Below are 72089 nucleotides of genomic sequence, written 5' to 3' on the forward strand. Positions count from 1 at the left end.
TTCCAATTCCCACTGCCTACTGACATCTAGGGAAAGGTGTATGCAGTGCATGTAGACCCATAGAGTCCATGCAAATTAATAAACTGACCCTGGAACAGAGCCCTCGATTTCAGATTTCTTACTTCCTGACAGGAAGTTTGCTGCAAAATGAGTTCTGTTTTACTCACAGATATAATTCAAACGGTTTTAGAAACTAGAGAGTGTTTTCTATCCAATAGTAATAATAATATGCATATTGTACGAGCGAGAATTGAGTACGAGGCAGTTTAATTTGGGAACGATTTTTTTCCAAGTGAAAACAGCGCCCCCATATTGACAAAAGGTTTTAAGAATGATGGAGGCCACTGTGTTCTTGGGGGCCTTCAATGCTGCAGAAATGTTTTGGTACCCTTCCCCAGATCTGTGCCTCGACACAATCCTGTCTCGGAGTTCTACAGACAATTTCTTTGACCTTATGGCTTGGTTTTTACTCTAACATGCACTGTCAACTGTGGGACCTTATATAGACAGGTGTCTGCTTTTCTAAATCATGTCCAATCAATTGAATTTACCACAGGTGGACTCCAATCAGGGTGTAGAAACATCTCAAGGATGAGGAATGGAAACAGAATGCACCTGAGCTCAATTTCGAGTCATAAGACCCTAGCAAAGGTCTTATGTAAATAAGGTATTTCGTTTTTTTTGTTGTAATAAATGTGCTAGCTGTGTTTGCTCTACTGTTGTCTATAAGGGCACAAGGCGAGACCCAGATACAGACACAGGAGGCAGATGAGTTAGTCTTTGTAGTTTATTTATAATCCAAATGGAGTAGGTAAGAGAATGGTCATGGACAGGCAAAAGGTCAAAACCAGATTCTGAGACCAAGAGGTAAAGAGTGGCAGACAGGCCCGATGTCAGGGCAGGCAAAAGGGTCAGGCAGGCAGGTACGGAGTCCAGAAAAAACAGGCAAGGGTCAAAACCGGGAAGACTAGAAAAAATAGAATATTAAACAGGAGCACGGGAAAAACAAGCTGGTTGATTTGAAAACATATAAGACGAATTGGCACAGAGAGACTGGAAACACAGGGATAAATACACAGGGGAAAATAAGCGATGCCTGGAGGAGATGGAGACAATCACAAGAACAGGTGAAACAGATCAGGGCGGGACAGTTGTCAGTCAATAGCCGGCTACAAACTAGCTAGCTAAGTAGAATTAGCATTGGTTTAGTGCAGCATCAATATCGGTAGTAGCTATCACTGCGTGTGGTGCAGCTCATGAGAACGCTGCAATCAATGCACACTATCAGTGATGGCCTACATTTTACGGGTCATCCCAGTCGACCTCCTCCGGCAGTCACACTTTAAATATTGTACAAGTTATTCTGACTTTGGTTATTCTTTGGAACCCTATTCCCTTACACAGTTTAAGCTAGAACGCATTTAACATAACTTGCAGACTGGTCTGTATTAGTGTGCTTCTGCTAGCTCATTAGTGCATACTATTGCATGAGTGACACTATTAGCATACATATTACGGTATAATTTCAGTCAATGTGGTTATTTATCTGCGGCAGTAGGTTCAGGCTCTGATTTATTAGCCATGTTCTAATCCTGTGTCATGCATTTTAAATAGGTGGTCATGCCTGTCAGTCCATCTTTGCGTGATAGTAGTATTATTCTATTATTCAGTTCTATCACATGGTATTGTAGCAATGACTTCATTCTAGTCATCACGAATTAGTACTGTCATTAATTAATCTTCTGCTTGCATTTTGTTATTTTCACATCTTAGTTCTATCATGTATTTTAGGCTGCAACTCTTGTGTGGTGAATGCTCGCACAGTGATATTCTTTGCTTCATTTTCTATACAGTATGCCTAATGGCATGGCTGCACGTGCATGGTTAGGTTCTGTATCCATCACCTTGCAGAGTTGAATTTTTGTGCTAATTCATGCATTGATTATGTTCTGTATCATCTGCACATAGTCGTTATGGCATCGTTGCTATTATTGCTATTGCCAATCGAACACAGTGAGGTCGTGGTGACAGAGGCCAACACTAGCTATCCCTTCCACAGCATCTGCTTGGAGCATTGCAGTACGACGGCACACCATTTTAGGGTGGTAGTAAGCAAGTTTACGCGCGTTACCATGCATGCTTGTACATAGTGCATGCATTTTATACCCTGAAGCAGCTCACTCGGCTACAGCGAGTAGCTACTTGAATGGCGTTAGTCTTTTGTCAGTTAAACATTACTGGGTCTTTCCATCACCAAGCATATATTCCAGAAGTACAGCCTCATTTTGAATTGATACTACTGCCTAACCTTTCCTTCTCCGATTTCAGTTATCACCTTGAACCTTAGTGGTGACGCTGTATAGCTGTATAGCTGACTAATAAAGGCTTGCTACAGTTTCAGCCTTGTTGGATGGGCTGTTGATACTAGCATTACCTAGCATGCGGTGGGCTTGCTAAACACCCACATGGCAATCAGTGTTGACCATCAAGTGTTCAATGCCTCTTATGGGAATGTTTATTAGAGAGCTGATTTCAGACACTTTTATATGCAGGCTTATTCTAGTATGGGGTCTATTTCTCTCATTATCAGGTCATGTATTCTTTGCTTGTGGCTTTTTGGAATATGATGTAAATTAGCCTTCAACTCAGGTCGACTATATTGTAGGTCTAGGTTTTGATTATCTGGTCACTCTCACAGTGTATGCTGTGCATGCTGCAGATGCATCAGTTACTGTAGAGCATTTTAGTAGGACTTTAGATAGTAATAGTGGTTACATAGCTAATGTTTAGTTGCGTTTTTTTTGGGGGGGGGGGTACACTGTATGTTTTATGATATGTGATGGTATGTCATGGCTGAGCTGTGCCGCTCTGCAGCAGTCTACTGTATGCTCTAGTCTCTGTACGATGTATATATATATATAAATAACCATGTATGCCTCTTCTGTTCCAATTTCAGTCAGGGAAATGCAGTCTTATCATGCTCCGATAGCAGGGATTCAGTTCATATTGGGTATCAGGACCCTTCAGCGTGCAGTCTTCTCAGGAATCCATCTGTCTGCCTACTCTTCATGGTCTATGGCGAAGCAACAAATACGCATATCAAAGAGTATCTCTCCTGTCTCAGTAGCACAAGTTTGAGTTAAGGCAACGGTGTTGGGTGCATTATATACAGTACCAGTCAAAAGTTTGGAGACACCTACTCTTTCCAGGGTTTGTATTTATTTTTACTATTTTCTACATTGTAGAATAATAGTGAAGACATCAAAACTATGAAATAACACATGTGGAATCATGTATTAACAAAAAAAAGTGTTAAACAAATCAATATATATTTTATATTTGAGATTCTTCAATGTAGCCACCCTTTGCCAAGAGTGTGCAAAGCCTTCATCAAAGCAAAGGGTGGCCACTTTGAAGAATCTAAAATATTAAATATATTTTGATTTGTTATTCTACAATGTAGAAAATAGTACAAATGAAAGTGTGTCCAAACTTTTGACCTGTAATGTATATGTCAGCCCAAAGTCAATAGCATTGCTTTGGTGGTTATCATAATAACGTTCAGTGCATTTAACTACAGGTGGTTGGCTGGGTGCTTAGGTTCTTTGTTAGATAGGATATATATATATATTTCATGTTGGCCCACAGTTGATTAGGCTACTCATATTGTTTAGTGAGTTCCGCTAGCGGTGCGTCTCTAGGGCGGCTGTGTTCACACTGCTACATTGCTAAATTGTAATTATTTCGCCACTATGGCCTATGTATTGCCTTACCTCCCTAATCTTACTTAATTTGCACACACTGTATACGGACTTTTCTATTGTGTTATTCATTTGTTTATTCCATGTGTAACTCTGCGTTTGTGTCGCACTGCTTTGCTTTATCTTGGCCAGGTCGCAGTTGTAAATGAGAACTTGTTCTCAACTTTTTATTTCACCTTTATTTAACCAGGTAGACACCTGGTTAAATAAAGGTGAAATAAAAAAAAAAAATGAAAAATTGGCAAGATGGGCAGATAGTTAACACATACTGCTCTCACTTCTTGTAGGTGATTTTATATTCAAGCTTTGCTTGGGCAGTGAGTTACCCTGAAGGAGCAGAACCTATTTCATCAAGATTTGCATGAAAAGAGCAGGTGTTCATAATGTTTTCTACACTCAGTGTAGATTACCAATGGCATGAAAGCAACTTAATTTGAGTGTTGCCAATCACCCCCCATTTACTTTAAAAAAAAATATGCAAACATAGAAATTAATACTTTTTATTCATGGTTAAAAGACTACGTTTAACTCAACAATATACAGTTTAACATTAAAATGTTACATCTAGCTCCTTCATAAGAACGTTGTGTGTTTGACGTATAAAAGAGTACATCTTTAACCTATGGAAAGATAAAGGTTCAAAATGAAAATGTGATGTCTCATACTTAAGATTATATATATGAAAAAGTACATTAAAAGTACAAAAAAATGTAAAGTAAAAAAGTACAAAAACAACAGTTGACTAATGTGGATCCTATTCTTGTTCTCATTATCACATTCTAAAGTTATGTATTGTTGCTAACTACTTTATTGAGGGATTTTTGTTGTTGTTGCTATGACTGTGATATGTGGTTGTGTCACCCAGCTATCTTAAAGGTCAACTTTGAGCACAAAAAAGCCATCCAACTCCACCCCATTCTCCATTTTAAAACAGAAATGGGGTGTGCCTTTGGTGGGTCATTCTGGTCATGCGCGACGACCAACATAGCTAGTTTGTTAGCTAAGCTAGCCTCTGTAGCTAGCCAGTAACTTCTCCAGTATGTGTTGACGTAATTTCACAGGATTTGTTTTTGGATGGAAGCTGTAGAGATCGGTAAGAAATAGCACTTCTGTAGTCAAATATCTTATTCATCAAGTTTTTTCAAGCATTAAATGACCTGGTATGATGGTGCATTGATCAATGAATTGTTTAAAGACGTTTTTTATTTTATTTTGCCCAAAGTAGACCTTTTAAGATTCTGGATAAGTGTCTGCTAAATGACTAAAATGTAAATGAAAATTAATGAATATGTTGGACATAAAGTGCATCGGTATCCAAAATAACATACAGTATTTGACATTTAATAGGTAACCAAGCCACTCTATTCCACTAGATCAGGGATGGGCAACTTTGATGGGGGTGGGGGCCACATTTTTTTTAAATTCATCATGAGGGGACATAGTGGCTCGTGGGTCTGCATGCCCTCAATTCATGCCCTCTACTTATTTCACAGTGGGGCGGAGAGGAATTAACAGATTTACAGCTAATTTACAGCAATAGGGTTTGCAGTTTTTAGTATGACAACTGATGATCAATGGGCCACACCCCGGTCTGTAATACGACCATGCTTACTACAAGTTTAGATAGCTGGCTGCCAGACTAATTTAGCAATAATAAATACATTTGGAAAAAAAATCGCTGACATGAGCTAACTGAGTGAATGCTAATGCAAAAATTTAAAAATTGCACCTTGTGTATGCTATTATTCTAACTCTCAACAGTGAGTTGAGACCCCAACTGAGTCCCCCCCAATTAAAAAATGTAATTCAATTATTGGTCCCTGCACTACTTACACTGCTACTAATACTATCACACTACAACCGCTGATGAGGTTATGACGTGTTCTATATTACCTCCTATAACATTGATTTTCATAGTGTGTGGTTTGCTAAATACGATACTTCATAAATTCCATAATGTTGCATGACACATTTACATGGTAGTCTGGCTGACAACAAACATGATTTGGTTAACCCACTGCATGTGTTTGACCAGAGTACATTACTGTATGAAAATCTCAATGTCAGAATTAAAGGGAAACCTGAACTACAAAGTTATTAGTCATCTGAGTGAACTATCCCTTTTAAGTAACCTGGGTGAGCTATCCCTTTAATGTAATATGGACGTACTGTTATTTTAACAATCTGGGTTAACTGTTCCTTTAATAAAATCTGGACATACTGCTCCTTTAATGTTTCCAGAACTGTGACGGAGCTGCGGACCGCTACCCTCTCATTGGTCGCTCAATTAGCAGAGTTCTGACTCCAGATGTTCTAGAATTTTCAGAGAGACCGGAAATGCAACAGCAGCATATCATTCCACATTATCTCTCATTGACCGTGTTCCCCTAACAGCTAAAACAGCCCACACGTTCACATACATAAACCCACACACAAACAAACACACACGTGCAGTGACCGGGTCATACATGGTCTCACTACCAGAGCCACAGTTATCAACCAACTGTTGGCACCAAACATGACAACAACATTGTAATTATAATTCTAACTAGAGTCATTATCTTGGAACTTTTAGTGCCAATGTGTCGCTGACTGAAATTCTAAATCTCCAATGAATTTTGGCAAACAGTATATCTGTGTCTCTTCTGAAGCTGCTCGGAGAATAACATCTAGACTCTTTTCACATTAAGACTGTTTATATAAAATACTTCAACATGCAGCATGGCTGGATACCAAACAAAAAGTATTGGTTGATTGGGTACTAGACCTGGATGTCCAATCACTCCTGTGTGTAGACATAGGCAGACATAGGCTCAATCCCAATACCCCCCTATAGCCCTCCCCCTCCATTTTGTGCAATCCCTCAATCCTCAGAGTCGTAGTGCTGTTCCAATTCAACTTTGAGGGGTAGTGCCTTTTCAGCTCTCTAGTTAGGGGTGGCAGGTAGCCTAGTGGTAAGAGTGGTGGGCCAATAACCGAAAGGTTGCTAGGGCCAATAACCGAAAGGTTGCTGGATCAAATCCCTGAGCTGACAAGATAGAAATCTGTCATTTTGCCCCTGAACAAGACAGTTAACCCACTGTTCCCTGGTAAGCTGTCATTGTAAATACGAATGTGTTCTTAACTGACTTGCCTAGTTAAATAGAAAAAGATTTAGTTGGCCCTCCAAACGAAGGAAATTGAGATGCATGATTACTTCATAATGAATCGTGCAAAACATTTACAGTTCAGAGAAATATGTTAGTTAATCTAGAGACACGTGATTCTGCATATTTTAAGTCAAAGTTAATTCACGAAAATCTACTTATTAACAAGCTATCTAGCTGACTCGCTAACATTAGTCAACTAGCTATACATTTAGCTTGCTATATGGGCGTTTGACATTTGTATGAATTGTAATTTGTGTTGTTTAATGTTTTAGGGAATCCTGAACAATCCAGCCTGTCATCTTGTGAAATCCAGCTGATGTAAAGAATCTAGCTAGCTAAATACCTGGCTAACTTTACTGCAAATTGAATGTAGAATGTTTGTAATTTTGCCTTGATTAAAAAACATTTCAAAGTCAGTCTCTTTATTGTAGTAATGTAACATTAACGTTAGAGATTGAAGATATTTGCCAATGCAGGTAACGTAGCAGCAGAGCTTGGAACCAGTTCAGGGAACAGAACTGAAAAGTGAAAAAAAAAAAAAAAATCAAGAAGCATAAATGAAACCTGGAACGAAAGTGATCCATACTGTTCCGAAACAGAAACATTATTTTAAAAGCATTGGTTAATAACGTTATTTACATTCCAAGCAGTTTTTTTCTAGTCCCACAACAAAGTGCCTATGCAAAGCCCTCTCTCTTTCACTTATTTCAGTGTCTGCCTGCAAGCCAAAACTATTTGATTGTGTGTGCTTGGGCTACCTGCCACTCACCCCACCGAAGCATAGGCTACTGCACTGCCATTACAAGCTTGATTCAGAAGATAGGGAGAGAGATTAATTAGCTAGAGAATTGGTAAACTTTTTCAATGCTAGTTAAGGAAACTATATGCCTAGTTATCATGTTTTATTAACTACAAAAGGTAAGACGTGTTTTTAATTCTGATGCCACTGCACACACAAGCTTGTTAGCTAGCTAGCTCAAAGGACATTCAAAGTTTGTCTTTAGAAGTCGCTCCTCCTAGACATAATTCTGTGGAGATAATGCATGTCATGACAAGATTCCCAGCGCTCCAAGCCTCCTCCTCAACCCTCTCTCCCCACCTGCAAAATTTCAGTCGCATTTTGCGCCTTAGGCTACACTTGTCTGTCCATCATGCATGTCAACAACTAGCCTACCTGCTCTATCCGCACTGATTGGTGATTATTTGACCCTACTGGTCATCTATGAACATTTGAACATCTTGAAGAACCATCTGGCTTAATGACCATGTACTCGTATAATCTCCACCCAGCACAGCCAGAAGAGGACTGGCCACCCTTCAGAGCCTGGTTCCTCTCTAGGTTTCTTCCTAGGTTCCTGCCTTTCTAGAGAGTTTTTCCTAGCCACCGTGCTTCAACATCTGGATTGCTTGCTGTTTGGGGTCTTAGGCTGGGTTTCTGTATAAGCACTTTGACATTTGCTGATTGATTTAATTGATTTTAAATGTTGATTTCACAGGTTAAAAACGAATAGAAAGGAACGATATAAAATCAGTCCTTTCTTTTGGTTCAAACCGGTTCAGAACTGTATTTTTCCAATCGGAACAGTGGAACGAAACAAAAAAATGGTGGTTCAGAATGAAGAGATTGGAAAATAATTTTGGTTACAATCCCTGCGTAGCAGTAGCTAACTTTTTCTTCCTTATTGTGTGCAGTGGAGGATAAAAATACCTGTATGCTATGGATGTGTAGCTATGCAGCCGATCTGTGTATGGACCCTGAAAATGTTTGGTATAAATATTAGTTGAGAACAGTTGTTTTAATTGTTCTAGCTAAAGTGCCTTCACTGGTAATGACTGTGAAGGAAATGTGACTGTTAAACTGCTATGGAATAAAAGTCCTGCTTCTGTACTACTGCTGTTCTCATTTGTTACTCATATGGTAAGTACATATTTGTTGCATGAGAAATATAAGGAAAGTTATTACTGCAGCCAGTATAGGCATTCTGAAAAACACAAGGTTCATCATCAATGAATTACGTGGTGTCCGTGGCCGTTTCTGATGTGCGCAAGTGATGTAGCGATGTCCCATTCCCAAGTGTTATTATAGCTCTCCCTACCACTGGTTGCTCCATTTGAGTGCCACTCCCCCACCAAGGGACACTCGAAAATGAGGGGGAGGGCTAAGGGTAGTATGTTCTAGTGGCTCTGCCATGCATGTGTGAACACCTCCATGCCCCTTGGATCTTTCCCAGAATGTACTGTTGAACCTTGTACACTCCCCAGGACAAGCTGATAAAGTTGGATTGAGGCTTGAATCCTGTCATGAATCCTTCCTCTCTCACCATCTCAGCCCCATCAATGCCTACTTTAAGCCCAGTCCTAACTCCTGAATGACAGAGAAGCCGGTGGCCAAAACAGCAACAAAAAATTGCTCTTTACTGATGAAATAGTATAAGAAAAAATGGTATATACATAATTTATAAAAACATACACTCACACAGATATAATTGCACTTGGCACTAGCAGGGGTGGAGTCTATAAGGGGTGCAGGTGGTGATGGTAACAGGGGTGGTGGTTTTGGAAAGCCGTGGGTTGGATGGTTCCGCGATGGACAGGATAAGTGCTGTTCAGCGTGCGTGACGGGAGAGTACATGTTACATATTACAAGCTACACGTCTCATGTTACATATCTGTTGGTCTTCCTGCAGGCGCTCTAGTTGGTCTGCTTGGATTTCTTCATCCTGAAAGAACAAAACAGAGTATGAATATAAGACAGTTAACAGAGCCATCAATTTTTTTCCTGTTTCCTCCCTGTGAGTTCAGGTCAACCACTTGACTGTTGTGCCACTGTATTTAGATAAATGACTATTTGTTTTAGTTATAGTCTGTCTCCCAGAGTTATACTTGTCACATCTGCTACACCCTCTGGTGGTCATCCAGTGTCCTCTTGACCTGCAGTTTTCTCTCTCTCTCTTTAAAATGTGTGAAGATGTGTCTTCAGCATAATTTGAAATTCACGAGTAAAGATTTGCATGGACTCACTGTGTGCAATAATATTGTTGAACATTATTTTTGAATGACTACCTCATCTCTGTACCCAACACATACAATAATCTGTAAGGTCCCTCAGTCGAGCAGTGAATTTCAAACACTCATTTAACCACAAAGACCAGAGAGGTTTTCCATTGCCTCGCAAAGAAGGGCACCTATTGGTAGATGGGTAAACATAAAAAAGCAGACATTGAATATCACTTTGAGCATGGTGAATCAATACCGCCAGTCGCTACAAAGACACAGCCGTCTTTCCTAACTCTGTTGCCGGAGAGGAAGGAAACCTCTCAGGAATTTCACCAAGAGGCCAATGGTGACTTTTAATCAGTTAGAGATTAATGGCTGTGATAGGAAAAAAACTGAGGATGGATCAACAATATTGTAGTGACTCCACAATACTAACCTAAATGACAGAGTGAAACGAAGGAAGCTTGTGCAGAATAAAAAATATTCCAAAACATGCATCCTGTTTGCAATAAGGCACTAAAGCAAATAAAATGTGGCAAAAAAATGTACTCTATATCCTGAATACAAAGCATTATGTTTGGGGCAAATCCAACATATCACTGGGTAGCATTCAAAATATTTTCCAACATGGTGATGGCTGCATTATGTTATGTGTATGCTTTTCATTGGCAAGGACTAGGGAGTTTTTTGAGGGGATAAAAAATAAACTAAATAGAGCTGGGAGACAGTCACCTTTTCAGCAGGACAATAACCTGAAATCCAAGGCCAAATATACACTGTAGTTGCTTAACAAGATGACATTGAATGTTCCTGAGTGGCCTTGTTAAAGTTTTGACTTAAATCGGCTTGAAAACCTATGGCAAGACTTGAAAATGGCTGGCTAACAATGATCAACAACAAACTTGACAGAGCTTGAATCATTTTTAAAAGAATGATGTGCAAATGTTGTACAATCCTGGTGCGCAAAACTCTTAGATTTACCCAAAAAGACTCACAGCTGTAACCGTTGCCGAATGTGATTCTAACATGTATTGACTCAGGGGTGTGAAAATGTATGTAAATTATATATATGCTGTATTTTATTTTCAATACATTTGCAAAAAATTCTAAAAACATGTTTTCACTTTGTCATTATGGGGTATTGTGTGTAGATGGGTGAGATTTTTTATTTTTTTTAAAATACATTTTGAATTCAGGCTGTATGACATCAAAATGTGTAATACAGAGTCTTGCAAAAGTATTCATGCCCCTTGGCGTGTTCCCTATTTTGTTGCATTACAACCTGTAATTTAAATATATTTTTATTTGGATTTCATGTAATGGACAAACACAAAATAGTCAAAATTGGTGAAGTGAATTTTTATTTATTTTATTGTTTCAGTATAATAAAAAACAGAAAAGTGGTGCGTTCATATGTATTCACCCCTTTCTATGAAGCACCTAAATAAGATCTGGTGCAACCAATTACCTTCAGAAGTCACATAATTAGTTAAACAAAGTCCACCTGTGTGCAATCTAAGTGTCACATGATCTCAGTATATATACACCTGTCCTGTAAGGCATGCAATACAACAAAACAAGGGGCACCACCAAGCAAGGGGTACTATGAAGACCAAGGAGCTCACCAAACAGGTCAGGGACAAAGTTGTGGAGAAGTACAGATCAGAGTTTTTTTTTTTTTAAATACCAGAAACTTTGAACATCCCACGGAGCACCATTACATCTATTATTAAAAAATATAAAGAATATGGCATCACAACAAACCTACCAAGAGAGGGCTGCCCACCAAAACTCACGGACCAGGCAAGGAGGGCATTAATCAGAGAGGCAACAAAGAGACCGAAGATAACCCTGAAGGAACTGCAAAGCTCCAAATCAAATCAGCGGAAATTGGAGTATCTGTTCATAGGACCACTTTATGCCGTACACTCCACAGAGCTGGGCTTTATGGAAGAGTGTCCAGAAAAAAATAAGAACACGTATTCCCGATGACCGAGTCAGGTAGCTATATTTATAACATAGATGGTTATTGAATGGCATAGATGGTAAATGAACTTGACATCATGTCAGAGCAAGATTTGTGCTCATGTATGAGGAAGTTTGAATTATGTGGGTGCGTCTCTAATTAGTATTCCTCTCTTAACCCTTACAGAGGAAGAAAACATATACAGTGGGGTCCAAAATGATTGACACCCTTGTATTGACACCCTTGATAAAGAGCAAAAATTAATGTATAAAATAAATAAAATACTGAGCTTTATACCATGGCATTGTTGAATATTCATTTCTGATTGTCTTGAAGGGCATTCTAGAGTGTGCATTATTTCCCTCTAACACACAGCATATCAGCACAGTAGAATTCAATGGCTATCGTTCATTCTTCTTTCATTCTTAAGCTGCTTGAAAGCAAATGTCGAATTAAAAAAATATATATATTTTGTTTAAAAAAAAAATTGTTATCGAAATACATTTTCATAACAGCAAGCTAGGACTGATGGTTTGGTTACCACGGCAACTACAGTAGCTATCTAGTAAACTTGCTAGTTACTTCAGTAGATGTTGGATCCAATCAATCAAATTGATTTATGAAGCCCTTTTCAGCCGATGTCACAAAGTGCTATACAGAAACCCAGCCTAAAACCCCAAACAGCAAGCAATGCAGATGTAGAAGCACGGTGGCTAGGAAAAACTCCCTAGAACATATTTATACCGGCAAATTAATTAAACTATAGCCATGGTAGGGACAATCAACTCAGGGTTCTATGCGATCTCTGGAAACTAATGCAACTACGTGGAAGGTCAGTTCCACTCTGCTAGCGTGTCGTTGGACACACCTTCCACGTCGTTCATTATTTTCCATAGAATGCATAGCCCCATTGATTATCCCTTACATAGTGCATGCAACAAAAAGAGGTAAAATTATATTTTTTACTAATACAATTGCTCAGAGAAAGAGATGTTGCTTCAAAAAATGATTGACACCCTGTTTCCATTACCTTTCAAGGGACCCAGGACCAGTAGAAGCAAATAACCCCATAACATCAAAGATCCACCACCATATTTTAGAGTAGGTACCCAGCAAACCAAAATTGTTTCTGTGAAAGTTCCCAGAACATTCGTTAGTTTACAGCAAATGTTTTCATAACACAAAAACTGTCCAGGTGTGCTGGTGATTGTACAATGTTTGTATAAAACATTCGCCTGACGTTGCAAGAACATTCTCAGAACACATTTAGTCTGTTCTTTAAAAGGTTCCCAGAATGCTTCATTACGTTGTGGGAACAGTCTGGTGGGAACATTTAGGGGACATCACGAACGATATATTCCCAAAACACAAAAAATGTCCATTCGTGTGGAGGATATTGTTTCTTTTAGGGTGCAAAAACATATGTGTTCAAGCTATCCTGAATGTGACCAGACCATCTGATTTAGTTCAATGTAAAATGTCTTACTGTTTTTGTAGAGCAGTCTGTGGCTGAGAGCCCAATCCTAATCATTTCATATTTGCAAAGATAACTCTGACTTTCCCCTGAATCATGTAGCCTAGGCCTATGAATGTCAATGGCAGACGTCCGTGAAAATTGGGATGTACACATGTATGCAGATCAATACCAGATTCGGCCATGAGCGTGTACTACTTTACTACTGTATGATTTGGAGAATTAAAAAAAATATCTATATTTTACCTTTATTTAACTAGGCAAGTCAGTTAACTTCTTATGGCTGCAGGGGCAGTATTGAGTAGCTTGGATGAAAGGTGCACAGAGGTGCCCAGAGTAAACGGCCTGCTCCTCAGTCATAGTTGCTAACATTTGCATATTATTATTAGTATTGGATAGAAAACACTCTGAAGTTTCAAAAAATGTTTGAATTATGTCTGTGAGTACAACAGAACTCATATGGCAGGCAAAAAACCTGAGAAGTTCCACTTCCTGTTTGGATTTTTTCTGGGGTGGCAGATTTTCAACCAAGCTCTCATTGAAATTACGGCGAGATATTGATGAGTTTTCACTTCCTACGGCTTCCACTAGATGTCAACAGTCAATAGAACTTTGTCTGATGACTCTAATGTGAAGGGGGGCCGACAGAGACAGGAATTAGTCACCACTGCCACGAGCTGACCATGCTTTGACCACGCGCGTTCACGTGATAGGCAGCTCCATTCCATCGCTCAACTGAAGTCAATCTAATTCTCCGGGTTGGAACGTTATTCAAGATGTATGTTAACAACATTCTAAAGATTGATTCAGTACATCGTTTGACATGTTTCTACTGACTGTTGGAACTTTTGGACATTTCGTCACGTTATAGTGGACGCGCTTTGTGACTTTGGAATTGTTTACCAAACGAGCTAACCAAAGTAGCTAATTGGACATAAATAACGGACATTATCGAACAAATCAAGCATTTATTGTGGACCTGGGATTCCTAGGACTGCATTCTGATGAAGTTCATCAAAGGTAAAGAAACATTTATCATGTATTTTCTGGTTTCTGTTGACTCCAACATTTGGCTATTGTTCTGAGCGCTGTCTCAGATTATTGCATGATTTGCTTTTTCCGTAAAGTTTTTTTTTTTTTAAATCTGACACAGCAGTTGCATTAAGGAGAGGTATATCTATAATTCCATGTGTATAACTTGTATTATCATCTACATTTATGATGTATTTCTGTTGAAACGATGTGGCTATGCAAAATCACTTGATGTTTTTGGAACTAGTGAATGTAACGCGCCAATGTAAACTCAGATTTTTTTATATAAATATGAACTTTATCAAACAATACATGCATGTTTTGTCTGATAACAGTAAGTCCCATGAGTGTCATCTGATGAAGATCAAAGGTTAGTGATTCATTTTATCTCTATTTCTGCTTTCTGTGACTGCTATATTTCGCTGGAAAAATGGCTGTGCTTATTGTGGTTTGGTGGTGACCTAACAATCGTTTGTAGTGCTTTCGCTGAAAAGCATATTTGAAAATCAGACACTTTGGTGGGATTAACAACAAGATTACCTTTAAAATTATATAAAACACATGTATGTGAGGAATTTTAATTATGAGATTTCTGTTTGAATTTGGCGCCCTGCACTTTCACTGGCTGTTGTCATATCGATCCCCTTAGCGGGATGCAGCCATAAGAAGGACACATTCTTATTTTCAATGACGGCCTAGAAACAGTTGGTTAACAGCCAGGGGCAGAACAACAGATTTGTACCTTGTCAGCACAGGGATTTGAACGTGCAACCTTTCAGTTACTAGTCCAACGCTCTAACCACTAGGCTACCCTCCGCCCCAGAATAGGGTGAATGACATTTTCAGGAAGACTGTAATTTTCCGTTACTCTCAGATACCATTTCTCTGTGTAGACATGAAGAGAATACTTTTTAGGTTACAGGTTCTCTCAAGGGGTGTCTTACTTGTTGAGGGCGTTATTCAGGTACTGCTGCAGCCACTTGGTCTCAGGGTTGATACAAACCTCCTTGTGGTTCTTCAGCTTGGCACTAAGAAGAGAGAAAAGAGAGAGGGGTAAGATTAATTGAGAGGCATGAGATTGATAGTTTCTGGTGCCCTGTTCCATTCCAGCACAGACTGGCTCAATTCCACCTCCATTCAAACCACATTTATGTGTAGTAACATGGAAAGCTGTGTATATGCACTGTTGAGGAGAGCTTGCAAGTAAGAATTTTACTGCACCGTTTTACTGCACCTGTATCCTGTGCACGTGACCAATAAAGGTTGATTTGATATCTAACATCTACATGTGCTTATCTCTTAAACCAACCCTTGAGCAACTGAGCTGCATTCAGACTTGGAGTTCTGAATGGGGGAGATATCTCTCTACATAAGCCATGGTTCTCGATATCTATATACAGTAACTGACTTAGTCAATAAACGTTAGTGTTACATAAATTGGCTGAACTCCACATTTCCTCCATATGTTTACCGGGTAAAGCTATGCTGGTCTGTCATCACCCCAGGTACATTCCATTGTTCTTGTGTGTGTTCCCCAACCCCTATCCTCACACACCATTATCATGTTATCACCCATCTGCCATAGGCTAGAAGATTGAATTACCACTACCTTCTAAGTTTTACACAGTGACAACTGTGCATTTGGCTGTTTAGATAAAGAGATCCAGTCAATCTGTCACTCATAATGCTATCAACTAGTTAATTCCTCATCCCTATCCCTGTTTACAGTGTTAAATAGTTCCCTGGGAGGAGATATGTTTCAGATGTAGCCAGGAATTCTACAGATAAACACATTAGAGAAGTGGAGATTTAAAGGTGTCACAGATTGTATTTACTGGAGAAGTTTAAGCATTAGGTTGTATTGGTTTTAATGATAGACAGTTCAAGATTGGTATTTAAAGGGATCCATGATCCATCCCCTCTTGCCCTTTGACGGAATAACCCTAACCATGTACCTATTGGCTATATCCAGAATACCCTGTGGCAATTGGCTTAATCCAAAATAACCCTAATCTATTTGCAGATGGGTCATGGGTTAGATCATGTGTCTCTCTGGCAGGGTCAGTGCTTGAAGTGTGTAGTACACATGTCCAAGATGGCATAGCAGTGGGGATGTCTGTTTTGATTGTCTTGTCCCGTCCCTTGCATATATCGTTTTTCTTCATAGATTTTCTTCATAGATAGATAGATTTATTTATTTAAAATCGAATTTTCCATCTACGGACTGAACATACTCTCCTGCAACCCGCCTCACCCAATGTGGTATGGATCTGATATTTTTACACTTTTGAACTGGAAACCTTCTGAAGCTAGCCAGCTAACTAGCTACAAGCTAGGACTCAGTTAGCCACTGCTAGCGGTCATCACCGTTAATAAACTCGGACTACCAGCTTCATCCCGGGCAACTCTTGCCAGGCTGTACAGTGTGATATCTACCCAGAGCATATCGGACTGCTTTTCTCTACCACATCTCCGAATTCCTAGCGGTCATCACCGTTAATAAACTCGGACTACCAGCTTCAGCCCGGGCAACTCTTGCCAGGCTGTACAGTGTGATATCTACCCAGAGCATATCGGACTGCTTTTCTCTACCACATCTCCGAATTCCTACCGCAAGCTCTGAACCTTTACTCCAGATCATCGCAGCTAGCTAGCTGCTATCCGAGTCGCTACTCCTGTCTAACGTCTCTGTCCCGAAGCAAACACCAGTTAGCCTGGAGCTAGCCTCGAGCTAGGCCCTTCTCCTGGCTAGCTGAAGAATTCCATCAGATAATTCCTGAGCTTCAATACCTCTTCTGCCAATTGGCCTGGACCTTTTGCTGCCGACACGGAGCCCCGTCGATCCATCACGACTGGTCTGCCGACATAACAGTCCGAGGGGGTTTCAGACTCTCCCATTGAGACGTCCCCCTGAGGCCCATCTGCAAGCATGCTTCCAGCCCCGGCCTGCTAGCTGTCTGAATCGCCGTGCCTCCAGCTCGCCTAGCTACTCAGTGGACCCTATGATCACTCGGCTACACATGCCTCTCCCTAATGTCAATATGCCTTGTAAATTGCTGTTTTGGTTAATAATTTTGTCTTATTTCACTGTAGATTCTCCAGCCCTGCTCAATATGTCTTAGCTAGCCCTTATGTTCCACCCCACACACATGCGGTTACCGCACCTGACTTAAATGGTGCCTTTAGAGACAAAACCTCTCTCATCGTCACTCAATGCATAGGCTTACCTCCACTATACTCACATCCTACCATACCCTTGTCTGTACATTATGCCTTGAATCTATTCTTCCGTGACCAGAAACCTGCTCCTTTTACTCTCTGTTCCGAACGCACTAGACGACCAGTTCTTTTAGCCTGTAACCGTACTCTTATGCTACTCCTCCTTTGTTCCTCTGGTGATGTAGAGGTTAACCCAGGCCCTGCAGCTCCCAGCATCACTCCCATTCCCCAGGCCCTCATTTGTTGACTTTTGTAACCATAAAAGCATTGGTTTCATGCATGTTAACTTTTACTGCCTCTGAAACCCGGATCCGGGATCCCCCCCCCCCACCCCCACCCCCCCACCCACACTGATTAGCATCGCTAGCATAGCGTCACATTTAAATAGTAGCATCTAAATATCATTAAATCACAAGTCCAAGACACCTAATGAAAGATACAGATCTTGTGAATCAAGTCACCATTTCAGATTTTTAAAATGTTTTACAGGGAAGACAAAATATGTAAATCTATTAGCTAACCATGTTAGCAAAAGACACCCTTTTTCTTTGTCCACCATTTTTTCTCAACACCAGTAGCTATCACCAATTCGGCTAAACTAAGATATTGATAGCCACTAACCAAGAAGAAAGCTCATCAGATGACAGTCTGATAACATATTTATGGTATAGGATAGGTTTTGTTAGAAAAATTTGCATATTTCAGGTATAAATCATAGTTTGCCATTGCAGCCAGCATCACAAATCTCACCAAAGCTCCTAGAATTACTACAGACAGTAACGTGTATTGCCAATTTACTCATCATAAAACATTTCTTAAATACACAGCACATAGCAATGGAAAGACACAGATCTTGTGAATTCAGACAACATTTCAGATTTTCTAAGTGTTTTACGGCGAAAACACAATGAATCGTTATATTAGCATACCACATATGCAAACGTTACCAGAGCATTGATTCTAGCCAAAGAGAGCGATAACTCAACATCGCCAAAATATATTAATTTTTTCACTAACCTTCTCAGAATTCTTCAGATGACACTCCTGTAACATCATATTACACAATCCATATAGAGTTTGATCGAAAATGTGCATATTTAGCGGCACAAATCGTGCTTACACAATGGAAATAGTGTTCAACTACTCAAGCAATCTGGCCGGCGCCATTTTGAAAATACAAATATTTTTATCAAACTATTCATAAACTTGACTAAAAAAATACAGGTTGGACATGAAATGAAAGATGTATTAGTTATTAATGCAACCGCAGTTAGATTTTTAAAATTAACGTTACTAGACATACAGTGTGCGTTACAGCCAGACTAGTGACGCAATAACGGCGTCACTAATCACCATTATTGAGTTTACATTTTTCCACATAAAAACGGAATAACATCATAAATAGCTCTTACTTTTCGACGAGCTTCCATCAGAATCTTGCCATGGTGGTTCTTTGTCCAAAAGAATCGTTGCTTGGTTGTAAAACGTTGCATTCAACTTCTGATATAGCAGCTAACACTAGCTAGCCATAGCTATTTTGCCATAACGTGTCCAAATCCTCAAGGCGCAATACTGAGGAAATTCCAAAAAATAGCAATATACTCGCATAATCTGATATAACTCGGTTTAAAATAGCTTCGTTATGATGCTTCTAACACCTATGTCTAATTAAATTACAGATGGATACATCTAACGTTTAAAATTGAGCGTTTGAAAATGGCATCCTGAGGTCCATCTCTGCGCAATGCTCAGCGTGGAAAGGAAGGCTCCTCTCGCTCCTTGGCCTTTTATAACCTCTGAGAGCTACGCAGCAAGCCCATTCCACTTCTCATTGGTTACTGACATCCAGGGGAAGGCGGGTGCAGTTCATGTCGTTCCATAGGATATACAGAGACTTTCAAAACTGATCTGAAATCAGAGCTTCGCTCTCAGACCATCGCAGTACCTGTCATGGATTTCGCTGTAGAAAGAGTTCTGGGTCACCCACAGACAAAATTCCAACAGCTATAGAAACTAGAAAGTGTTTTCTATCCAATAGAATTAATAATATGCATATTGTACGATCAAGAATTGAGCACGAGGCAGTTTAATTTGGCGACACCCAGAAATAAAAAATGCTAATTGCGCCACCTATTGGCAAAAGGTTAACATTAGAAGCCTCCTCCCTAAGTTTGTTTTCCTCACTGCTTTTAGCACACTCCCCCAACCCAGATGTCCTAGCAGTGTCTGAATCCTGGCTTAGGAAGGCCACCAAAAATCTTTTAAAAATCCACCTTTCCAGAAACAAGTCTCTCACCTTTGTGTCTTATTATAGACCCCCCTCGGCCCCCAGTTATGCCCTGGACACCAAATGTGAATTGACCGCCCCCTATCTATCTTCAGATTTCGTACTGTTATGTGACCTAAACTGGGACACCACGGCCATCCTACAATCTAAGTTTGAGGACATCTATCTCACAAATCATCAAGGAACCTACCAGGTACAACCCTAAATCCGTAACCATGGGCACCCTCTTAGATATCATCCTGACCAACCTGCCCTCTAAATACACCTCTGCTGTCTTCAACCAGGATCTCAGCGATCACTGCCTCATTGCCTGTGTGCGTAATGAGTATGCGGTCAAGCGACAACCCCTCATCAGTGTCAAACACTCTCTAAAACATTTCAGCGAGCAGGGCTTTCTAATCGACCTGGCCCAGGTATCCTGGAAGGATATTGACCTCATCCCGTCAGTAGAGGATGCCTGGTCGCTCTTCAAATGTGCTTTCCACTCCATCTTAAATAAGCATGCCCCATTCAAAAAATGTAGAACTAAGAACAGATAAAGCCCTTGGTTCACCCCAGACTTGACTGCCCTTGACCAGCATAAAAATATCCTGTGACATACGGCATTAGCATTGAATAGCCCCCGCGATATGCAACATTTAGGGGAAGTCAGGAACCAATATACTCAGTCAGTTAGGAAACCAAAGGCTAGTTTTTCCAACAGAAATTTGCTTCCTGTAGCACCAATTCCCAAAAGTTTAGACACTGTAAAGTCCATGGAGAACAAGAGCTACCTCCTCACAGATACCCACTGCACTGAGGATAGGAAACACTGTCACCACCAATAAATATACGATAATCAATAATTTCAATAAGAATTTTTCTATGGTTGGCCATACTTTCCACCCTGGCCAACATCTCAGCACCCCATGCCGCAACTTCCCCCACCCCCCACCCAGTTTCCCATTCACGTAAATCCATCCAGCAGATGTTGTGAAAGAACTGCAAAATCTGGATCCCTACAAATCAGCTAGACAATCTGGACCCTCTCTTTCTGAAATTATCCGCCTAAATTGTTGCAACCCCTATTACTAGCCTTTCAACTTCTCATATCGTTTGAGATCCCCAAAGATTGGAAAGCTGCAGCGGTCATTCCCCTCTTCAAAGGGGGAGATACTCTAGACCCAAAATGTTATAGACCTACAGTTGAATTCGGAAGTTTACATACACTTAGGTTGGAGTCCTTAAAACTCATTTTTCAACCACTGCGCAAATTTCTTGTTAACAAACTATAGTTTTGGCAAGTCGGTTAGGGCATTTCTTTGTGCATGACACAAGTAATTTTTCCAACAATTGTTTACTGTCAGATTATTTCACTGTATCACAATTCCAGTGGGTCAGAAGTTTATCCTATCCAATACATAGGCTAACTGACATAATTTGAGACAATTGGAGGTGTACCTGTGGATGTATTTCAAAGCCTACCTTCAAACTCAGTGTCTCTTTGCTTGACATCATGGGAAAATAAAAAGAAATCAGCCAAGATCTCATTAAAAGGAAATTGGACGTCCACAAGTCTGGTTCATCCTTGGGAGCAATTTCCAAACACCTGAAGGTATAACGTTCATCTGTACAAACAATAGTACGCAAGTATAAACACCATGGGACCACGCTGCCATCATACCACTCAGGAAGGAGACGTGTTCTGTCTCCTAGAAATGAACGTACCTTCGTGCGAAAAGTGCAAATCATTCCCAGAACAACAGCAAAGGACCTTGTGAAGATGCTGGAGGAAACCGGTACCTGCTGCGGGAGGGACTGGTGCACTTCACAAAATGGATGGCATCATGAGGAGGTAAAATTATGTGGATATATTGAAGCAACATCTCAAGACATCAGTCAGGAGGTTAAATTTTGGTCGCAAATGGGTCTTCTGAATGGACAATGACCCCAAGCATACTTCCAAAGTTGTGGCAAAATGGCTTAAGGACAACAAAGTCAAGGTATTGGAGTGGCTATCACAAAGTCTTGACCTCAATCCTATAGAACATTTGTGGGCAGAACAGAAAAAGTGTGTGCGAGCAAGGAGGCCTACAAACCTGACTCAGTTACACCAGCTCTGTCAGGGGGAATGTGTCAAAATTCACCCAATTTGTTGTGGGAAGCTTGTGGAAAGCTACCCAAAACGTTTGACCCAAGTTAAACAATTTAAAGGCAATGCTACCAAATACTAATTGAGTGCATGTAAACTTCTGACCCACTGGGAATGTGATGAAAGAAATAAAAGCTGAAATAAATAATTCTCTCAACAATTATTCTGACATTCTTAAAATAAAGTGATCTAACTGACCTAAGACAGGCAATTTTTACTAGGATTAAATGTCAGGAATTGTGAAACTGAGTTTAAATTATTTGACTAAGGTGTATGTAAACTTCCGACTTCAACTGTATATTTTACGGACACAGTATATTTGACATTAGTTATCTTGGTGTTTTTAATCCCACACTTCAGCTTCACTCAACCCCTCCCATCTATTTCTGAACACAATCCAGTTATTATATATATTGCGATATATTTTTGAACTGTGCAGTGATGTTTCACAAAGGTTCTAAACCTTTCTATTCTCATAGTTTCTACAGATTGTAAATTAAAGATGAACATATTTGCTGACATTATTATATTATTGATTGATTATGATTTTTCAACTGACCCAGCGGTGCTATTAGCTCCAGAGTTAGCTCCAGATAGCCCCAGATAAATGTTGCAATTCTTCAGCCATTACTGAACCTGTGACCAAAAACAATCTACCTATGGACAGCACCAAGTCAAATGATCTAATGATTCTGTCTCTTCGCAGCAAAATCTCCAGAGGTGGGATGGTTGTATCTCCCATATAAACTCAGCAAAAAAATAAACGTCCCTTTTTCAGGACCCTGTCTTTCAAAGAGAAATTCGTAAAAATCCAAATAACTTCACAGATCTTCATTGTAAAGGGTTTAAACACTGTTTCCCATGCTTGTTCAATGAACCATAAACAATTAATGAACATGCACTTGTGGAACGGTCGTTAAGACACTAACAGCTTATAGACGGTAGGAAATTAAGGTCACAGTTATGAAAACTTAGGACACTAAAGAGGCCTTTCTACTGACCAGGGTCACTGCTCAACTGTGTGAATATGCCTTAGGCATGCTGCAAGGAGGCATGAGGACGCGGCCAGGGCAATAAATTGCAATGTCTGTACTGTGAGACGCCTAAGACAGCGCTATAGGGAGACAGGATGGACACCAGCACAGGACCGGTACATCCGAACACCACACCTGCGGGACAGGTACAGGATGGCAACAACAACTGCCCGAGTTACACGCACAATCCCTCGATCAGTGCTCAGACTGTCTGCAATAGGCTGAGAGAGGCTGGACTGAGGGCTTGTAGGCCTGTTGTAAGGCAGGTCCTCACCAGACATCAGCGGCAACAACATCGCCTATGGGCACAAACCCACCGTCGCTGGACCAGAAAGGACTGGCAAAAGTGCTCTTCACTGACGAGTCACGTTTTTGTCTCAACAGGGGTGATGGTCGGATTCGCATTTATCATCGAAGGAATAAGCGTTACACCGAGGCCTGTACTCTGGAGCGGGATCGATTTAGAGGTGGCGGGTACGTCACGGTCTGTGGCGGTGTGTCACAGCATCATCATACTGAGCTTGTTGTCATTGCAGACAATCTCAACGCTGTGCATTACAGGGAAGACATCCTCCCTCATGTGGTACCCTTCCTGCAGGCTCATCCTGACATGACCCTCCAGCATAACAATGCCACCAGCCATACTGCTCGTTCTGTGCATGATTTCCTGCAAGACAGGAATGTCAGCGTTCTGCCATGGCCAGCGAAGAGCCCAGATTTCAATTCCATCGCACATCTGGGACCTGTTGGATCGGAGGGTGAGGGCTAGGGCCATTCCCCCCAGAAATGTCCGGGAACTTGCGGGTGCCTTGGTGGAAGAGTGGGGTAACATCTCACAGTAAGAACTGGCAAATCTGGTGAAGTCCATGAGGAGAAGATGCACTGCAGTACTTAATGCAGCTGGTGGCCACACCAGATACTGACTGTTACTCTTGATTTTGACCCCCCCTTTGTTTAGGGACACATTCCATTTCTGTTAGTCACATGTCTGTGGCACTTGTTCAGTTTATGTCTCAGTTGTTAAATCTTGTTATGTTCATACAAATATTTACACATGTTAAGTTTGCTGAAAATAAACTCCATTGACAGTGAGAGGATGTTTATTTTTTTTGCTGAGGATATAAGTTCATACATCATGTGCCATGGAAGCGGTACATCGAAAAACTCTTCCCAACTATTTTGCTAACTATTGCACAGCTGTAAATGTTTTGGGTCCTGACAGGAAACTGTTATACTTTTTTATTTATCACAATTTTCTTTAACCAATTTTGGTCTTTAATGCTGGGCCGACAGACAAGTTACTTACTTTTTCCCCCTTCCACTTGCCTCTTCCATTATTTGCGGTAATGCTGCAATTAGTTTGTTGTAATTTTGGGTAGAGCAGACATTTCCATATTTTTGTTAGCTGCATGTGTGACATATCTCCATCAGTACTATTTATTTTATAATTTACAAAAATCGTACTTTAAAAACAATAAATCAAAAAGTATTGTTTTTTAATCGATTAGTATATTTGAGTTAAACACAATATTTTTTGTATTATTTGTTCTGTCTTTTCAGGTGGATTAAACTGAAATTGCAACCAACTTTCTTTGGCTTGTTTTAAAAACAGTGACTTTTCTGAGAATTTTATTTTCAATTCGACAGGTATTTTCCTTTACATGGTAGCAAGATCTTATCTATTTTGCTAACTTTCTATTAAAATGTACTGTACCGAGATCCTTTCTTTCAATCGGGATATGAATACCGAATAAATCCACATCACCGTCTGACCATTTAATTGGTAACCGACACAGTAATGTAAACGTTTTTTTTGTGATCCAATATATAATATAGTTCACTTGTCATAATTTGGTTTTAATCCAGAGAGGTTAGAAAAATTATCTAGATCCTTGATGAGGCTGTGGAGGGATCCAAATTGTGGATTTAAAAGAGAACATGAATCATCAGCATACAATGACCTTTTTTTAAGCCCTGGATTTCTAGACCCTTTGATTTTATTGTTGGATCTGATTTTAATAGCAAAAATTTCAATGACCATAATAAATGTAGATATGCTGATAGTGGACAACCTTGTTTTACTCCTCTTGACAGTTTAATACATTCTGAGAAGTAACCATTATTTACTATTTTAGACCTAGGGTTACTATACATAACTTTAACCCATTTGTATAAGAGATTCCCCAAAATTGTTATATTTCAGGAATTTATATATGAATTCCAGTCTTACTTTATCAAAAGCCTTTTCACTGTCAGCTATTAAATCCCAGATTTGTAATACTGTTCTATTGTTTACAATACTTGTCTTATATTATCTCCAATGTATCATCCATGTAGAAAACCTGTCTGATTATGATGAATAATATCAAACAATAAAAATAAAAAAAATCTATGCACAATACTTTTTGCATCACAACACTGAGGTTTAAGGGGCCTCCAATTTTTTAAATGGACTGGATCTTTATATTTACCACTTGGGTCATGTTTCAGTAATAATGAAATCAGACCTTGTTGAGTATCTAATTATCTACAATTTTATAGGAGTGGTTAAAACATGCTAATAACGGTCCTCTAAGTACATCAAAAAAGGTTTGGAATACAGTGGCTTGCAAAAGTATTCACCCCCCTTGGAATTCTTCCTATTTTGTTGCCTTACAACCTGGAATTAAAATGGATTTGGGGGGGGGGTGGGGGGGGGATGTTGTATCATTTGATTTACACAACACGCCTACCACTTTGAAGATGCAAAATAAAGTCAATACTTTGTAGAGCCACCTTTCACAGCAATTACAGCTGCTAGTCTCTTGGGGCATGTCTCTATAAGATTGGCATATCTAGCCACTGTGATTTTTGTCCATTCTTCAAGGCAAAACTGCTCCAACTTCTTCAAGTTGAATGGGTTCTGCTGGTGTACAGCAATATTTAAGTCATACTACAGATTCTCAATTGGACTGAGGTCTGGGCTTTGACTAGGCCATTCCAAGACATTTAAATTATTCCCCTTAAACCACTCGAGTGTTGCTTTAGCAGTATGCTTATGGTCATTGTCCTGCTGGAAGGTGAACCTCTGTCCCAGTCTCAAATCTCTGGAAGACTGAAACAGGTTTCCCACAAGAATTTCCCTGTATTTAGCGCCATCCATCATTACTTCAATTCTGACCAGTTTCCCAGTCCCTGCCGATGAAAAACATTCCCACAGCATGATACTGCCACCACCATGCTTCACTGTGGGGATGGTGTTCTCAGGGTGATGAGAGGTGTTGGGTTTGCGCCAGAGTTTTCCTTGATGGCCAAAAATCTCAATTTTAATCTAATCTGATCAGATTACCTCCTTCCATATGTTTGGGGAGTCTCCCACAGGCCTTTTGGCAAACACTAAACATGTTCGCAAATTATTTTCTTTAAGCAATGGCTTTTTTTCTGGGCACTCTTCTGTAAAGCCCAGCTCTGTGGCGTGTATGGCTTAAAGTGGTCCTAGGGACAGATACTCCAATCTCTGCTGTGGAGATTTGCAGCTCCTTCAGGGTTATCTTCGGTCTCTTTGTTGCCTGTCTGATTAATGCCCTCCTTGCCTGTTCTGTGAGTTTGGTGGGCAGCCCTCTCTTGGCAGGTTTGTTGTGGTGCCATATTCTTTTAAAAATGTGTAATAGATTTAATGGTGCTCCGTGGGATGTTCAAAGTTTCTGATATTTTTTATAACCCAACTCTGATCTGTACTTCTCCACAACTTTGTCCTTGACCTGTTTGGAGAGGTCCTTGGACATCATGGTGCCGCTTGTTTGGTGGTGGTGCCGCTTGCGTAGTTGTATTGCATGACTTTCAGAACAGGTGTATATATACTGAGATCATGTGACACTTAGATTGCACACAGGTGGACTTTATTTAACTAATTATGTGACTTTTGAAGGTAATTGGTTGCACCAGATCTTATTTAGTTTTTTTTCATTTCACTTCACCAATTTTGACTATTTTGTGTTTGTCCATTACATGAAATACAAATAAAAATCTATTTAAATTACAGGTTGTAATGCAACAATAGGAAAAACACCAAGGGAGATGAATACTTTTGCAAGGCACTGTACCTCAACTGGTATGCCATCCATCCCTAGAGTTTTCCCAGGCTTAAAGGCTTTAATTGCATCAAGAAGTTCCTCCTTTGGCCTTCACATGAGTCTTTCTGTATAGCTGTTAATTTTAGATTATTAATAGAAAAAAATTCATACAATTAACTTTGGTTAGTGGAGATGGAGGAGACTGAAATGAAAACATACACCTAAAGTACTGTGCTTTCTCTTTCAAAATATTGTTTGGTGATGTCACGTTCCTGACCTATTTCTGTTAGTTTGTTGTATGTGTTAGTTGGTCAGGACGTGAGTTTGGGTGGGCATTCTATGTTTTCTGTTTCTATGTTGGTTTAAGGGTTGCCTGGTATGGCTCTCAATTAGAGGCAGGTGTTTGGCGTTTTCCTCTAATTGAGAGTCATATTTAGGTAGGTTGTTTCACAGTGTTCGTTGTGGGTGGTTGTCTCCTGTGTCAGTGTTTGTCGCACTATACGGGACTGTTCGGTATGTTTGTACATCGTCATTTTTGTGTAGTCTATTTTTCCCTGTTCATGCGTTCTTCGTGTTTTATTGTAAGTTCGTATGTCTAGGTTAGTCTACACATTCGTTTTGTTATTTTGTTAGTTAATTCAAGTCTAGTTCGTTTTCTGTCTTAGTTATTTTGTCGTGTCTTAATTAAATCATGTCATTTCACAACGCTGCGCCTTGGTTCAATCACTACTCCTCCTCTTCGGATAAAGAGGAGGAGGATTACCATTACAGGTGAATCATGGGGGACATCATTTAACAAGTTTCAGTAAATTATTTTTGGTAGCATTTCTATGTTGAAGATTAAAAAATGCTTTGGTACATTTCACCCCATATTCCATCCAGTTCGGTTTATTTTTTATAATATATTAGACTTGATCTTTCTTGAATAAGTTCCTCCATTTATTTTTGTTTTTTTTCTAACTTATTCTGTGCCTCTATATTTAAATATGAGTAAGGAATTGCATGGCCTCTAAAGGCACATTTAAAAGTGTCCTATACAATAATGGGATCTGCTGTACCTATGTTATGTCGGAAAAAGTCAGTAATGAATTCTTCTGTACTAGTTAAAAACAAGTTATCATCCAATAAGCTTTGATTACATTTCCAATATCCTCCCCGACATGGAAATTCTGCAAGCGTAATGTATATGCCAATTATTTGATGGTCCTACCGCATTCTGTCCACTATAAACACTTTCTAAACTTTTGGTGCCAGCAAGAATGACATAAGAAAGTAGTCAAGACGACTAGCTTGATTGAGCTTCCACCATGTATCTCTCAATTGGTCAGGATTTGTAAGCCTCCACATATCCACGATATTCATGATTTCCTTAAGTGCATGTGGGTGATAGTTTGTTTATGGTCCAATAACATATTTAAAATAATCCGTCTACCTTGCGGATCTGTTTGGACAATTTTAAAATTCGGATCAAAATTACTGTTAATAACATCACCCCTTTGGAGTTTCTTTGCCCATGGGAGAAGTATACGTAGTAATGAATTGTAGTGAGCAAAAAAGTGTTCTATTATACTTGAGATTCTTCAAAGTAGCCACCCTTTGTCTTGGTGACAGCTTTGCACACTCTTGGCATTTTCTCAACCAGCTTTACCTGGAATGCTTTTCCAACAGTCTTGAAGGAGTTCCCACATATGCTGAGCACTTGTTGGCTGCTTTTCCTTCACTCTGCAGTCCAACTCATCCCAAAACATCTCAATTGGGTTGGAGGTGTGTTGGGTCATTGTCCTGTTGGAAAACAAATGGTAGTCCCACTAGGTGCAAACCAGATGGGATGGCGTATCGCTGCAAAATGCTGTGGTAGCCATGCTGTTTATGTGTGCCTTTGGTTGGAACCAAAAATCTCAAATTTGGACTCATCAGACCAATGGACAGATTTACACCGGTCTAAGTGTCCATTGCTCGTGTTTCATGGCCAAAGAAAGCAAGTCTCTTCTTATTATTGGTGTTCTTTAGTAGTGTTTTTTTGCAGCAATTCAACCATGAAGGACTGATTCACGCAGTCTCCTCTGAACAGTTGATGTTGAGATGTGTCTGTTACTTGAACTCTGTGAAGCATTTCTGCGATTTCTGAGACTGGTAACTCTAACTTCCCTCTGCAGCAGAGATATCTGTGGATCTTCCTTTACTGTGGCAGTCCTCATGAGAGCCAGTTTCATCATTGCGCTTGATGGTTTTTGAAATTTTCCGGATTGACTGACCTTCATGCCTTAAAGTAATGATGGACTGTCGTTTCTCTTTGCATATTTGAGCTGTTCTTGCCATAATATGGACTTGGTCTTTTACCAAATAAGACTATACATACCACCTCTACCTTGTCACAACACAACTGATTGGCTCAAACACATCAAGAAGGAAAGAAATTCCACAAATGACCTTTTAACAAGGCACACCTGTTAATTGAAATGCATTCCAGGTGACTACCTCATGAAGCTGGTTGAGAGAATGCCAAGAGTGTGCAAAGCTGTCATCAAGAATCTCAAATATAAAATATATTTTGATTTGTTTTAAACAAATGTGGTTACTACATGATTCCATCTGTGTTATTTCATAATGTTGATGTCTTCACTATTATTCTACAATGTAGAAAATAGTCAAAATAAAGAAAAACCTTTAAATGAGTAGGTGTGTCCAAACTTTTGGCTGGTAGTGTATATATATTAAAAGATGTTTCATATCTTAATTTATTTCCACAATTAACTAATAACATGTGTAATAATGTAGGCAGTTAATGGGAAGGATTTGTTACCAGGATTGCAATTATTATTTTGGAAAACAATTATTGTGATTCATCCTATATTGTCCCAAACATCATTACCCCATAGCAACATATGTGGGATACATACACACACACACACTCTCCACCATTCCCCCATAAACAACCACAAGCTCTGATGTTCAACATTTGTTCCATCCCCGAGCACAACTCTAGAAAATACTTGATGTGCGAATGCATATACGCTTGTAGCTGATTGAGACGGCATGCAACATTTAGCATGTATGGGAAGATTTGATTAACCAATGCCAAGTCCTAGCTGATGGAGCTCAGATACACCCCCTTTCCTTGAAACACACACACACGCTGGTCCCCCATTTTGACCATTTCCCCAAGTATCTCTGTGCAGACAGAAAGTTGATACATTTTTGCCACCAGGGCCACAATAAGTTGCCCCCTCTCTGATTATCTGAGTGTGACCTCCTCCCCATGGGTTACTGCAGTTATTGTTGCCAGCACTGCTATGTTGTCCCCTTGATCGAGGCACTTAAACCCCCCACAACAACAGTTCCCTGAGCGCCCAGTGTGGCAGACCTCTCCAAAAACCTGTATATGTATGTGTGTCTTTCAGATGGTTGGGTTAGAAGCAGAAGTCAATTTCAGTTGGACCTTGTGTGCAAATGACCAATAAAGTGATCTTAATCTAATAATGTTGAGCAGTACCAGACCCTGTGAGTTAGGAGTTAGAGAAAAGCCAGTGCGTGAGAACACAGACCAATTATTTAGAGAAAAACAAAACTGCATCCAATTCCCAACCCCCCTCACTCACACAAACACTCACTCTTTTTCACAATAACGCTTCCTGTGGATGTGTCTAATTATGTGTGCATGGCGTACAGAATGGACAATGAGATGGGCATAAGCAGTGTGTGAGTGTGTATGTGTGTGCGCGCGCCTCCTTTCACTGGCTGTCAGCTCCATGAGATTGATGGTATGAAATGTCCAAACAGAAGGAGACCTGTCACCCCTTTCAGAGCCAGAAGGTCTTGGGTGTGTGTGTGTGTGTGTGCATGATTTTTCAAAATGTCGAGTTTTTGTAAGACCCCAGGACATCGGGAGACGGCGACAAATCTGTCCACTACGGGCAACATTTTACATTTTTTTGTGGTGAACCCGGGTCTATAAAAGAGCAGTCAGCTGCTTAGACCACCGGTACATTCATCCATAAGGACTTTGCAAGGCCAGTCTTAATTAATGGCTAAACTAAACAATGGAGTTGTTTTTCTGAACTTAAACAATCAGATTGAATGCCTGAATAAAATTAACCCTATCCCTAACCAAATGGAATTAATGCCTGACTGTTTTACTTAAAGCTGCAATATGTAATTTGGGTGACCCGACCAAATTCACATAGAAATGTGAGTTATAGATCTGTCATTGAAAGCAAGTCTAAGAAGCGGTAGATCTGGTCTATGTGCACAATTTCTATGCTGCACATGCTTAAGTAAAAATTTTGCGTCTTTTACTTTCGGTCGGTTTTGTACACCCACTTCAAACAGCTGAAAATACAATATTTTTGGTTATGGAAAATGTATTTCACAGCTGTTAAGATGGTACAATGATTCTCCACACATTAACTGCTTTTTGGTCACATAAACTGAAAGGAGGCAAACTATTAGAATTTTAGCAACCAGGAAATGGCTTAGCAATTTCTGCCTATTTCATCTTTAACGAAGTCAGAATCAATGCCTAAATCAAGGCATTGGTCACAATGGGACTCCCCTGTTGAAATAAAGGTAAAACAAGATCAATCAAAACCGGCCACTAGAGGCAACGGTGAGCACTACTATCATGAAGTAGGCTTGGCTTTTGCTAGGGTGTTGTGGATGGCAGATGGGCGGATGCTGGATTCAAAGGTCATGTGTTCAATCCCAGTGATAGGCACTGCGGTATCAACAAACACTTCAAATGTTTACGTTTGGTGCAACTTCGAAATTTGACGTTTGGAGAAATGTCTATTTTGCAGTGAGACTGACAGCTTGTTGTGTGATCTTGTCTGTACATTTGTGCGTTGGGGAGGTACTCACATCACTTGGAAGGGGCAGTTGGGTGTGTGTAGGAACTTCAGTTCTCGGATGTTGCGCTGGGGGACGGTGTTGACTGTAGAACGACACCAACACCTCTCCACCAGACTGATGGGTTTAGCTGAAGAGGGGGTTGAACAGAGAATATGAATGTCATGTACAGTAACATGAATATAATATCCTTCAACTACACATTTTGCATTGGAGAGTAGAGAAATTGTTGCAGTTTTAAAGCAAACTGTCTGCAATTCTACACATTTTTGTCACAGGGCGGAGAGAAGTTAAGCAGTTTTAAAGCTCATTTCCTGCAATTCTACACATTTTGTCAAGACTTATGCCATGTTAATGATATCTGGGTGAGAGGGATTAACCAAATGAAGGGAGGCCTCCTGGAGGTCATGGCCCCTGGGCACATGACCAGCATGCTCGTTTAGATAACTGGCTAGACTAACTTACCAATCCAAAAACATTATAGCTGGCATGGCTAATTGAGTGACGGTCAGTGACTGACATAACAGAAAAACTGCTGATGCAGAACCAAATTTGAAACTTGAACCTTGTGTATTATACTATTCTAACACGCAACATGCAACCTCAACTCATTTGAGATGGTTTGGGATGAGTTGGACTGCAGAGTAAAGGAAGAGCAGCCAACAAGTGCTCAGCATATGTGAGAACTCCTTCAAGACTGTTGGAAAAGCATTCCATGTGAAGCTGGTTGAGAGAATTCCAAGAGTGTGCAAATTTAAGATTTAAGTCATTTAGCAGAAGCTCTTATCCAGAGCAACTTACAAATTTACCTTTTAAAAAAAAAAAGTTTTATATTTAACTAGGCAAGTCAGTTAAGAACAAATTATTTTTTCTTTTTTTTCCCAATGACGGCCTAGGAACAGTGGGTTAACTGCCTGTTCAGGGGCAGAACGACAGATTTGTACCTTGTCAGCTCGGGGATTTGAACTTGCAACCTTTCGGTTACTAGTCCAACGCTCTAACCACTAGGCTACCCTGCCGCCCTGTCATCAAGGCAAAGGGTGGCTACTTTGAAGAATCTCAAATATGAAATATAATTTGATTTGTTTAACAATTTTTGTTTTTTACTACATGATTCCATATGTGTTTTTCATAGTTTTGATGTCTTCAATATTATTCTACAATGTAGAAAATAGTAAAAATAAAGAAATTCCCTGGAATGAGCAGGTGTCCAAACTTTTGACTGGTACTGTACATATATTTATTTTATTGTCAGGGGGTCCCTAGCAGCCGGGGGCCCTAAGCAACTGCTTAAGTCAATGAGAAACATGTACAGTAAGAGATAAGTGGAGAATATGAATACAACCACTCATTGTCTCAGAAAATAGGAGAACCCAAGGCCTAGTCAAATAATACAGTCAGAGATGAGCAAGGCATCATTATACTACTAAACCCCTCACTTTCTTACTTTCTCTCTCACACATGTATATTATGCAGTGAGTGGGTTTGTTTACTAAATCATGTTTGGTAATCTTTGTATTTTCTTTAACTTGGTGATGCGGTGGATGTTTGAAATCATTTAACAGAATGTTCCAATATCAGACCGACAGTAGGCTACTGTTCTGTGGTTAATCATACCATTTTCTTGACAAGGACATTTCACAAGGAATTGTGATTAGAAATACAAAGTCGATAATTTACTAAACAACAAATAAACATATTGTGATAAAGACTTTAATAGCCCATTATTTGTTGAACATTTTTTAAGCTAAAAAGGTAATTTAATGAGAGTAGGTCTAGTCCTAATTCAATTTCATACCACATTAAGTTCAGTGTTTAGGGCGTTCACTGCTCTAGAATGTAGAGAAAAACGGAGCAATTCAATAGGGATACTATGAAAGTAATGTCAAAACCTTGTTTTCTTTTGCCCTATGTCATTATAAATCACATTGAATGAATCATTAGCTTGTTCTCTGCAATAGTATAACCTTAATATACATGTACTTGACAGTTGTTGATGAAATAATGTTAATTTGCTTTCCATGGCATTGTTGAATACTAATTTCTGATTGGCTTGAAGTGTATTCTAGAGCGTGCATTATTTCCCTGTAATGAACATTACATCAGCATGGTAGCAATGGCTGTAGTTACTTCTTACATGGTTTGTTTGAGCTGCTTTTTAAAGCAAAAGTCAAATTAAAAACGTTATTGGCATTGTTGAATTCGATTTTCATAATCGCAAACTAGGGCTACATTCCAAACACTTAAGACACACCTTCTCCCGTCAACCCTCAAATTAAATGGACACTTCTGATAACATCATGACGTCTGACGAGTTTACACTTGCAGGGCAAGGGGATGAGGGAGGAAGCAATGAATTTTAAATGGACCGCCCTTGGCAGGAAATTTGTCACGGGTTCATCCCGCAAAGATTGTGACCCATCATGTGCATGAGTAGCACATTTTCAAACTTACTTACATTTGTTTTTATATACACATGTATGTTGACTTCTCCATATTAATGTTGGTTTTAAGTTGACTGACCATTCTTAGCGGGTGTACAATCATCGCGAATTGAATTATGGGGCTTTTCAGGCCCGAAGTGAACATAATTCTATACTCGCAAACTCCATTAAAAACGAGGGCTGAGGGGCTTACGTTGCAAACTTCTCTTGCTTGGCTAATCATTTGGACCAAAGACAAATGTGGCCGCGGGGATTCCCCCATTGGCATAAGGCGAGGGTATGTCTTTTGTGAGTTTGAAAGGGCTAAACTAGCATGTCTGTTTGGTTACCATGGCAACTACTGTAGCTATCTATCAAACTTGCTTGCTACTTCAGTGGATATTGAACACATTTCTAGTGGCAAATGTTTTTAAATATAACCATTGTATAAAAGAGAATGCAACTCCGTGGAAGGTCAGTTCCACTCCGCTAGTGAGTCGCAACCTCTAAGTCGTTCATTATTTTCCATAGAACGCATAGCCCCTTGTTGATTATCCCTTACGTGACCAATGCTAGCTTAGACCGTGCCGCTCTTTGTTGTATCTCTTCTATATTTGTGGTTGGGAGGTGGTACCATTTGGAGGTATTTACGCAGGATGGACAAATCAAAATTAACTTAATAACCTCATCATTTTGATCTCCAGATCCTTGTTTTTCATTAGCTATGTTGGCAATCAATATACGCCGACAGGTGCCATTTCTACGGTGATTTAAAGTTAAAGACTCAGAAATACACAATGAAAACAGGAACATATCGCCTTTGCGGAGGTTGGATATTGAAATTCAGTCTGTTAGCTTTGTAAATAAATATATATTTAGTCCCTATGTTTGTATTCTGCAGATTTCATTTTAAAAACAGGGGATTTTTCTATCACAAACGTCTGTTGACGTTCGAAGGGCTCCCGAGTGGCGCAGCTGTCTAATTTGTTCTTAAGCACCCCCCCATGTTGACTCCTATGGAGGACCAACCCTGCATTAATTAGAATCAAATGAAGAAATGTACACATAAATAGATAACTAAAACGATGCTTCTTTGTAATATCTAATTATTCAAACTTTAATTATTTTGATTCATTTAAATATTTATAATTTATTTATGCTTTCTTGCTCCAATATGATGAGGGGGTGTCAATCAATGTACAGCCTTACCCCCTTTCATGGACCCAAGATCCATAGGTAAGGCTGTACATTGCAATATGAATGTCCAATACGCACAACATACTGACTGGTGAGGTGATTTCCCACAGTCAAAGTCCTGCATTATGAGCTACAATGCAATATTTGTAAACTCTTCACAGTTGTGTTCTCTGGGTGTCACTGAGTAGGCTGATACCCCACTTCATGGATCCAAGATCCATAGGTATCAGCCAACTCAATTATGCCAACAGAACACAACTGTTATGAACTTTATATGAACTCTTATTGCAGGACTTTGTTGGGTGCATTTGCTGTTTGTGTCGGTTGTGTTTCAGATTATTTTGTGCCTAATATAAATTAATGGGAAATAATGTATTGTCATTTGAGGCAATTTTAATAATATATGTTTCTAATGTAGATGCAACCATGATTACAGATAATCCTGACTGCATCGTGAATAATGATTAGTGAGAATGCGCTGTTGGCTAGAGAGCACATGCCAATTCCAGAGTGGTCACAAATCATTATGTAATGCAACATTTTTTGTGAGAAAACTATCAGAGTTGAAAATGTAATAAACTCATTTAACTAGTGTTTTTTCAGTAAATGGGAATTTAAACACACTATTTTTATGTGCACTACGTCATCATGCACAGCCATTTATCTGCAACAAGTAAAATTGATGGAAACATCTCTGGTGGGAAAATGCAGTTTTTATGCAGATTTTAGAATATTTGGATAAATGTGTCACCAATTGGATGGAAACCAAGCAAATGACACTAACAAAAGTGTTGAATTGTTCAGCAACACGTGCAGTAAATTCTAAAAATGACTTTTGTGTTGAAAGGTATATATTACACTTATTGTCATCTCCCTATCACTACATGCTGTGACATGGGCCTGGATGGTGACAAATCTACAAGCTGCCTAAGGACCTTACTGGGATGTACAGCATCAGTCTCTCTCTGTCTCGCTGCCATTCTGTCAACATGAAACTCAGCAAAAAAAAGAAACATCCCTTTTTCAGGAACCTGTCTTTCAAAGATAATTCGTAAAAATCCACAGATCTTCATTGTAAAGGGTTTAACCTCTAGGGTACGTGGGACGGTAGCGTCCCACCTCTTCAACAGCCAGTGAAACTGCAGGGCGCCAAATTCAAAACAGAAATCCCATAATTAAAATTCCTCAAACATACATCTATTTTACACCATTTTAAAGATACACTTGTTGTAAATCCAGCCACAGTGTCCGATTTCAAAAAGGCTTTACGACGAAAGCAAACCAAACGATTATGTTAGGTGAGTGCCTATTCACAGAACACAGCCATTTTTCCAGCCAACGAGAGGATTCACAAAAATCAGAAATATAGATATAATTAATCAGTAACCTTTGATGATCTTCATCAGATGACACTCATAGGACTTCATGTTACACAATACATGCATGTTTTGTTCGGTAAAGTTCATATTTATATCCAAAAATCAGAGTTTACATTGGTGCGTTACATTCAGTAGTTCCAAAACATCCAGTGATTTTGCAGAGAGCCACATCAATTTACAGAAATACTCATTATAAATGTTGATGAAAATACAAATGTTATGCATGGAATTTTAGATGCACTTCTCCTTAATGCAACCACAGTGTCAGATTTCAAAAAAGCTTTACGGAAAAAGCAAACCATGCAATAATCTGAGGTCGGCGTTCAGAGCCCAATCAAGACAAAAATATATCCGCCATATTGTGCAGTCAACAGAAGTCAGAAATAACATTATAAATTTTCACTTACCTTTGATGATCTTCATCAGACTGCACTCTCAGGAATCCCAGTTCCACAATAAATGTTTGTTTTGTTCGATAATGTCATTTATTTATCATTTATGTCCAAATACCTCGTTGTTCTAGCGTTCAGTACACGTTCCAAACTCACGACCCGCGGGCAAGTCCAGAGGAAAGTACGGACGAAAAGTTAAAAGTTATTACAGTCCGTAAAAACATGACAAAGTATTGAATCAATCTTTAAGATGTTTTTAACATAATTCTTCCATGTTCCAACCGGAGAATTCCTTTGTCTTCAGAAGTGGGATGGAACAGAGCTCGCTCTGACATGAACGCGCATGGTCAGCGCATGTTCGGGTCATGGTAGACCTTACTCAAACCCCTCTCATTCGGCCCCACTTCACAGTAGAAGCATCAGACAAGGTTCTAAAGACTGACATCTAGTGGAAGCCTTAGGAAGTGCAACATTACCAATATCCCACTGTATCTTCAATAGGTGCTGAGTTAAATCGACCAACCTCAGATTTCCCACTTCCTGGTTGGATTTCTCAGGTTTTAGCCTGCCATATGAGTTCTGTCATACTCACAGACATCACTCAAACCGTTTTAGAAACTTCCGAGTGTTTTCTATCCAAATCTACTAATAATATACATATTCTAGCTTTTATGGCTGAGAAACAGGCCGTTTACTCTGGGCACGCTTTTCATCATTTTCATTTTTTTTTCATCGCTTTTCATAAAAATACTGCCCCCTACCCCAAAGACGTTAAACACTGTTTCCCATGCTTGTTCAATGAACAATAAACAATTAATGAACATGCACTTGTGGAACGGTCGTTAAGACACTAACAGCTTACAGATGGTAGGCAATTAAGGTCACAGTTATGAAAACGTAGGACACTAAAGAGGCCTTTCTACTGACTCTGAAAAACACCAAAAGAAAGATGCCCAGGGTCCCTGCTTATCTGCGTGAATGTGCCTTAGGCATGTTGCAAGGAGGCATGAGGACTGCAGATGTGGCCAGGGCAATAAATTGCAATGTCTGTACTGTGAGACGCCTAAGACAGCGCTACAGGGAGACAGGACGGACAGCTGATCGTCCTCGCAGTGGCAGATCGGTACATCCGAACATCACACCTGCGGGACAGGTACAGGATGGCAACAACAACTGCCCGAGTTACGAAAGGTAAGCACAATCCCTCCATCAGTGCTCAGACTGTACGCAATAGGCTGAGAGAGGCTGGACTGAGGGCTTGTAGGTCTGTTGTAAGGCAGGTCCTCACCAGACATCAGCGGCAACAACATCGCCTATGGGCACAAACCCACCGTCGCTGTGCCAGACAGGACTGGCAAAAAGTGCTCTTCACTGACGAGTCGCGGTATTGTCTCACCAGGGGTGATGGTTGGATTCGCGTTTATCGTTGAAGGAATGAGCGTTACACCGAGGCCTGTACTCTGGAACGGGATTGGAGGTGCCGGATCTGTCATTTCCTGGGGCGGTGTGTCACAGCATCATCAGACTGAGCTTGTTGTCATTGCAGGCAATCTCAACACTGCGTTACAGGGAAGACATCCTTCTCCCTCATATGGTACCCTTCCTACAGGCTCAGTTGACAGTAAGAGGACGTTTTCTTTTTTTGCTGAGTTTATTATATGTAACCACTCAAATTCATATGAACTGCTACGGACACAATCACTGACTTATATTCACTTTGTCTACTTGCCCCATTCTTCAATCTTGTCTGGGATATATATTTTAGTTAACACACCTGTGTGTTGTATCTAATATACAGTGAATTTGGAAAGTATTCAGACTGCTTGAATTTATACACCTTTTGTTACGTTAGTCTTATTCTAAAATGTATTAAATATATATTTTTCCCTTATCAAATCAACACACAGTACCAAATAATGGCAAAATGAAAACAGTTATTTAGACATTTTTGCAAATGTATTAAAAAATAAACAGAATACCTTATATACATAAGTATTTGAACCCTTTGCTATGAGACTCGAAATTGAGCTCAGGTGCATCCGGTTTCCATTGATCAACCTTGAGATGTTTCTTCAACTTTATTGGAGTCCACCTGTGGTAAATTCAATTGATTGGACATGATTTGGAAAGGCACACACCTGTCTATATAATGACCAACAGTTGACAGTGCATGTCATAGCAAAAACAAAGCCATGTGGTCGAAGGAATTGTCCATAGAGCTCCAAGACAGGATTGTATCGAAGTATAGATCTGGGGAAGAGTACCAAAAAGATGTCTGCAGAATTGAAGGTCCCCCAGAACACAGTGGCCTCCATCATATTTAAAAGGAAGAAGTTTGGAACAGCCAATACTCTTCCTAAAGCTGGCCAAACTGTGCAACCGAGGGAAAGGGTCTTGGTCAGAGAAGATCCTCTGTGGAGATGGGAGAACCTTCCAGAAGGACAACCATCTCTGCAGCACTCCACCAATCAGGTGTTTATGGTAGAGCGGCCAGACGTAAGCCACTCCTCAGTAAAAGGCACGACTGTCCACTTGGAGTTTGCCAAAAGGCACCAAAAGGACTGAGAAACAAGATTCTCTGGTCTGATGAAACCAATATTGAATGCTTTGGCCTGAACGCCAAGCATCACATCTGGATGAAACCTTGCACCATCCTTACAGCGAAGCATGGTGGTGGCAGCATCATGCTGTGGGTATGTTTTTCAGCGGCAGGGACTGAGAGACTAGTCAGGATCAAGGGAAAGATGAACGGCGCTAAGTACAGAGATCCTCGATGAAAACCTGCCCCAGAACGTTCAGGACCTTAGACTGGGGCGAAGGTTCCCCTTCCAACAGGACAACGACCCTAAACACACAGCCAAGAAAACACAGAAGTGGCTTCGGGAGTTTCTGTATGCCCTTGAGCGGCCCGGACTTGAACCTAATTGAACATATCTGGAGATTCCTGAAAATAACTGTGCAGCGACAGTCACCATCCAACCTGACAGAGCTTGAGAGAATCTGCAGAGAAGAATGGGAGAAAGTCCCCAAATACAGGTTTGCCAAGGTTATTGTGTCATACCCAAGAAGACAAGGCTGTAATCACTGCCAAAGCCGCTTCTACACGGTACTGAGTAAAGGGTCTAAATACTTAAACGTGATATTTAAGTTTGTTAGAAATGTCTAAACCTGTATTTTTGTCATGATGGGGTGTTTTGATGATTTAAAAAATGTAATCAATTTTAGAATAAGGCTGTAACGTAACAAAATGTGGAACAAGTCAAGGGGTCTGATTACCTTCCGAATGCACTGTACATGAATAAAAATGTATTCACCCTGGACTTGAGTTGCATTTACTTTAGACTTTTTGAATCACAAGCTCCTCCAAGTGTTGTCTTTGTGTTAAAGTTACAACAGAATTTAGTCAAAGGTAGTGTGAGGACCCAATGTTACAAACATGCTATGAAAAAGTAGTATTGTAATCTAACAATAAAATGTGTTTATACAAAACCCATCCCCAAAATATATCCTTTGAAAGCCTTGATACTGTAGTTGCATCCTTCCACAGGGAACTGTCTGCAGATAGCTGACAACAGGGTGGCAGGTCTTTTGATGTGCTGCTCTAAAGTTTCATAGCCCAACAGACTCATCTGGGGATAGGGGGATGGACACATGTTAGTTTTGATAAATGTCTGGGAGATTTTTACAGAGGGGAGAGCAAGTTTTGGCGTGAGTACAGTAAATCCAATCCAATCAGTGGCCCTTGATAATATGCTATCACACAGGCAGAACTACCATAGTGAAGTAGGCTTACAGTGCATCGAGTATACTAATGAGTGTAGCCTACTTCTCTGTGCTCTGGAGAGATCGCAGTTAGTTGGTCAGAAGGCTCTGGAGGTCCTTGGACCATTCTTTCTGTGTGGTCCAAGGACCTCCAAGGACCTCCATCTCTCTCCAGCACCTGGAGAGAGATGGATAAGGGTGGTGAGTGCTATAAAGAGAGCCAGCCCTCAACCCTGACCTCCCACTGGCCCAGGGCCTCCTCCCTAGTTTTATGCAATGTAAAGGAAAACAATATCATGACTCACTGACAGAGTGATCCATGTTCCTGCTGGTAGCAAGCCTCAACCTGGATGCAGTGAAATGTCCTGCTGGTAGGTTTGCAAATCAGTTGACAACCCTGCCAAGATTAACAAAATAACATTTTCTGTATTTATGATTAATTTATCAGTTTGCCTACTTGACATTCATGTCTCTAAATGACAACATTAGATCTGATTAAAAGTACACATGCCATTTGTGATAACAGCTATGACAAATTACATGGCGTACATGTGAATTTATAGCTAGCTAAGATATTATTTATATTATGGCACCGCGTCTCATCTCACTAACAATTGCTAAGGCGAACAGCAAATTTCACTATTGTGGCTAATCCTTATTGTGGCTAGCTTCACATAGGTGACTTATTCCATCATGACAACATGCTCCTCCTTATTTGACTCTAGTTAGCTAGCTGCTAGCTTAGATCTTGGTCATTGTTGACACCGAATCTTGCAGCCAAACTGCTTCAAAGATGGATAATGTCAAGAATTAGCAAATGTAGCTAACTAAATGATAACGTATTAAGCAATAGAGTGGATACTTAATATGGTTATCTAGCTAATGTGAGCTAGCCAACATACTGCTTGCTTTTACATCTGACATTTATCTACCGTAGCTAGCTAGATAATAATGGTTTATGATACTTGCAGTTTAGTTCCTTATCTAGCTAACTGTAAAACTGAGAGTCTGGCTGTAAAACGCAGCTAGCTAGCCACCTCGACTTTATCAGTTGAAGCCAAGCTAGCTAGCTTGATACTCACTCAGTAACGTTAGCTTACCATGCTTTTCTGGCCAGCTGGACATGCCTCTCGCACATCCTGGTTGACTACTTCTTGCCCATCCCATTTTTTCTTATTCTGTGGGTTTTATGGCGGTCTACAACCCCAAAAGGTGTATTGCTGACACCAACTGGACAGGTTGAAAAACCAAAACAAGGTAAAAAGAAAATCCATATGTGATAGGGAAACTAACTTAATGCAACTAAATAAAAAGAGTACATTGGCAAAAACAAAACTCTCACTTCTTCCTTCTTTCAAATCTCCGTATCTCCCTTCAGGCTCTACTGAAAATATTCCCTGTAACTCCTCCGCAGAGAGATCTTTCAGTCCCAGGAACCGCTCTGCCGCATCCATAATGATATCTATCTTCCTGGACCTTCTCTGGCTTGACAGTACCATTAATCACCATAGCTATAAAGGCCACAAAGCCCACCTTCTTAACCTTTAAAATGTCAGGGTACTGCGGGTGAAAGGCAACCCCTGCAGCTTGCAGTGAAGGCCTATCCACCACCATGGACTCTTCAGGAGCACCATTCAAATCCTCAACCCTTTCAAAAGCTGCTGCATGTGAAATGTTCTGGACAGCCCTGACTTTGGCCACCTCATTCTCTTTTACCCTTGTCGGGGCAATTGAAAAATGTAGCTTCATGGTTCCCGCCACAATAGCAACATTTTCCTCACTTTTAAAACACATGATATTATCTTTTCCACAAGCCAGACATATCGGCTTCTCCCTTCTGCAAACACTTTACAATGATCACACTGCATTGGTCTTGGGATAAATGTTCTGACTCTGTAGTTTATATAATCCAACTGCACTTGGGTAGGGAGAGACTCCATATCAAAAAACTAAAGGGACAGATAGACTTCACTTTTTCACCATTCACCACACGATTCATCGGGCGTGCATCAATCACTCCAGGAATATTTTTCACCTCTTCAAAATCAACTTCCCTCGAAACGCCAGATATAACCCCCTTGAGGGGTGCTTTGTTCCGAAGACACACATGACACTTATCAAATTGGGTGAGACGCAACGTACGTTCCTTCTGATCAGCAGAAGCACCAAAAATCTAAACAAGCCCGATCCTGAAACCCTAGACTTTTCTCAGCACCCTCTCCACCAGTTTGGATATCTCAAACGGTTTCTTCAAGATTGGTAATCTGCTCAGCTGCTCCTCATTAACAAACCCTAACTCCCTCTAGATACAAAGGGACATTCTCATCACTGTACACTAATTTGCTCCGTTATCCATTCTTATGGACAATATTCCAATTCTCCTTGATTCTACCGCCATTGGAATTCACTTTATCGTCTGCTTCCGCCATCTTTTTTGGCCTCCACACGAGTAGGCCACCACTCCCATCTATTGGTCTTCTATGTTTAAAACGATATGGCTGTAGTCCGGTGCCTTATTGTCAAAAGCAGCCCACTCGTAACACAGCCACCTAGCGCAGGCAGGCAGTCAATGGCTCAGTGTTCCAAAACTGTTGATCTGTTTCTACATCAAGCAAGGACAATGTTCCATTTGTTGTTTTTGTGTCTTTTTATTGTGCTCGTGCAGCACAGCAAAATATAGATTTTATCTGCTATCCCCCCCAAAAAGGGACATATCATATTGAGACATAGCTATACGCGACACATTATTGTTTGGGGTGGATGGAGGGGGGTTCTAATGTGAAACATGGCCTTTAAACTTTGAACACCATTCTGTAATACTGAACGCAGCCCAGGCAAATGCAATCAAGTAACGTGCCGTGGCATTGATCAACCAATGGTGTGTTAGATTCCATCCACAAACATTTGCTTGACACCCCCTCGTTATCATATTGGAGGAAGAAATACAGCAATAATTACCCCTTTCAAAGGCACTTAAATATTTTGTCTTCCCATTTACCCTCTGAACAGCACATAAACTCAATCCATATCTCAATTGTCTCAAGGCCTAAAAAATGCATCTACACTGATTGAAATGGATTTAAGAGGTGACATCTGGATTCACCTGGTCAGTCTGTATCATGGAAAAAGCAGGTGTTCTTAATGTGTTGTATTCTCAGTGTATATGGTAGACATGGGGTTTGGACCATTGTTTTTCTGACACAATTCTCTATTGAATTGACATTTGTATAAACCATTAATTAAAAAATAATTTTATGGGTGATCGATCACCTTACGCAGCCCGGGCAAATGACAGCCTTCAGACATTTTTTGGAAAGGGATTAGTAGGCTATATCCTGTCCCTAAATCTCTCACACATTTTCCGTGAAATTATGCAAAACGTAGGCCTATTGCAGCATTTCGTTCATGTTTGTTGTTCGAGGCGCATGTGTCTTCTCATTTCAGTTGTAGCTTTGCCATGAATGAGATCTCACAAAAACGCAAAATAGTTTTGCAATAGTTTTTGCAGGATTTACTCGAAATCGGTGAGATCACGTTGCCTGTCCAGATACAATCTCGGGTTATTTGCATACTTGCAGCCTGTTTAATAGATCATCTTTATTAAGAGATGCAACGAATTGTATAGAGCAGCTCCAGGGAAAGATAGCCAAATGCAATTAAATAATGTTTTATGTAGTTCTGCTATTGCACAATTTAAAAAAGTTTCGAGTTTCAGTTTCAAACCTCTTCATCGACAAATTCTCACTATAGCCCCGGTGCTTAACGGTCATCAGGTGAGGTGATAACAACCTGGATTAACCCTCTCCGTCCACAAAAGAAGTACCCTGAGGTCATTGTAATGACGCGACACTTGAACCAGCCGCATTACCAAGAGAAAGAGGCCGCAGTAGAGAGCCATCTACCCGGCTGAGTGATGTCGCCAGCACCGCTATCGCACTGGCTTTGTGTTGGAGGCTAATTTGAGGGTAATTAAATGGTAACAAAAGGAAAGGACAAATACACATATTAATCAGCAATCCGACTGAGGTCTGCTGCGCTACAGACAGTCTATATTCACACACTGCTAGAGTTCTAGTGTCCTGGTGGGGTTGCTTTACGCACGACGGGTAGGCTATACATGCGCAATGCCACTTGTTATTGCTGCTCATGGGGAATATAACTGGAAATGTATGATATTCCGAGGGGAAATTCAAAGAGCCATTCATCGAACAGTTAAGTTGAAAATACAATTATGTGCATAGGCTATAGCAAAGTGAACATAGGAACTAGACTTTCAATAATCAAATAAAGCATGTTGGTTGTTGGTGATCCCACTCTTTCAATGATTCGAAACAGACGTAATAAATTCCATAAAATAGTTTACACTATATTTAATTGCACCGCGATCAGACAATTGTTTAGGCTAGGGCCAATACAAATCAAATAGCCTAGATTAGTTTAATTACGAGTGACTAATGTATATCTGATAGTGGCATAAACAGTAGAATGACAAAAATGATCAGGTGCATCTCACTAGAACAACCTTTTAACATGCAGCGCCTCGGGCACACACAGAACCACCCCACGGGGGCATAAAAACATATCCAAACAATTACACGAATGCTTAATTTTAATAACGAATAACATATATAATAGCTAAACTCATACACCGTAGCCTACCTTGTGAGAAAGGAGCGTATGTCGCCACAGCGAGCATAGCCATAACCGCCAAGTATTTAACATCCATGATTAACGATACCGGTCCGATAATCTGTTCAATGTAGAGTCCAGATCGCACTGTGAAAGTGTGTGTCGGAGTGTTGAAGTTATGCACGGTGCATACAAGGCACGCTGCAGAGGAGGAAAGGGAAAGTGGGAGTGTCTGAGGATGAACAAATTACCCCTCCCCCACACGCGCGCACTCACACATGCATGCTCGCGGACTCATACACGTTCTCAAACGGTGGAAGTGTGTGTGTGTGGATTTCATGTATGACCCCCTGGCAAGGCGAGTTTCCTCTATCAGAAATCTCTGGACCTGAATCAAAGTGTTACGAAAATCTTTGCAAACTTCCCATGCTTTACCTCAAATAAAATGTTATTGGTCACATACACGTGATTAGCAGATGTTATTGCAGATGTAGCGAAAAGCTTGTGCTTCTAGCTCTGACAGTGCAGTAATATCTAAGAAGTAATATCTAACAAATTACACAACATATACCCAAACAGTGGTGGTTCTAGCTTGTTTGGCTCCCTGGGCGAACCCCCCCTTCTGAGAATCAATTTATTACACCATTACCCTATTGCTAACAAAAAACACACAAATAAAACAAATTTGCATAAATCCTATATCACACAAATACACAAATAGAATAACACACTAATAAAGAAGAGAACCTGATTATTACACTAATGCACTTCAAACAAGAAACACACAAACTAAATTGCACAACTATTTGCATTACTATTACATTAGTACTGTACAAAGTTAAAGGTGCGCTATTTGATAGATTCCCCTGCTCCCCCACCTCAGGCTTCCAGTGGGGAGACCTGAGGACAACCTACCCCCGCCCCCCTCCCCATCTCGTACTTGTGGGAGACCTTCCCAGGCAGTAGCCTGCCTTGCTCACAAACTAGAATCAGGGCGCCCACTCCGACAAGGTTAATTGTCCCACATGGTGACATGATATCATTGACGTGACGTGCAAATGAGCAATAGAAAATAGATTGCGCATATGTCACCATTCGGAATACTTTTTCTTTTTTTGTGTGTGTGGCGCCCCCGGCAAGATGCCACCCTGGGCGGCTGCCCATGCCGCCTATGCCTATATCTGCCACTGTACCCAATACACACAAACATAAGTAGGAATGAATTAAGACTATATACAGTGGGGAGAACAAGTATTTGATACACTGCTGATTTTGCAGGTTGTCCTACTTACAAAGCATGTAGAGGTCTGTCATTTTTATCATAGGTACACTTCAACTGTGAGAGACGGAATCTAAAACAAAAATCCAGAAAATCACATTGTATGATTTTAGTAATTAATTTGCATTTTATTGCATGACATAAGTATTTGATCACCTACCAACCAGTAAGAATTTGGGCTCTCACAGACCTGTTAGTTTTCCTTTAAGAAGCCCTCCTGTTCTCCACTCATTACCTGTATTAACTGCACCTGTTTGAACTTGTTACCTGTATAAAAGACACCTGTCCACACACTCAATCAAACAGACTCCAACCTCTCCACAATGGCCAAGACCAGAGAGCTGTGTAAGGACATCAGGGTTAAAATTGTAGACCTGCACAAGGCTGGGATGGGCTACAGGACAATAGGCAAGCAGCTTGGTGAGAAGGCAACAACTGTTGGCGCAATTATTAGAAAATGTAAGAAGTTCAAGATGACGGTCAATCACCCTCGGTCTGGGGCTCCATGCAAGATCTCACCTCGTGGGGCATCAATGATCATGAGGAAGGTGAGGGATCAGCCCAGAACTACACGGCAGGACCTGGTCAATGACCTGAAGAGAGCTGGGACCACAGTCTCAAAGAAAACCATTAGTAACACACTACGCAGTCATGGATTAAAATCCTGCAGCACACGCAAGGTCCCCCTGCTCAAGCCAGCGTATGTCCAGGCCCGTCTGAAGTTTGCCAATGACCATCTGGATGATCCAGAGGAGGAATGGGAGAAGGTCATGTGGTCTGATGAGACAAAAATATAGCTTTTTGGTCTAAACTCCACTCGCCGTGTTTGGAGGAAGAAGAAGGATGAGTACAACCCCAAGAACACCATCCCAACCGTGAAGCATGGAGGTGGAAACATCATTCTTTGGGATGCTTTTCTGCAAAGGGGACAGGACGACTGCACCGTATTGAGGGGAGGATGGATGGGGCCATGTATCACGAGATCTTGGCCAACAACCTCCTTCCCTCAGTAAGGCATTGAAGACAAGAAGAGGTTGTAAATGACTATTGTAGCTGGAAACGGCAGATTTTTAATGGGATATCTACATAGGCGTACAGAGGCCCATTATCAGCAACCATCACTTCTGTGCTCCAATGGCACGCTGTGTTAGTTAGTTCCATAAAAATGGTATCCATAAAAATGGTATCCACGAGTTCCTGTGATTCCGGGGCAGTAGATGCTGAAGTATCTCTTTAACATAAAACACTGGCGACACACTGGTGTGGACTTGTTCAATATGAAGCAAAAAGTTTTCCATTGTGTATCCATTGTGTAAAATGAAATCATTAAAGCGCATTTACAAAATAAATCCATAACGCAATGTCATTCATCCATAACGCAATGTCATTCAAATTAAGACGTTATTTACAGAGCAGATATTTACATTAAGGAATTTCAGTTACACAGAATAAAATGGCAGATCTGAGAAAAGATGGATTCCCTGGGTCTTCCAGCATGACAACGACCCGAAACACACAGCCAGGGCAACTAAGGAGTGGCTCCGTAAGAAGCATCTCAAGGTCCTGGAGTGGCCTAGCCAGTCTCCAGACCTGAACCCAATAGAACATCTTTGGAGGGAGCTGAAAGTCCGTATTGCCCAGCGACAGTCCCGAAACCTGGGCAAAAAGTCTGTATGGAGGAGTGGGCCAAAATCCCTGCTGCAGTGTGTGCAAACCTGGTCAAGAACTACAGGAAACGTATGATCTCTGTAATTGCAAACAAAGGTTTCTGTACCAAATATTAAGTTCTGCTTTTCTGATGTATCAAATACTTATGTCATGCAATAAAATGCAAATGAATTACTTAAAAATCATACAATGTGATTTTCTGGATTTTTGTTTTAGATTCCGTCTCTCACAGTTGAAGTGTACCTATGATAAAAATTACAGACCTCTATAGTTTGTCAGTGATGTAAGTAAGAAAACCTGCAAAATCGGCAGTGTATCAAATACTTGTCTCCCCACTGTACATATGGACGAGCGATGTCAGAACGGAACATACTAAGATACAGTAGAATAGTATAGAAAAACAATGTATACATATGATATGAGTAATGCCAGATATGTAAACATTATTAAAATGACTAGTGTTCCATTCATTGATTCCTAGTCTATGCCTATAGGCAGCAGCCTCTAATGTGCTAGTGATGGCTGTTTAACAGTCTGATGGCCTTGAGATAGAAGCTGTTTTTCAGTCTCTCGGTCCCAGCTTTGATGCACCTGTACTGACCTCTCCTTCTGGATGATAGTGGGGTGAACAAGCAGTGGCTCTGGTGGTAGACGTCCTTGATTTTTTGGGCCTTCCTGTGACATCGGGTCCTGTAGGTGTCCTGGAGGCCGGAAAGCTTTGCGGTTGCGGGCAGTGCAGTTGTCGTACCAGTCGGTGATACAGCCGGACAGGATGCTTTCAATTGTGCATCTGTAAAAATTTGTGAGAGTTTTAGGTGACAATCCTAATTTCTTTAGCCTCCTGAGGTTGAAGAGGCTCTGTTTGCGCCTTCTTCACCACACTGTCTTTGTGGGTGGTCCATTTCAGTTTGTCAGTGATGTGTACGCCAAGGAACTTGAAGCTTTTAAATTAGCTATGCATTCTGCTCTGTCTTTTACAGTATATGGTCTTCATGCTGCATTCAGAGAAATGGCAGGATACATTTGACAGGTTTATATTAAGTTCTGGTGTGATAACTTTTCCCATAAGCCTGCATCACCCCAAATGAACTAACAGCAAAAACATGGACATTACATTAGAGTAAAAACACACCAAGCTACAGACTTACTTTATATTACAACATGTGTGCTAATGAATATAGGAGAAACAGTAACCACAGGAAGAACATATGGTCCTGTTAGAAAGGAATGATCTGTGCTATTCTCAATTTAAGTGAATCTCTAAATAATTGTCTTTAGCTCGGGCTGGAACTTTCCAGTTTGGGTTGTGGGGAGAATGTGTGTCCATTGTTGTGTTTGGAGGGGGTTAATAGTGAGTTTAACAGGATGCAGATGTGAAGTCCACTTCCAGACATTTGGCTTTAGCCCACCAGAGCAAATGTTTGTGTGTGTGTGTGTGTGAGTGCACATATTGTGTGTTTGAGTTCCTTGAGTGCCAGAACTGTCAGTGGTACTGTAGAGCCCACCGTATGTGTGTGTATGATGTGTGTGAGAGAGTGTATATGATTGTAGAGGTTTGTGGGCATTTAAATGAATTGAACCAGGGAAGCCGATGAGTACTGTTTACACTGAGATCTGAATACAGAGAGAGAGGAATATCACACAGACACATGTTGACTTATCTCACACAGATGGATATTGAGCGAGAGAGAGAAAGAGAGAGGGAGAGAGAGAGTGTTTAATGTGGGCTGTCTATGAGTTTTTGGTTGAGAAGAAAAGAGCGCAATAGAGAGCTTCTAACTACACCTGAACAGTTCTGTGATGTGTCAGATAGGGGCCAGCCATTATCTGTATTGAGTCCACGGGCTGTTGTTTTGTCTCTTTGGGGTGATGGTGGTGTTTTATCATATAATGACTAGTGTCTGTGTGTTTTTTAAATTTAACTAGGCAAGTCAGTTAAGAACAAATTCTTATTTACAATGAAGGCCTACCCCGGCAAAACCCTAACCCGGGTGATGCTGGGCCAATTGTGCGCCGCCCTATGGGACTCCCAATCACGGCCAGTTGTGATACAGCCTGGAATCGAACCAGGGTCTGTAGTGACACCTTTAGCACTGAGATGCAGTGTCTTAGGCTCCCGAGTGGTGCAGCAGTCTATCTTTTTGGTCTGTAAACTAATTTAGCCCCTGGTGATGTCACCAGGCAGGCCAAAACTCCACCCCACCATGACTTGCTGTTATTTCAGCCCTGTGGTCCCGTGGTGCTCAGTTGGTAGAGCATGGCGCTTGCAACGCCAGGGTTGTGGGTTCAATTCCCATGGGGGGACCAGGGTTCAATTCCCACAGGGGGACCAGGATGAATATGTATGAACTTTCCAATTTGTAAGTCGCTCTGGATAAGAGCGTCTGCTAAATGACTTAAATGTAAATGTAATTTCAGGTGGTCTTTTCAAACAGCTCTTACACTAAAAGAACATTATCATAATTTTCACAATTTCGCAGTATTAGTCCAACCTCATAGTGTGGAAATACATATAAAACACAGGATAATCTAGGTTTTGACTGCACTGGACCTTTAAAGTAACGTTCCAGGGTTTCCATATTGTTTAAAAGCAGCTTTTTTAATGTTTGAAAGGTGTAATCAATGATTTTCTAAATGCCTATACCCTATGACGTTTTTACTAAATCGTAGATGAAAGTCGTCATAAAACTTGATGAAATACACAGAGGGTTTGGCTACAACCGGTGGTGTGGGCACATGCCAGTCATTAAAAATATTAATGACAAGTGAAACAGCTGACTGGCTTGGTCAGCCAATGAGCCAATGTGACATCCAGTTATATGAGAAAATAGCAAGCATTTTTTTAAACAGTCTGTTTGAGATATATATACGTTTGACGTGTTTTTTTTCTGTTTACATGAGGCATGTGTGTGTGTGTGTGCGAGCGTGTGCGTGTTTGCACGGGTGTACCACACTTTGTACTTAACTCTGAGCAGATGATTAATGTTACTGGTTGGTGTTTATCTTCACCCTGTCTTACTGTCTAGAGATCGGGTGTGTCTGTGTGTCTCTCGGTCGGTATGTGTCTTCTGTGGTATTTCTCACTCCATGGGTCCAACTCTTCCTCTTAGTGTGAGTCATTAGTTAAAGTGCTTTCAATTTACAAGACAGCTGAATCTCTTTGGAGTGGGTTTGTGTGTGTGTGTGTGTGCGTGTGTGTGTAAATCAGAGGGAAGTAAATGTCTGTATGTTTGACAGTGGGGCAGAGGCACAGCGTCTGTCATGTCTTTGGAGAAAACTGTAACAAACGCCTTAGAGGACACACACGCAGATATACTGCCCTCTGTTTGCGTTTACGACTGCCGACCAATCTGTAAATCTACAGACAAGTGACACAAACCACACCACATTGGAAAAATCAAAGACTCAAACAAACATTTGGATTACTCTTATTTCATCTCAGAAATGACTGCTTCCCTAAATATTTTAACATCCACCGAGGTGAATCTTACCACAATCCAAATAACATCAAAACATGAAGAATTTCCTGACAAATAAAGAGAGAATGTCTCATTCCTAACCATTGCAAACCATTCCTTAACTTATCATTCCTTTTGGTATTTTCTTCATCAAAGGGTATTATATTATATTCAAGGTATTATAATGTCACGGCAGGAAATGGCTGCCGTTTTAAGGGCTCCTATTGTGGACCGCCTCTACCATCAGTCCTATTAGTCAACGTGCAATCATTGGATATTAAACTGAATGAGCTCCGATCAAGTCTATCCTACCAATGGGACATTCAAAACTGTAATATCTTATGTTTCACCGAGTCGCGCCTGAATGACCTGGATAACATACAGCTGGCTGGGTTTTCTGTGCATCGGCAAGATAGAACAGCTGCCTCCGGTAAGACAAGGGGTGGCAGTCTGTATCTATTTGTCAAAAACAGCTGGTGTACAGCTATGTACATGAAGTCTCGACTTATTAATGAAGTCTCAAGGTATTTCTCGCCTGAGATCGAGTATGTCATGATAAGCTGTAGACCAAACTATTTAACCAAGAGAGTTTTCATCTATATTTTTGGTAGCTGTCTATTTACCACCACAAACGTATACTGGCACTAAGAACACACTCAATGAGCTGTATAAGGCCATAAGCAAACAAAAAAAAAATCATCCAGAGGTGGCGCTCCTAGTGGCCGGGGACTTTAATGATGGGAAACTTACATCATTTCCACCAGCATGTTAAATGTGCAACCAGAGAAAAAAAAAACTCTAGAACACCTTTACTCCACACACAGAGACGTGTACAAAGCTCTCCCTGACCCTCCATTTGGCAAATCTGACCATAATTATATCCTCCTAATTCCGGATTACAAGCAAAAACTAAAGCAGGAAGTACCAGTGACTCGCTCAATACGGAAGTGGTCAGATGACGAAGATGCTAAGCTACAGGCCTGTTTTGCTAGCACAGACTGGAATATGTTCCGGGATTCCTTCGATGGCATTGAGCAGTACACCACATCAGTCACTGGCTTCATCAATAAGTGCATCAATCCCCACAGTGACCGTACGTACATACCCAACCAGAAGCCATGGATTACAGGCAAACAAACCATCAAACAGGCAAAGCGTCAATACAGGATGAAGATTTAATCCTACTACACTGGCTCTGACGCTCATCGGAAGTTGGCAGAGCTTGCAAACTATTACGGACTACAAAGGGAAGCACAGCCGCGAGCTACGCAGTGACACAAGCTAAATTACTTCTATTCACACTTTGAGACAAGCAACACTGAAGCATGCATGAGAGCACCAGCTGTTTCAGACGACTGTGTGTTCACACTCACCATAGCCAATGTGAGTAAGACCTTTTTATTATTTTTTATTTCAACTTTATTTAACTAGGCAAGTTACAATGACAATTTGCATACAGCCCCAACAGATCCGCAGATGACGCAATCTCTATTGCACTCCACACTGACCTGGACAAAAGGAACACCTATGTGAGAATGCTATTCGTTGACTACAGCTCAGCATTCAACACCATTGTGCCTTCAAAGCACATTACTAAGCTAAGGACTGTGGAACTAAACACCTCCCTCTGCAACTGGATTCTGGACGTCCTGATGGGCCGCCCCCAGGTGGTAAGGGTAGGTAACAACAGATCTGCCACGCTGATCCTCAACACGGGGGCCCCTCAGGGGTGAGTGCTCAGTCCCCTCCTGTTCACCCATGACTGCACGGTCAAGCACGACTCCAACACCATCATTAAGTTTGCCGATGACACAACAGTGGTAGGCCTGATTACCAACAACAATGAGACAGCCTATAGGGAGGATGTCAGAGACCTGGCAGTGTGGTCTCTGACCTCCTCCCTAAAGGAGACGATTGTGGACTACAGGAAAAGGGAGGTGCAAACACTCCCCCATTTTCATTGGCAGGGCTGTAGTGGAGCAGGTTCAGAGCTTCAAGTTCCTTGGTGTCCACATCACCAATTAACTTGTTATGGTCCAAAAACATCAAGACAGTTGTAAAGAGGCCACGACAATGCCTATTCCCCCACGGGAGACTGAAAAGATTTGTCATGGGTCTGCATGTCTTTAAAAAGTTCTACAGCTGCACCATTGAGAGCATCCTGACCGTTTGCATCTCCGCCTTGTATGGCAACTGCTCAGCCTCCGATCACAAGGCACTACAGAGGGTACATACGGCCCAGTACATCACTGGGGACAAGACTCCAGACACCCTAGTCATAGACTATTCTCTCTGCTACCGCACGGCAAGCGGTACCAGAGTACAAAGTCTAGGTCAAAAAGGCTTCTTAACAGCTTCTACCCCCAAGCCATAAGACTCCTGAACAGCTATCCAAATACCTACATGTACATATTACCTCAATTACCTCTTTACCGGAACCCCTTGTATATAGCCTTGTCACTGTTATTATATTGTTGTCTTTAATTATTTGTTATCTTTCTATTTTCTTATTTGTTTCATTTAAATGTTTTATTTATTTATTGTTTACTTCACTTTATTTAATATATACTTTCTTAACACTTATTTTTTCTTAACTGCATTGTTGGGCTTGTAAGTAAGCACCTGTTCTATTCGGCGCATGTGACAAATACAATTTGATTTGATTTGATTCAGATGGCTGAGGTATGGATGACTGCATGCATTATAGCAGGGAGGCCAGTTTCCATAGAGCAATCGTCTATTAGGGAGCACTCAGGCGACTGGCCCAATGGGGGCTCTACATGGCTTCATAATGACTCTGCTGTCTTGAGGGTCTGCTAGTTGTGTCTTTGTCTCTTTTTCTCTCTAACTCTTCTGGAGAGTCAAGCTCCCAAACCTTACAGACCAATACACACACAAACACACACAAACCACCATATGGACCACCACTACAGTGGTCAGAGACATTGTTTAGTCTCAATAAGGTTCCATGATTAACTACTCATGCTGGGATTGTAATAAGTCCTTTTGTTCACCCAACATAGACTACCTCACAATCAAATGCCGACCATATTACTTCCCAAGAAAATGATCTTCGGTTATAGTCACAGCCGTGTATATTCCCTCTCAAGCCGATACCACGACGGCCCTAAAATAAATACAGTGGACTCTATGCAAACTGGAAACTACATATCCTGTGGCCGCATTTATTGAAGATGGAGATTTTAACAAAGCTAATTTGAGGAAAAGCTACCGAAGTTCTACCAACACATTGACTGTAGCACTCGCTCTGAGAAAACATTGGACACCTGCTACTCAACTTTTTGAAATGCCTACAAAGCCCTCCCCCGCCCTCACTTTGGCAAATCTGATCACGACTCTATTTTGCTCCTCCCTTTCTATAGGCAGAAACTCAAACAGAAAGTACCCATGCTATGGACTATTCAACGCTGGTCTGACCAATCAGAATTCATGCTTCAAGATTGTTTTAATTACGCGGACTGGGATATGTTCCGGGTAGCCTCTGAAAATAATATTGACGAATACATGGATACGGTGACTGAGTTTATCAGGAAATTGACAGCAGTTGACTGTGACTATTAAAACGTACCCAAACCAGAAACCGTGGATAGATGGCAGAATTCACTCAAAACTGAAAGAGCGAACCACAGCAATTAACCATGGCAAGGTGACTGGGAATATCGCTGAATACAGACAATGTAGTTATTCCCTCCGTAAGGAAATCAAACAGGTAAAACGTTAATACAGAGATAAAGTGGAGTTGCAATTCAGCGGCTCAGACACAAAACGTACACTACCGTTCAAAAGTTTGGGGTCACTTAGAAGTGTCCTTGTTTTTAAAAGAAAAGCATTTTTTTCTCCATTTAAAATAACATAAAATTGATCACAAATACAGTGTAGACATTGTTAATGTTGTAAATGACTATTGTAGCTGGAAACAGCCAACTTTTTAATGAAATATCTACATAAGCGTACAGAGGCCCATTGTCAGCAACCATCCCTCCTGTGTTCCAATGGCACGTTGTTTTAGCTAATCCAAGATTATCATTTTAAAAGGCTAAATGATCATTAGAAAAGCCTATTTGCAATTATGTTAGCACTGCTGAAAACTGTTGTGCTAATTAAAGAAGCAATAAAACTGGCCTTCTTTAGACTAATTGAGTATCTAGAGAACCAGCATTTGTGGGTTCGATTAGAGGCTCAAAATGGCCAGGAAAAAAAGAACTTTCTTCTGAAACTCGTCAGTCTATTCTTGTTCTGAGAAGTGAAGGCTATTCCATTTGAGAAATTGCCAAGAAACTGAAGATCTCGTACAAAGCTGTGTACTACTCCCTTCACAGAACAGTGCAAACTGGCTCTAACCAGAATAGAAAGAGGAGTGGGAGGCCCCAGTACACAACTGAGCAAGAGGACAAGTACATAAGAATGTCTAGTTTGAGAAACAGACGCCTCACAAGTCCTCAACTGGCAGCTTCATTAAATAATAGCAGTCATGTGTGATCAGGGAGTCAAGGAGGGGGCTGAGCACGCACCCTTGTGGGGCCCCTGTGTTTAGGATCAGCGAAGTAGAGGTGTTGTTTCCTACCTTCACCACCTGGGGGCGGTCCGTCAGGAAGTCCATGACCCAGTTGCACAGGGTGGGGTTCAGACCAAGTTCAGACCCGAGCTTAATGATGAGCTTGGAGGGTACTATGGTGTTGAATGCTGAGCTATAATCAATGAACAGCATTCTTACATCGGTATTCCTCTTGTCCAGATGGGATAGGGCAGTGTGCAGTGCGATGGCAATTGCATGGTCTGTGGATCTATTGGGGCGGTAACCAAATTGAAGTGGGTCTAGGGTGTCAGGTAAGGTAGAGGTGATTTGGTTCTTGACTAGTCTCTCAAAGCACTTCATGATGACAGAAGTGAGTGCTACGGGGCAATAGTAATTTAGTTCAGTTACCTTTGTTTTGTTTCGTACAGGAACAATAGTGGACATCTTGAAGCATGTGGGGACAGTAGACTGGGATAGGGAGAGATTGAATATGTCCGTAAACACTACCGTCAGCTGGTCTGCACATGCTCTGAGGACGTGGCTAGGGGTACCGTTTGGGCCGGCAGCCTTGCGAGGGTTAACATGCGTAAATGTCTTACTCACTTCGGCCACAGAGAATGAGAGCATTCTCAGAGCTGGCCGCATAGGTGGCACTGTGTTATCCTCAAAGCGAGCGAGATGCAAGATGTCGGTGTGTGCGACGTGGCTCGTTTTCCTTTTGTAGTCTGTGATTGTTTGTAGAACCTGCCACATAAACTACAGTTCAAAAGTTTGTGTCACTTATAAATGTCCTTGTTTTTGAAAGAAAAGCATATTTTTTGTCTTTTAAAATAACATCAAATTGATCAGAAATACAGTGTAGACATTGTTGATGTTGTAAATGACTATTGTAGCTGGAAACGGCAGATTTTTTAATGGAATATTTACATGGGCGTAAATAATACCCGCAAAACACCAGTCTCAACGTCAACAGTGAAGAGGCGACTCCGGGATGCTGGCCTTCTAGGCAGAGTTACTCTGTCCAGATTCTGTGTTCTTTTGCCCATCTTAATCTTTTATTTTTATTGGCCAGTTGGAGATATGGCTTTTTCTTTGCAACTCTGCCTATAATGCCAGCATCCCGGAGTAGCCTCTTCACTGTTGACATTGTGACTGGTGTTTTGCGGGTCAAGTTTGCAGATGACACAACAGTAGTAGGCCTGATTGCTAACATTACTAACAACTAACAAACGAGAAAGCCTACAGGGAGGAGGTGAGGGCCCTGGGAGTGTGGTGCCAGGAAAATAACCTCTCACTCAACGTCAACAAAACAAAGGAGCTGATCGTGGACTTCAGGAAACAGCAGAGGGAACACCCCCCTATCTACATCGACAGAACCGCAGTGGAAAAGTTGGAATGCTTCACGTTCCTCGGCGCACACATCACTGACAAACTGAATGGTCCACCCAGACAGACCGTGTGGTGAAGAAGGTGCAACAGTGCCTCTTCAACCTCAAGAGGCTGAAGAAATTTGTCTTGGCACCTAAAACCCGACAAACTTTTACAGATAAACAATTGAGAGTGTCCTGTCGGGCTGTATCTCCGCCTAGTACGGCAACTGCAGCGCCTGCAGCCGCAGGGCTCTCCAGAGAGTGGTGCAGTCCGCCCAACGCATCACCGGGGACAAACGCATCACCGGGGACAAACTATCTGCACTCTAGGACACCTACAGCACCCGATGTCACAGGAAGGCCAAAATATCATCAAGGACAACAACCACCCGAGTTCACCCTGCTATCATCCAGAAGGCGAGGTCAGTACAGGTGCATCAAAGCTGCGTCCGAGAGATTGAAAAACAGCTTCTATCTCAAGGCCATCCGACTGTTAAATAGCAATCACTAGCAACTTAGAGGCTGCTGCCCTATATACATGGACTTGAAATCACTGGCCACATTAATAATGGAACACTAGTCACTTTAATAATGTTTACATATTTTGCATTACTCATCTCATATGTATATACTGTATTCTATTCTACTGTATTTTAGTATATGCTGCTCCGACATTGCTCGTCGAAATATTTATGCATTCTTAATTCCATTCCTTTACTTTAGATTTGTTTGTATTGTGTGTATTTTTGTAAAATTGTTAGATATTACCTGTTAGATATTACTGCACTGTTGGAGCTAGAAACACAAGCATTTTGCTACACCCAAAATAACATCTGCTAAACATGTGTATGTGACCAATGCAATTTGATTGGATTTGATTTAAGTGTTGCAGTGGTTTGACAGGCCCCTGGTGTTGTGGTGTTTAGTGTGGCAAGACACCAACAGTTAATCTGGTCAGTCATGACGTTTTAGTTAAACTGATATACAGTTTTTTCTCAAGCCCTGTTGAAAGCTCATATCTAAACAATGTCGCAAACGTTGAAATGTGGATCCTTCCATTGTCAGTTGTTGTTAAAGCTACTCCGTCTTTTGGCTAAATGCTTCTCTGTCTGTGTGGGTTGTGTGCCTGTCTCTCGTTGTGTTGTTTATACATGTTTGGCGTAGATCTGGCAGAGATATATTTAGACTTCCAGTAAAGTCCTGGGAGCCTGGCAAAGAGATACAGTAGGGTTGTCCTCATAATTCTTTGCATCTGGATGAATGGGGAGGTTTAAGGCAAACTTTATAGTGAACATCCAATAAATGTGCAATAACAGAAGTAGGGACATTACACACACACACACACACACACACACACACACACACACACACACACACACACACACACACACACACACACACACACACACACACACACACACACACACACACATTCTCCCACTCAAGCATGAATAAACAACAAACTGCTCTTCTGACATAGAAGTGTATTTTGTCACTGAAACCTAAAACCCCAACACAAACAATGAGCCTCAGGCTTGACTTCCAACCACAACTGCTATCCCTAACAAAGGTCTTGCACACCACCATCCCTCTCATCTCTCAACCTTTTACCCTCTCTGTCTCTTTCACTCCCACCTCTCTCTCTCCATCTTTCTCTCTCTCACCCACTCTCAAACTCTCTCTCTTAACCTCTTACTCTCTCAGATTATATCTAGCAAACAGGATATGAGTGAAGATGGATTATGAAGGCACAGCTGGTCTGAGATCAGTGGTAGCCAGTTCTCTCCTCACTGGGAGGTTTACTCTGATTGATATGTTCATGGTTTGGAATTTGCTCAAAAACAGATCAAAGAGACCTCAGAAAAAAATCAAATCAAATTGTATTTGTCACATGCGCCGAATACAACAACCTTACAGTGACATGCTTACTTACAGTACAAGCCCTTAACCAACAACGCAGTTTAAGAAAAAACTAAAAAGAAGTAAGAGATAAGAATAACAAATTATTAAAGAGCAGCAGTAAATAACAATAGCATGGCTATATACAGGGGGTACCGGTACAGAGTCAATGTGCGGGGGCACCGGTATCGAGGTAATTGAGGTAATAATAACAGAGAGTAGCAGCATCGCAATGCAAATAATCTGGGTAACCATTTGATTAAATGTTCAGGAGTCCTATGGCTTGGGGGTAGAAGCTGTTTAGAAGCCTCTTGGACCTAGACTTGATACTCTGGTACTCTGGTACCGCTTGCTGTGCGGTAGCAGAGAGAAAAGTCTATGACTAGGGTGGCTGGAGTCTTTGAAAGTTTTTAGGGCCTTCCTCTGACACCGCCTGGCATAGAGGTCCTGGATGGCAGGAAGCTTGGCCCCGGTGATGTACTGGGCCATACGCACTACCCTCTGTACTGTCTTGCGGTTGGAGGCCGAGCAGTTGCCATACCAGGAAGTGATGCAACCCGTCAGGATGCTCTTGATAGTGCAGCTGTAAAACCCTTTGAGGATCTGAGGACCCATGCCAAATCTTTTCAGTCTCCTGAAGGTGAATAGATTTTGTCGTGCCCTCTTCACAACTGTCTTGGTGTGCTTGGACCATGTTAGTTTGTTGGTGCTGTGGACGCCAAGGAACTTGAAGCTCTCAACCTGCTCCACTGCAGCCCCGTCGATGATGGGGGCGTGCTCAGTCCTCCTTTTCCTGTAGTCCACAATCATCTCCTTGGTCTAGATCAAGCTGAGGGAGAGGTTGTAGTCCTTGCACCAAATGTTCAGGTCTCTGACCTCCTCCCTTTAGGCTGTCATCGTTATCAGTGATCTGGCCTCAACTGTTGTGTCAATGGCAACCTTTTTTAAATTATTATTTTTGTTTTGTCATTCCAAAACACAACCCAGCCAAGCCTAACTGCCCGCTTAACCCGGAAGTCAGCCGCACCAATGTGTCAGAGGAAACATTGTACACCTGGCGAACGTGTCAGCATGCATTGCGCCAGGCCCACTACAGGAGTTGCTAGTGGGCGATGGGACAGGAACATCCATGCCGGCCAAACCATCCCCTAACCAAGACTACGCTGGGCAAATTGTGTGCCGCCTATGGGTCTCCGGGTTGTTGCCGGCTACGACAGAGCCTGGACTCGAACCAGGTTCTCTAGTGGAACAGCTAGCACTGCAATGCAGTGCCTTAGACCAATGCGCCACTCGGGAGGCTGTCATCAGAAAACTTAATGATGGTGTTGGAGTCATGCCTGGCCATGCAGTCATGAGTGAACAGGGAGTACAGGAGGGGACTGAGCACGCACCCCTGAGGGGCCCCCATGTTGAGGATCAGCATTGTGGATGTGTTGTTCCCTACCCTTGCCACCTGGGGGTGGCCCTTCAGGAAGTCCAGGATACAGTTGCAGAGGGAGGTGTCCAGTCCCAGGGTACTTGGCTTAGGGATGAGCTTTGAAGGCACTATAGTGTTGAACGCTGAGCTGTAGTCAATGAATAGTGTTCTCACATAGGTGTTCCTTTTGTCCAGGTGTGAAAGGGCCGTGTGGAGTGCAATAGAGATTGCATCATCTGTGGATCTATTGGGGCGGTATGCAAATTGGAGTGGTTCTAGGGTTTCTGGGATAATAATGTTGATGTGAGCCATGACCAGCCTTTCAAGGCATTTCATGGCTACAGACGTGAGTGCTATGGGTCGGTAGTCATTTAGGAAGGTTACCTTAATGTTCTGGGCACAAGGACTACGGTGGTCTGCTTGAAACATGTTTGTCCTATATACTCAGACAGGGAGAGGTTGAAAATGTTAGTGAAGACACTTGCCAGTTGGTCAGTGCATGCTCAGAGTACCTGTCCTGGTAACCCGTCTGGCCCTGCAGCCTTGTGAATGTTGACCTGTTTAAAGGTCTTACTCACATCAGCTGCGGAGAGCGTGATCACACAGTCATTTGGAACAGCTGGTGCTCTCATGCATGTTTCAGTGTTGCTTGCCTTGAAGCGAGCATAGAAGTTATTTAGCTCGTCTGGTAGGCTCGTATCACTGGGCAGCTCTCGGCTGTGCTTCCCTTTGTAGTGTATAGTTTGCAAGCCCTGCCACATCCGATGAGCGTAGGAGCCGGTGTAGTACAATTCGATCTTAGTCCTGTATTGATGATTTTCCTTTTTGATGGTTCGTTGGAGGGCATAGCGGGATTTCTTATAAGCGTCCGCTCCTTGAAAGCGGCGGCTCTACCGTTTAGCTCTGTGCGAATGTTGCCTGTAATCCATAGCTTCTGGTTGGGGTATGTACATACAGTCACTGTGGGGACGAAGTTGTCGATGCACTTATGAAGCCAGTGACTGATGTGGTGTACTACTCAATGCCATTGGAAGAATCCCTGAACATCTTCCTGTCTGTGCGATTAAAAACAGTCCTGTAGTTTAGCATCTGCTTCATCTAAACACTTTTTATAGACCGAGTCACTGGTGCTTCCTTCTTGAATTTTTGCTGTTATACAGGAATCAGGAGGATGTAATTATGGTCATATTTTCCAAATGGAGGGCGAGGGAGAGCTGTGTACACGTCTCTGTGTGTGGAGTAAAGGTGGTCTAGAGTTTTTTTCCCCCTCTGGTTGTACATTTAACATGCTGATAGAAATGAGGTTAAACTGATTTAAGTTTCCCTGCATTAAAGTCCCTGGCCACTAAGAGCACCGCCTCTGGATGAGCGTTTTCCTGTTTGCTAATGGTGGTATACAGCTCATTGAGTGTGGTTTTTAGTGCCAGCATCACTCTGTGGTGGTATGTAGAAAGCTACAAAATATACAGCTAAACTCTCTAGGTAGATAGTGTGGTGTACAGCTTATCATGAGATACTCTACCACAGGCGAGCAAAACCTTGAGACTTCCTTAAATATCGTGTAAGCCCCCGCCCAGTGTCTTACCAGAGGCTGCTGTTCTATCCTGCCGATAGTGTATAACCCGCCAGCTGTATGTTATTAATGTCGCCACGACTCATAAGATATTAACCGTCTTTAAAGTGAAACATAAGATATTACAGTCTTTAATGTCCCGTTCGTAGGATACATGTGCTTTCAGTTTATCCCATTTATTTTCCAGCGATTGAAAGTTAGCTAACAGTACGGATTTCAAAAGCAGATTAGCCACTCGTAGCCTGATTCTTCCAAGGCACCCCGATCTCTTTCCCGCAAAATCTCAGTTTCTTTCTCCAGCGAATGACGGGGGTGAGGGCCTGTTAGGGTGTTTGGAGTATATCCTTCCCATCCGACTCATTGAAGAAAAATTAAGAGCCAATAAAACCGCAGCCATCCCCTCTGGCACCATCTTTTATTAAGACAAACTAGCTCTGTGGAGATTATTGCTGAGTCTGACAATATTGCCAAGAAACTATTCATAAAGTGGCATATAATATTGCATAATAGTAAGGCAAGCCAACATCTGATTTATTGTGTAACAAAATATATGGTATCATTTTTACAACTTCCACATGATTTGTCATATTCAGAGATGCCAGATAACCTTAAGTTTTCCCCATAATGTAGAAGTGGCAGGTGTAAGCCTCCTGTAACCAAACTCTACACTGTATTATCCAGTATCCAGCGTGTTGCATTGCCTATGGGTGTTGATAAATACTATATTGAATAGTTATTGAGGTTTACATCTCTATTGCCAATCTCTGTCCCCTCGCTGACACTCAGCTCTTTACTACAGCCATAATAACTTCACTGCTGCCTATGCTATGCTGCATGTCAGGCTTCAAGTCACCATTAACCACTTAAAGAGCCTTTAAACTGAACCACATATTCACAGACTGACAGGTGCTTCATACTCGGGACAGCAGCTGTCAGTCATTCCCACGGCTGTTAGGCCTGGGGTTGAAGATGCACATTGTCTTGTTTAGTGTGTTTGACTGTGTATTGAACCTGATTCATCAGAACGATTACGATACTGTGTTAACCCATTGAGCTAAAGCCTTGGTGTGGGAGCTAACACAAATATTGAGGTCTCAGGCAAAGTTACCTCAACTCAGTTGAGCATAGTTCACCAAATCACCTCCAGTACAATAGCTTGTATTTAATCTTGACTCTATTTAGCCTATAAGGTATCATGGTAATCAAACTGCTATTAGTCAAAGAGAGAATACAATACCTGAAGAGAGGCCAAGATAGAGTATCTAATCTTCTTTCATATGAACTAATAACAGATCTAGTAACTGGCTGATTCACCCAGTGAGACTGCTTTAAAGTACTGTTGTTTCTCTGTTGGATGACTTAAGGTTATTTTTCAAAGAGCAGTAACAGAGAGAAGCAACATTGGGTCATTGTTAAAAAAGTGAAACATTGAGGATAGTTCATGGTTGAACGAAAGGTCTTGCAGGGGTACACAAAGACACACACTGAGGTTAATTTATAAAAGGGGGCCAGCCTCACATGCTAATCAGAATGCATCAGTGTGTGTGTCTGAGTGACCACAATGAGCATACTGGATCATGTAAACAGAGATGTCTCCATTGGGGCTCTGGCTGTTCTGCTGTTGCTCTAAATGAGCCATGTGATTAATATGCCCTCGTATGCCCTCCTATGGCTCGGCCACCAGTCGTTTGTGTTTACCTCATAAGTATTCTCTGCTTGGATCACTGACTGTGTGTGATGAAGGAGAGGATAGGAGAGAGAATCGTGGATAGGAGAGTGAAGAGAGGAGAAGGAAGGAAAGAGAAGCGAGAAAGTGAGATTGAGCTAGGGTAGAGCTATAAGAGAGGGATGAGTGTCCAGCTGAAAGTGTTTCCGGAGCTGGCTTTGATTACCGACTGCAGCCATGCTCAGGTACTCGTTAACTCTAGGGTCACACATACTGACACAAGATGGTAGCAGTCAGATGTCCATTGTCCTCGTCTTGTCCCGTGTATATATATTTTTCTTCGCATATCTTTTTTATATATATATTATTTTCTTCTTAAAAACTCAACTTCAAAACACTCTCCTGCAACCCACCTCACCAAATGTGGTGCGGATCTGTTTTTTTTCTTCCTCAAAAGTATTATTCACCTCGTATCCGAAATCTACAACAGAAGCTAACAAGCTAACCAGAAGTTAGCCAGCTCACAAGCTAACGTTAGTAGCTAACGTTAATAGTTCAGCTAACCACAGCTAGCGCTCATCAGCTATCCTTTAGCTCGGAAAACTATTGCCAGTAGTTGTACAACGCGACTCAGACCAGAGCATACCAGACCTATTTTTCTCTCCATATCCCCGGATTTTTACCTCAAGCTCTGGACATTTACACCTGGATCTTGCAGCTAACTAGCTGCTATCCGAGTGACTATCGGCTAACATCAATTCCGGAGCAAACACCAATTATCCCGGAGCTAGCCAGCTGAAGAGTGCCATCAGCCACTCCTGGGCTACAATCACCTATCCGGACCCGTTTTACTGCCGATGCGGAGCCCCACCGGGCCTTCACGACTGGGATACCGACGTTATCTGCCCGAGGGAGTATTTCAACCGGCCCCTCCATCGCGACGTAACCTGAACGTCCATATACTAACTGCGGCCCGCTAATCGTTAGCTGTCTTGAGCATATCGGCTGCTATCTGAACAGGTCTATCGAACAATCTTCTTAGGCCACTATAACTATTTTGACAACTGGATTGGTCCCCTCTACCACACGGAACCCCACTAATCTACCGACGGAATTGCACGGCGTGGCTAAAAACAGACCTCCATCTTCTGCTAGCTTGCTACCCATGACTAGCTGTCTGAATCACGAAGCTAGCACCAGTTAGCAAACACAATTCTACAACTCACAACCTCTCTTTCGCCACCGCCATCCGGCTTGGATTCTCTGTCGACACGACCACGTCTGGTCTGCAGACAAATACCCCATCCGCTGTGCCCTCAACCGGCCTCCGTCTGAGCAGACCCCCTCCGTCTGAGCAGACCACCCCGCCGGGCTACTAACTTTAAACGCCGCGGGCTAGCTTAGTGGAGGCCTCACTACTTCATCTACGGCTGGCCCCTGGACACTATGATCACTTGGCTACATAGCTTATGCCTGCTTGACTGTCCATTAATTCACGGTACTCCATTCTGTTTATTTGTGTTTTATCTGTCGGCTCTGTGCCTTAACTCAGGATCTGTGTGTAGTTAATCCGACCCTCTCTGCCCAGTCGTCGCCATTTTTTACCTTCTGTTGCTGTGTTAGCCGACTAGCTGCTGTTATCTGACCTGCTGTTTTAGCTAGCTCTCCCAATCATGACCTGCAATCACTTTATGCCTTATTGTATGTCTCTCTCAAATATCAATATGCCTTGCATACTGTTGTTCAGGCTAGTTATCATTGTTTTGGTTTGCAATGGACCCCGTAGTTCCACTCTCCGTACCTCTGATACCTCCTTTGTCCCACCCCCCACACATGCGGTGACCTCACCCATTGAGACCAGCATGTCCAGAGATACAACCTCTCTTATCATCACCCAGTGCCTGGGCTTGCCTCCGCTGTACCCGTGCCCCACCATACCCTGGTCTGCACATTATGCCCAGAATCTATTCTACCACGCCCATAAATCTGCTCCTTTTATTCCTTGTCCCCAACGCTCTAGGCGACCAGTTTTGATAGCCTTTAGCCGCACCCTCATCCTACTGCTCCTCTGTTCCTCGGGTGATGTGGAGGTAAACCCAGGCCCTGCATGTCCCCAGTCACCCTCATTTGTTGACTTCTGTGATCGAAAAAGCCTTGGCCTCATGCATGTCAACATCAGAAGCCTCCTGCCTAAGTTTGCCTTACTCACCGCTTTAGCACACTCTGCCAACCCTGATGTCCTTGCCGTGTCTGAATCCTGGCTTAGGAAGGCCACCAAAAACTCTGAGATTTCCATACCCAACTATAACACTTTCCGTCAAGATAGAACTGCCAAAGGGGGAGGAGTTGCAATCTACTGCAGAGATAGCCTGCAAAGTTCTGTCATACTTTCCAAGTCTATGCCCAAACAGTTTGAACTTCTAATTTTAAAAATTAATCTCTCCAGAAATAAGTCTCTCACTGTTGCCGCCTGCTACCGACCCCCCTCAGCTCCCAGCTGTGCCCTGGACACCATCTGTGAATTGATCGCTCCCCATCTAGCTTCAGAGTTTGTTCTGTTAGGTGACCTAAACTGGGATATGCTTAACACCCCGGCAGTCCTACAATCTAAGCTTGATGCCCTCAATCTCACACAAATCATCAAGGAACCCACCAGGTACAACCCCAAATCCGTAAACATGGGCACCCTAATAGACATTATCCTGACCAACTTGCCCTCCAAATACACCTCTGCTGTCTTCAATCAAGATCTCAGTGATCACTGCCTCATTGCCTGTATCCGCCACGGGTCCACGGTCAAACAACCACCCCTCATCACTGTCAAACGCTCCCTGAAACACTTCTGCGAGCAGGCCTTTCTAATCGACCTGGCCCGGGTACCCTGGAAGGATATTGACCTCATCCCGTCAGTTGAGGATGCCTGGTCATTCTTTAAAAGTTACTTCCTCACCATATTAGACAAGCATGCTCCGTTCAAAAAATGCAGAACCAAGAACAGATATAGCCCTTGGTTCACTCCAGACCTGACTGCCCTCGACCAGCACAAAAACATCCTGTGGCGAACTGCGATAGCATCGAAGAGCCCCCGTGATATGCAACTGTTCAGGGAAGTCAGGAACCAATACACGCAGTCAGTCAGGAAAGCAAAGGCCAGCTTTTTCAAGCAGAAATTTGCATCCTGTAGCTCTAACTCCAAAAAGTTCTGGGATACTGTAAAGTCCATGGAAAACAAGAGCACCTCCTCCCAGCTGCCCACTGCACTGAGGCTAGATATCAGTGGTGACCGTGTTAAGTCCGTGATAATCGAAAACTTCAACAAACATTTCTCAATGGCTGGCCATGCCTTCCACCTGGCGACTCCAACCTTGGCCAGCAGCCCCGCCCGGCCCGCTGCTACTCGCCCGAGCGTCCCCAGCTTCTCCTTTACCCATATCCAGATAGCAGATGTTCTGAAAGAGCTGGAAAACCTGGACCCATACAAATCAGCTGGGCTTGACAATCTGGACCCCCTATTTCTGAAACTGTCCGCCGCCATTGTCGCACCCCCTATTACCAGCCTGTTCAACCTCTCCTTCGTATCATCTGAGATCCCCAAGGATTGGAAAGCTGCCGCTGTCATTCCCCTCTTCAAAGGGGGAGACACCCTGGACCCAAACTGTTACAGACCTATATCCATCCTGCCCTGCCTAGCTAAGGTCTTCGAAAGCCAAGTCAACAAACAGATCACTGACCATCTCGAATCCCACCGTACCTTCTCCGCTGTGCAATCCGGTTTCCGAGCCGGTCACGGGTGCACCTCAGCCACGCTCAAGGTACTAAACGATATCATAACCGCCATCGATAAAAGACATTACTGTGCAGCCGTCTTCATCGACCTGGCCAAGGCTTTCGACTCTGTCAATCACCATATTCTTATCGGCAGACTCAATAGCCTCGGTTTTTCTAATGACTGCCTTGCCTGGTTCACCAACTACTTTGCAGACAGAGTTCAGTGTGTCAAATCGGAGGGCATGTTGTTCGGTCCTCTGGCAGTCTCTATGGGGGTACCACAGGGTTCAATCCTCGGGCCGACTCTTTTCTCTGTATACATCAATGATGTTGCTCTTGCTGCGGGCAATTCCCTGATCCACCTCTACGCAGACGACACCATTCTGTATACTTCCGGCCCTTCCCTGGACACTGTGCTATCTAACCTCCAAATGAGCTTCAATGCCATACAACACTCCTTCCGTGGCCTCCAACTGCTCTTAAATGCTAGTAAAACCAAATGCATGCTTTTCAACCGTTCGCTGCCTGCACCCGCACGCCCGACTAGCATCACCACCCTGGACGGTTCCGACCTACAATATGTGGACATCTATAAGTACCTAGGTGTCTGGCTAGACTGCAAACTCTCCTTCCAGACTCATATCAAACATCTCCAATCCAAAATCAAATCTAGAGTCGGCTTTCTATTCCGGAACAAAGCCTCCTTCACTCACGCCGCCAAACTTACCCTAGTAAAACTGACTATCCTACCGATCCTCGACTTCGGCGATGTCATCTACAAAATAGCTTCCAATACTCTACTTAGCAAACTGGATGCAGTTTATCACAGTGCCATCCGTTTTGTTACTAAAGCACCTTATACGACCCACCACTGCGACCTGTATGCCCTAGTCGGCTGGCCCTCGCTACATGTTCGTCGTCAGACCCACTGGCTCCAGGTCATCTACAAGGCTATGCTAGGTAAAGTGCCGCCTTATCTCAGTTCACTGGTCACGATGGCTACACCCACCCGTAGCACGCGCTCCAGCAGGTGTATCTCACTGATCATCCCTAAAGCCAAAACCTCATTTGGACGCCTTTCCTTCCAGTTCTCTGCTGCCTGCGACTGGAACGAATTGCAAAAATCTCTGAAGTTGGAGACTTTTATCAACAACTTTAAAAATCTGCTATCCGAGCAGCTAACCGATCGCTGCAGCTGTACATAGTCCATCTGTAAACTACCCACCCAATTTACCTACCTCACCCCCATACTGCTTTTATTTATTTACTTTTCTGCTCTTTTGCACACCAGTATCTCTTCTTGCACATGATCATCTGATGATTTATCACTCCAGTGTTAATCTGCTAAATTGTAATTATTCGATTTATTGCCTACCTCATGCCTTTTGCACACATTGTATATAGATTCTCTTTTTCCTACCATGTTATTGACTTGTTTATTGTTTACTCCATGTGTAACTCTGTGTTGTTGTCTGTTCACACTGCTATGCTTTATCTTGGCCAGGTCGCAGTTGCAAATGAGAACTTGTTCTCAACTAGCCTACCTGGTTAAATAAAGGTGAAATAAAATAAATAAAAAATAAAACACAAACACACAAACGCGCACTCTGGGTGGGTATGAACCGACCCGCAGCCACCCACCGTTCTCTCTCTTTACCCCCTCAGAGTCACATATGACAATGTTTGGCATGACCTGGTTGGTTATACCATAGCATTGTTGAATACTTGTTTCTAATTGGCCTATAACACACAGTATATTTGCACGGTAGAATTCAATGGCTATTAGTTCATTCTTACATGTTTCTATGTTTGAGCTGTTTATAAAGCAAAAGTCAAATTGAAAACCTTACTGGCATTGTTGAATTCGATTTTTCATAATGGCAAGCTAGGACTGATGGTTTGGTTAGCTAAACTAGCAAGTCTGTTTATTTGGTTAACACAAAAACTGTAGCTATCTAGTAAATTGCTAGCTACTTCAGTGGATGTTGAACACATTTCTACCAGCAAATTAACATATTTCTAGTAGCAAATGTGTTCAATTATAGCCATGGTATAAAAGGGATATTCAACTTGGGGCTCGATGCATTCGTGGAAGGTCAGTTCTACTCCGCTAGCGCATCATGGAACACCTTCCACGTCGTCATTATTTTCCATAGAATGCATAGCCTCTCATTGATCCCTTAGTCACCTCTCATTATCAGCCCACTCACATACTTCAACACCAGTCTCTGTGTTGAAGTGTTATGGATGAAGGAGAAACTATAAGCGTTGATGCTATGTTACATGAAACAAGCCTTTTGTTTCAACTGAAGCCAATCGCTTGTGTTGCCTGTGTGTGTAGTCTGCATGCATGGGTACTATCTTCGCTATCCACAATGTTGAGGGCTGCTCCACAGGATGTCCACACTCAGCCCCACTCCTCACATACACATGCTCTTTGAAGACACATCAGGCACATGAGAGGGGTCACAAGTGGGCCTTTCCTCACACACACGAACACAAACAGGCAACACACACCAGCCCAGAGTCAGTAAACCTCTGAGTCAGGTGCTGCCACACACATAACCAGTGCTGTCTTTATATTATTATTATTTAAAAGCAACAAACTATCACTTTAACTATACAACTTCTGCTAACGATTGTCATAGAAGACTGTTAGAAGACATAGAAGACTGTTTCTTACGTTTTAACCCCAGACTATTTCCATGTCTTGTTCTGAATCCAACTGTTGTGTTCTAATGCTTTTGTTCTCTTGGTTCAGTGAGTCACATATCTGTGTCTCTGCTAGACCATTGAGCAAAAGGTATATCACTATCTCTGCCACCAACCAGGCTGAGAGATCAAAACCAATAGAGTGTTAGCAGTCAATCAATCTCCAACCTACCAAAAATGCTCCTTTCTCATAGGCCTACTGTTAGGCGGAGTGACACAGGGGAACCCAAGAGCAGACTCAAATGAGGAAACAGGGATGAATGAACCAAAATATTTGTTACACAGGTAGATATGGAGTGCAGATCCGGGTAAGATTGGATGAGTTGCAGAAAAGCCACATGTAGAGACTGAGGTTGGTGTTGAGTAGAGTAGAACAGGGTGAACAGGTCCTGAGAGGAATCCAAGGTAGTGGTGGTGAGTAATCCAGACCTAGGCAGTTGGGTGATGTGGAACGGAAGACAGGAGCCAGAGACAGAGCGGTGAGAGGATAAACAGTGTCAGGCAGTGAAACAGGCACAGCAGAGTAACAGGATCTTGAATAATTATAAATGGCTAGAATCATGAACTGACTGAGCAGAGATTACAATCTGGCAGAGTGGAAGTGGCAGAACTGAGTATTTGTAGAGGTCTTGATTATGGGACAAGTTGCAGCTGGTAGGGATCTGCTCTGACTCCAGCACACCTGCCTCCAACCACAAAATCACACAGAGAGGGAGAGAGAGAGTACAGGGGGGAGTAACTGCAGGTCAAGAAGACACCGGATGAACACCAGAGGGCGGAGCAGGAGCAGATGTGACATCTACATGCCAAGTATCAAAGGATGATAATAATAATACATGTACAGTTGAAGTCGGAAGTTTACATACACTTAGGTTGGAGTCATTAAAACTAGTTTTTCAACAACTCCACAAATGTCTTGTTAACAAACTAAAGTTTAAGTTAGGACATCTACTCTGTGAATGACACAACAATTGTTTAAAGACAGATTATTTCACTTACAATTCACTGTATCA

The 72089-nt window shown here is 41.7% G+C and overlaps 1 protein-coding gene across 1 annotated transcript; it reads right to left on the reverse strand.

Moving 5' to 3' along the window:
• Positions 1–4245: 4245 nt before the first annotated feature.
• Positions 4246–45954, reverse strand: LOC129853885 (stromal cell-derived factor 1-like). The gene is made up of 4 exons (XM_055920364.1): positions 45760–45954; positions 31960–32077; positions 15324–15407; positions 4246–9630 (listed from the first exon to the last, which is right to left on the reverse strand). Exons 1-4 carry the CDS (start codon positions 45824–45826, stop codon positions 9603–9605), a joined length of 297 nt encoding a protein of 98 aa, XP_055776339.1. The 5' UTR covers positions 45827–45954; the 3' UTR covers positions 4246–9602.
• Positions 45955–72089: the final 26135 nt, after the last annotated feature.

Source organism: Salvelinus fontinalis, chromosome 1, assembly GCF_029448725.1.
Source record: "Salvelinus fontinalis isolate EN_2023a chromosome 1, ASM2944872v1, whole genome shotgun sequence".
NCBI classification, from domain to species: domain Eukaryota; kingdom Metazoa; phylum Chordata; class Actinopteri; order Salmoniformes; family Salmonidae; genus Salvelinus; species Salvelinus fontinalis.

What these genes read in the sequence shown, in the direction of transcription:
- LOC129853885 (XM_055920364.1), bottom strand. Translation starts at nt 45,826, where the DNA reads ATGGATGTTAAATACTTGGCGGTTATGGCTATGCTCGCTGTGGCGACA. An exon ending in AACTGCCCCTTCCAAGTGAT is followed by an intron (nt 15,408 to 31,959) that starts GTGAGTACCTCC and finishes CTCTCTTCTTAG; the next exon opens with TGCCAAGCTGAAGAACCACA. An exon ending in CTGAATAACGCCCTCAACAA is followed by an intron (nt 9,631 to 15,323) that starts GTAAGACACCCC and finishes TTGTTCTTTCAG; the next exon opens with GATGAAGAAATCCAAGCAGA.